At 38.5% G+C, this 72,089-nt stretch overlaps 3 protein-coding genes across 3 annotated transcripts in view; 2 read left to right on the forward strand and 1 right to left on the reverse strand.

The window, feature by feature from the left end:
* Positions 1-14,995: 14,995 nt before the first annotated feature.
* LOC108678225 (translation initiation factor IF-2-like) lies at positions 14,996-15,355 on the forward strand. The gene has a single exon (XM_018166591.1). The coding sequence runs from the start codon at positions 14,996-14,998 to the stop codon at positions 15,353-15,355; it is 360 nt and encodes a 119-aa protein (XP_018022080.1).
* A 102-nt stretch (positions 15,356-15,457) lies between these two features.
* Positions 15,458-48,945, forward strand: LOC108678227 (netrin-1-like). The gene is made up of 8 exons (XM_018166592.2): positions 15,458-15,599; positions 35,395-35,583; positions 42,891-43,040; positions 45,400-45,561; positions 45,966-46,043; positions 46,412-46,586; positions 47,208-47,360; positions 47,851-48,945. Exons 1-8 carry the CDS (start codon positions 15,458-15,460, stop codon positions 47,867-47,869), a joined length of 1,068 nt encoding a protein of 355 aa, XP_018022081.1. The 3' UTR covers positions 47,870-48,945.
* Positions 48,946-57,619: 8,674 nt separating this feature from the next.
* LOC108678228 (histone deacetylase 11) overlaps positions 57,620-72,089 on the reverse strand; it is a 16,525-nt gene continuing 2,055 nt past the window's right edge. The window contains exons 2-7 of the mRNA XM_018166593.2: positions 70,217-70,327; positions 69,191-69,282; positions 67,946-68,153; positions 65,189-65,355; positions 63,185-63,293; positions 57,620-62,781 (exon numbers count right to left, since the gene is read on the reverse strand). Of these exons, the coding sequence (XP_018022082.1) occupies positions 61,894-62,781; positions 63,185-63,293; positions 65,189-65,355; positions 67,946-68,153; positions 69,191-69,282; positions 70,217-70,327 (1,575 nt within the window). The 3' untranslated portion in view covers positions 57,620-61,893. The remainder of the gene's footprint in view (positions 62,782-63,184; positions 63,294-65,188; positions 65,356-67,945; positions 68,154-69,190; positions 69,283-70,216; positions 70,328-72,089) is intronic.

A 72,089-nucleotide genomic window follows, 5' to 3' on the forward strand; every position in this document is an offset into this window, starting at 1 on the left:
TCACCGACTGCATTCTTGTAAGGGCTCTGCTAGTTTCAAACAAAGCTCACTGCTCTTTAACGCTTGATTTCATTTGGCTTAAGCATTTCTAATAATAAATGAAGGCCCTAATACGAATCCCTGGTATGAAACTGCATGATTGAGTTCCTTGTGATATTCTCATCTATTAAAATAATATTGAATAATATTGAATATTATTGAATAATATTGAATACTATTGAATACTATTGAATACTATTGAATACTATTAAATAATATTGAATAATATTGCTGTATTAAAAGCATTGAAAAAGTCCCTGCATGCCCCTCATGAAAAAGTATTTCGGATACTAATCGTTTAAATCGTTTGATGGACCATGTCCACATGGTACTTCATTGTTTTTAGCAAATAACTATTTAATATATCAACTTTCATAATAACTCTGGGAAGAAAAGAAAACACTCGACAATATGGGGTGCGCAAGTTATGTCCAGTGCCCACCTAAAACCTCTGGGCCGATTCAGGTTCCCTAAATTCGTAGTGATTTTACTGATTGAAAGTTGTTTATTTCAAAAGAAGCTGTGTTACTAATTTTAATTGGAGGTAAAAAAGCATTAGAAGGCGTGTGGCGGAACTGCGCTTAGCGAAGTCGACTGTGTTTGAATATGGATTACTTACACCGAATTATCATTAGTCGTCTGCGGTCGATTGATTACACCAAGTTTTCATTAGGCGTTAGCCATCTACATAGGCATGTGCATCAGGAAGATACCGGTACTTTAATTTCATGGCTGTGACAATTAAGTCCTCTTCTGGGAAAGAATCTATCTTTTTATTTTTCTTTCAATGTACGTCAAGCGTTCTAATTGAAGCCGCGTGAAGAAAGTCGTAAAATTTGACTCGGAATGCCTGTTGCATGCTGACGAGGAAGAGCATTCCACTGCACTGAATTTCATTTCCTGTAATGCATCGCACGCTGAAGAACTTTCATCACATGCACTTTTGTACTAGGGACTTTCTCGTGATAATCAAGGGAATTGCTTCATTGCAGAACTCGTGGACGGTCACCCCTCTAAGTAGCGCAGCTACATCATCCTGCTGCTCGCTCGGAAATGGATGAGATGGCTTCATGCGTTTTTCGAATGTGCTTTATTTCGTTTTCATCCATAACTTCGCTTGTATTCGAAGCGCTAAAGATTTTCAATCAAGTTAAATATTATTTTTAGTTTTACATTTTATTTTATTACATTTTGACTTTTTAATAATTTTAGTTCGAAGCGCTGAAGTTAACATGTTGATGGAGTATTTTAATTTGGCTTTGTCATTTTCCTTATTATAATAGTCAAAAATTAACATAAAAAGGAAGAGAAATTCGTAGAAATAAGATTAATTCAGCCTACAAGGCTGAATTTATTACTATTTGTAACTTGTGATTATATCATATAATTTGATTGGCACCAAACTCAAATTTGTTTCAGAGCTAATTTCTTGAATAAAATTTTGTCAGTTTTCGTTGTTTCTTTTATTCATTTTTATGATGGAAACTACAACACTAGTTCCCCTCGTATAAGTCTCCTATCATTATACTAGAACCATCACTGCGTCTCAACCTCAGCTTGCGGGCTCAAGACCGCATTTATCGGGATTAATTCTTCGAATTCTTACCTTGTGACAAAAATGTTGTATGAAAATGTAATAAATCTACTGAAATGTCACAACAGCGTCCGCATTCCCTGTAAATGGCATATAAATGCGTCTGAAAATTCTTGCATTCGTGACGCACGCAACGTTCGCCTGTAGCGACGTCGGGGTAGCGCGTGCAGCGTGTCAACGGCCTGAGGCCTGCGGAGCCTGCCGCTCATTTGCTAAGTGTTGTTAGCGCCTGTGAGGCCGTTATGCCGGCTTTTTAAAGCATAAAGTTACTTAGTGTGCAACGAGGCTCGTAAATACTGAAGCAACTAGCATGCAGTCTTTTAAGGAAACTGCTAACTCCGCTGGTGGCTAGGCGCGCCTCCATTAATATACCCACTTAAGCTATTCGTCTCTACGGAAACTTTCTACGAGAAACAACCAACGGTCGTCCATATTCACTGTTAACATTTTCTTTTCTTCTGTAGCCATGGAATAAAAAAAGCGAAATATTTTTTCTCACCAGCGATCACGGAAGCCTTGTTATGTGTTATGACTACATGTTAGAAGGACCAATATTCTAACTCCAAAAATATACTAAGAAATTTCTATTGAAACTAAAGTCAATCTAATATTTCGTGCGTGATTAACTCCAAGCACGATTAAGCTTCAAATTGGATGAGAAATTGTCTCATTCGTTCCTTCTGGGATGCAAATTCAGTTCGGTTCTCAGGTCATCGTCCGAAGAAGAAAATCTACAAGTGAATTCTGCGAGCGCTATTCATATAGTGTTGAAGTGTTAGAGTTTAATTAACCCTTTAAAATTGTATTCATAAATCATTGTTATCAGCGTCTTCTTAGTAGTACATCATGTCGTGCCAATTATGTGTAAATTTGAAACCATAATATATAGAATGTTGATGTGTCAGTTTGGCTATACGATCTCATCTTGTTTATTGTATGAGCCAACCTTAGCTTCATTTCCATAGACGAAATGCGCAACTCGAGCAGCACACACCGCCAGTGTAACTGTATCGCTGAGAGCAGAATGTCGAGCGACGCCATTATTCACGCGCCTCATTCCAATTACAAGACGGTTTCCATGGAGTATGTAGCAGGAAGAAATTCAATATTTCTTATGAAAACCTGTTAATGTTATCTGTTTAATCTTGGGTGTATACGATTCTCGTCTTTTATTATGCCAATAATTGCAAGAACAATATCGGTATTACACATTTTCAGCAAAAAATAACATATCTTAGTAGGATATCAATATTCCTTAAGAAGATTCTTCTACAAGACAACATTTTTATTTTTATGAAGACAAATTTGAATAATGGCAAGCTTCTTCATACCTGCTTCCGTAAGTCGCCTTCCTCGGTGTTGTTCGATATCGTCGACAGGTTCAATTGCATGGCAAGCGAAGAAAAATACTCCGTCTCTGTAGATCAACTCAAGGCTTGTCAAATGAAGCAAGAATGAGTAAGTGCCTCGCATTAACTTGTCAGAGGTCAGGCTTGTGCGACTACTTGCCTGACTTTGATCGTCCAATGTTCTCCATGTTGTGCCAGCTCCAGTTTCAACAGTTCTCTCGGAAAAATGAGTATCTCTAACAATTAAAAGCACATGTTGAAATTATATAAAATAATAATCAGTTTTTCTGTTAAATGTTTTGTACGTATTGGAGTCTGAGTAAAATTATATTGTGCAGCAGCACAATTACAATAGAATGCAAATGCTGTCTAACTTCTAATGCAAAGCTGTCTAAAAGCTGCCTAACTCATGCAAGCTCATAATTAAGACTTAGAAGCGTATTCACGCTGCATAATGTTTGAAATAGTTCTTGCTTTTTTATCCATTTTCCTCCTTGATCGATTTCTATTTTTAGTTGATCTTGCTACAATCATATATTCAAGAATGCCACCCGCCCGCAATGAAATTTGATATTATCTATTTTTTCTTCTCCTTTTCTGGCTACATTTTTCGATTCTTTTGTGGATGCATAGATAGTTACTGGGTGCTGTCGGCTTGGTCCAGCCAATATATCTGTTGAAGTGTCAGCCGCAAACTCCATCATTGAGTCGTCGAAAGACGTCCCGCGCTCTTCTTCGATTCTGCGATGAAGTTGTGAGGCTTATTTGCATACTCGCTCGTCGACGGACCTGGCTGTGCGGTGGGGTAGCTGATAGCTTGCTGGAATCCCATGTCTGTGCCAGTCGTACGCCTTGAAGTTGAACATTTGGCTACCGCTGTTGCCAACTCCGCACTCGATATGCGCTGCTATATTTAGATCAAAAACTCAGACAATTATTTAATTGTTATTGTGACCCGATTCTGGTTCTGATCTCACGACCACGGCGCTTGCTTGACTCTTAGTTTTTCATAAAATCGTGTAATTTTTTCGTGAATCATTTAATTTTATTCTTAATGATGACAACTAATGCATAAAATCCTCCGCTTTACGTTCATATAGTTGAAATGATTCAAGTAGGATGATATACAAGACCTTACCTGAGCTCAACTCACACAAAAAAATAATGATGCAAGATGCCGGCTAGCGTTCCGCATCGAGCTCGCTAAATTATAAGGCTGGCTCAACGGAACAGTTGATCGCTTCGGATTGTCGGCGCGATAAGACTGAGATGCAAACGATTCTTGCGAACAAACACCCACGTAAACCAGTGTGGGAAAGCCACCTTCAGCAACGAAAATGCGACATTCAAGTGTCCTCCATTTTGACGATGGCTTTCCTGACAAAATTTATATGCATGAAAAATTGTTTGGTGCATTTGATTTTTTATCTGCTTGGATCATAGGTTTCTCCGTTCATTTTCTAGTTTCGTCCTAAATATGTGCCGTCCATTTCCTTGTTCCCGACTTCGTCCCTGATGTTGAGCCTTTCTTATTGTATGCGTTAAGTGGGCAATTGGAAATTAGGAGAAAAATTTAAACTTTTTGGAAATTTTTAGTATCATGTTAAACCGATAATTTAATTACAGAATTATTTCTTCATGCATTTCAAAATGGAGGAATCCAGCCACAATTGACAAATAATTTCCATGCGCATTGCATTCCGTTTCTGGAGAGACTTATTCGTAGTCAAAGGTTTGAACTTCTAATTTTGTCTATTAAGGCGCGCCATTTGTTAAAGAATTTATTCCCTTAATTAACTGTTGAACTTGATGCGTTGAGCGTGAAAAAGTTAACAGAATTTAGTTGCTATTTTAGATCGGAGCGAAAATGGTTATAATTCTCCAGCATGAGCAGGCGAAAGTGAACAATATTAGCTAATTTATTTTATTAGTTCGTAACTTGAGAGTTGAATCTCACCTTTTTTTAAGCGCGAAGCATTTTCACGTTTAATCTCCGCTCAGATGTAAGCTGAAAAATCGACCGCTAAAAATCTACGCGTTAGTTCTGCCACCACCTGCTGTACCTCTGGACATATAATCGTCAATGATATTAAAGAATGGCATATATATAGTTAGTGACTTGTGTTTATGAATTACACCGCAGAAAAAATTATTCTTTCAGCATCTCAGTCATTTCCTCTTTCGTGATCCTATATATTGCCTTCTGCCTAAAATTATTATACATCATGTACGAATACAGCGAACAAATGGAGAGGGCCATTCAAAATCGTCTACCAGAATTCACAACCCAGGTCCTCTCATAGGCATGTCATCACGGGCATCACAGTTATACCCAGAACACTCCGGGCGCACTTGACAGCTTGGAACAGAATTATGCACCGCGGGGAGGCTACTTATCATCAGCTTATCATAGAACAACCACGGTCATCAATCCACAGTCACTTCAGAATAGGAACTTCGGCCTCTGCGTTCGTGTCAAATTCTATGGAGCGTTTGTGAAGCTTTGAATGCATCTCAGCTGCAGCTCACTTACCAATTTGTATGACTTTCGTTCTCGCATTTGAGCCATATTATGCAAGTGTATCAACTGTATAAGGCGTGAATACAATAGTCCTCAATAAATGTATGAAACTAAATTACTACATATGAACAACACATTTCAATTTTTAACTTGTGGTAATTGTGAGAATTTGATATGGTTCCGTCTAATATCAATTATTTTAGCACTGCATGGTCATTACCCGATTTTTATTCATTTATTTTTTTCTATATTTTAACTTTCGTCTGTGTTCGACCCTAAGAGTTGCTAACCCAATAACCGAATCTAATTCATATAAAATACTTGATAGTATTATTTTCCTTATCTGTATAGTTACACTTCTTCTGTAAATTGCATGTTATGTATTTAAACGAAATTTGAAAGAAAAGGAAACGCCATGTAAATTCATCATTTATTCATTTGAAATGTTTCGTAGACCAGCTTCATCATCATTCGCGATTTCTTACCTCGGATCTAATTTCTTTTATTTCATTAACACTGAGTCGTGGCTCACTTAGTTTTCGTGTAAAAAGAACTAAGTTCAGACACATCCCCTGAAACTTGAACTGGTAATGATTTCTCAATGTTGACACGGCACCCGATAAATGTGCCAGCAACTGGTTTTTCTTACACCATTTGCTCTATCAACTAGTAACTAGTTCATTAATAGCGATGCGAGCGTTGGTGACAACCTATTTCGGTGGTAAAGCTTTAATTGCATTTCAGGTACGATACTGAACTCCGCAAAGCTTTTTATTACCAGGAAAACACTGAAAAACTTTTTATTGCCAGTCTGCATCACATTTAAAATTCGAACTCAAATTCATTTTGGTGAAATCTGTGACATTCATTTCCTTAAATGGTGAAATCCTTGTGCCATTGCATTGTTAACTTTCTATACGTACCTAAACTATAATAGTGATGATAATGGTATTGAGCAGCCGTTCAATTAGATAATTTTAAAGTCCTGGGTCATCTCAGCGACGTCTTGCTTACTAAATGACTGTTGAGTATGTGGATCGCAACTCAACAATTCGTCTTTATTAGGTAACCAATTAGAACTAAGTAAAAACTCCTGACTAGTGTCACACGTCGTGTCGCGAGATAACAAATTCAGCAAACACGGCCTCTTGATCTATGATAATGCAGCCTTGTTTATCCACTCCACCTCATTTGTACAAAATATTTTGTTCGGAGGAGAAGGTTCTAAATGACAAAATGATGGTTTCCAAATAAATAATTCTGCGCTAAAATTTCAATTCCATATTTATTTTATTATAACGCACGCGTTCAGAAGGCGTTGATCAAAGTTTGAAAACTACATGCAGAACGGAAAATTTAACATCGGATTTCTATGAATAATTTAGTCATTTTTCAAGTTAAGTAATATATATCAACAGTTTGGCGCAAATTTAAATCTTACTTTTTCTAGTTTTTTTTTAGAAACATTTTGCCCCATCTTTTCTTTGCGATTCGCGAACGTATCATGTTGAACGTTTCTTATGCTTTGTCCGACGATGTAATTGTCTCATGAATAATTTAGTTATTTCACGCCAGCGTAACTAATTAATTATGTAATATATAATTAAGGTTCTTATCATTATGCTTTGGGGTGGGCGATGGCTTTCGGTCTCGGTCTAAGAGCGGCTCTATAGCCAAATATTTTCAGTTTGCTAGCGATGTACGATGTAACTAGATTTCTATTCCAAATTACGCTCGTAATAATAAGCCGTATTTCGAAGCGTATAATCGTGGAAAAAATCGTTGGCAAAGTGTAACATTCTTAGATGCTAAAAAATAGTTTCTTTAATTTTATTCCCATACTCAGTCACTAGCCTCCTATTTGTTTCATTTGCTTAGACTAGCGCTCCGTCTTCAAGAGCGGCCAGTTTTTCATTGCAGCTGAGCCGTACATGCGTGAATGATTGGATCCGGACAAGCTTGGCTCTTTGTTAAAACAAACTATTTTTGACGATGTTGATGTTCTTATGAGCTCTCAATTGGTGGCTTTCACTTATTATCCTTCTCTCGTTACTATGATATCCATGTTCATATTAGTTTTTTTTTTGCGTTTTTAGCGCATTTTCTCATTTACAGAAAAATGCACTATTGTGCTCGCCATGTCCGTCTGTCCGTCCGTCCGTCTGTCGGTCTGTCCGTCCGTCCATGAATTCACGTTTCAGAATAACTGAACAATTTAGTCAATTTCTCGATGTTAATGGCATTGATGAAGTTAGAGGTTTCATCACTCGATATGAATATGCTCTTGGTATTGTGAATAATTTACCTCGGAATTGGATTCTACTCTTCAACTGATATTCCTTGGTATAGCTTCAGTGGACTGCGGCTGTCCATGCCCCATTGCAGCGCTGATAAGGCAGCGCAAATCAGTCGGCAGCTAGCAGCCAACATGCATCAAAGCCACGCTCCTTGTAAGAAAGCTTCTGCTCTATTTTTTCGTGTTTCCTGGAAACGATAAGCAGAGACGACTTGGCATGAAACGAGTGACTACAGGTACGCAACTTCATATATCACCATGGATGAGAACTATGAGGTTGTTGAAATTATTTGGACGCAGATTATGTAGAACCCCTCTTCAATTGTGTGTAGAACCTCACTCAATACTATTAATGTCCGTGTCGGAGTAGTCATTGTGTCTCCAATATATTTGTTTTATGGAACCGGTAATATTCAGAAAAATTTACGAGTTACGACTGAAATTGATGGTTTTTAAATTCGCCTTATTTCCAATTTTCAAACAATTTACTTAAGTCTGTTTAAACGTAGCGAAGTTTCTCCACAGGATTTTCTTTTATTGAACTTTTAAGCATTACCTGTTCAATGAATTTTCTTAAGATTTTATCTATCCTGAATAGGTATCATGTATATTTCAATGTTTAGTTACTCCGCGAATAGTTTATGATAAAGAGGTTGAAAAAGAGTTTGTCTGCATGCCGATTTTCAACCCCGACTTCCGTTAGGTTGCTTCGTCGTGCAACCCGACACCACCTCGGCCAGTTAGTGTAACACTCGGACATAAGTTGTGCTCATGCTCATATTCGATGATGATATTCCACAGCCATACAAATTTTTCATTCGTACGACGGAAAATTTCGAAAATCTGTATGCGAAAATATTTCAGGATCGAGATATTTTAATGGAACGTATAACTCGTAATTTTGTACCTGAAATTCCGATCTCGCTTATGTAAGATTTTAGTGCCATTATTCTGATGATACGTGCGAAGTCAGTGCCCACTGTGCACACTTGTTCGAAAATATTGTAACAGATATGCATACTTTAAATTTATCTTAATATCTAGTGCAAAATTTTTCAAAAATAGAAAGTTTTGTCTGCGTTTCCCACCATCATTGTTAATAAATTAGCGTGAAGAGCACCTATTACACACATCATTTGTTGCCCGATTTAAGTGGTCAACAATAATTATTTTTAGCATTTAATTGGTTACCAGTCCAACCCTTAAAATTGCCCTTTGGTAGGTAAGTGCATCAAACTATTAATTTGGCGCCATTAATTGGCTCTATAAAAGGTAATTAAATTTTTTCATTTATATGGCTCCATGTACTGGTCTTTAGCTATGAAAGGTAAAAGAAATTTGGATGTTATATCAGCCGCTATTGGTTGCTTTAGAATATAAATAAATTTTGCCGTTTTCCTAGCACTGTTGTTCTAGTTCGACGGTAATTGAATGACAACCGTTTACAAAAAAGCGCCATCGGAGAATTTTGAATGTAATCAAATCGTGTCAGCCAGCTTGGCATTAAAGAAGGTAATTTAATTTAAATGTTTAGCCAGTGTCATTTTCTTTCAATATCGAACATCGGTCATGTTTATTAATTTATTTTGCTTTTTTTGTTACAATTATATTATTAAAATTTTAATGGATGAAAATATGCGCGACTTGCATTTATTTGATATAATGCAAAAAGTAAAGCGCTTAAATTCTTTGAGCTGCAGAGAAGCGTTTATTTTTCCGAGGATTTTGATAGGAATATTGATATTGAGTATCTATGCAGGACATTCACTATACTCATGCGCCTGATAGTGAGGATATTTTGTTTAAGGTTCCTTGATAATATTCTTGATATTAAATTTTAATTCGTAGTTCACATGAGTCTTGTTTTCATGCCTTCCCCAGCGCCATATACGAATTGTTCATCTGAGATCCTTTGAGGATTATTCAAGAGTCCTTCACTTGAATTAATTAACTTGCCATTCATGCACCTCTAACAACGCATTTCCAACAATGCATTTTCTACGTCATCATTGAGTCTAACCTGTCCTCTCCAACCCACACCTGCGAATTTGTTTAACTATTATTGGTAGCTAACATAATATATTATTGAATAGTTTAGTTGATCGTTGCTAAAAGTTAAATTTTTGTAAGTTATTTCGTCATATTTATTTACCCTAAGCATACCTGGGTTAATGTTGTCGAAACTGCATTAACTGCTGTCATAATGTTGATGTACGAGAATTGTTGCTATGTGTCATTTTCGTAAATTCATGTGGAAAATTAGAATAATTCTAATTGATGATTTTTGTAATATTTACTGTTGTATATAGTGCCCAAGTTTTATTTATTTTTAACTGATATACATTTATATTGATTATATTTATATTGTATATTTATTGATTATATTATATTTATTGATTTTTATAATTTCAGTACACTAGAAACAATTGTTTATAAACTTTCCTTTCTTGCTTGTATCTAAAACGAAGATTTTGTCTTTTGCTCGGTGGTTTAAGTTGGCTTTATAATCTAATTTCCGTTGCAAATTTGCGACAATACGAATGACATAAAAGTTTGAAGTTTAATGCACTTTTGATTGATTGCAATCGTAGTTGATTTCGTGTGAAAAAAATGATTGTTTATACTCAATTTATTTGAATGGTTATTTGTTATAGACGTGTTAGTGCAGCTGTAACGAGCATCCACTTATTTGATTGTGAGGCGATGAGGACTCGTTTGTTATAAAAATGGCGCGCTGTGTGTATGCTTCATGTACATTATTGCTCTTGCTGGCAAGTCAAGTTCCAGTTTTTTGTTCATTTATAACTTGTTCGGATAAATTTCTGCGGGGCCGGTAAGCTCCAAGCCGCCCGCGCAGTTAATTAAACTGCAAATGTCTGGACATGTGCCAACTAATCAGGCTTTTTAAGGTACCCTGATGTTATTGTTAGTAAAGACTAATCTTGTTAGCATTAGAAACGAGTAAACTTGTGATCAGAATTTGATGAATTTTTGTCTGAAATGCTTCCGGAGACACTGCTGTAAATGTACATTTTATAAATCCCAAATTTTATGAGAGAGCAAAACGCATTCGTGTCCTAAAATTGATCCGGAATATGCTTTTAATTCCATGTCGTATATTGCCGTTAAAGATTGTCTCCAAAATAAAAAAAATTAACTTGTTATATTTCTGGTATAGCATCACGATCATAAACTTCTCAATGTCTAAACTAAACTTTGTTTTAGTGAACATCTAACTTGCCCGGATCGTGTCTCGTCTCTCAATAAACTTTATTGCTCATATCTTCGAGACAAATGAGCGAAATTTCGACATCAAACCTGCATGAGTATTAAAACAAAATTTCTGGAATTTTATCCTATTACGAACAAGGATTCGTAAAATTTTGGGAGAAAGCACTGATATCTTCAATGAATAGGGAACTGGTCGGTCTGTGTATAAAAGCCCTTTAGGTTGCTTTGAAAAATACCACGCAAACGCGACATTAACTGCGTTTCTTATTACGTGTATTGTGGCATTTTGACGGTTGTAAAGGCACAATATCTCCACAAATTTTATTTAGCCTTGATCACTCTGCTTCTTCCCTAATTCCTTCTTTACCAATACACAACTGGGACATCACTTTCTCGTCGCTTGCATTTATATTCGGTATAGTTGATTGATACCCTATCTAATTCTTGTTATTTTCTTTGATCATTCGGCTCTATGACTATATACTTATTCCATCCCTTGGGTAATAAAAATATCCTTTGGTAATTGCTTTCCCCACACATAAATATTTTATTAAACATCTTCTGTCCGTTTTCGTTGGTCACATGCGTTCAACTAAAGAATTTTAGTGAAAGCAAAAGTTGCTGCAACAGACGCAGTAAAAATTTCTCAGATTTTTGTGGCTCAGCCGCTTCGCTGAACTGTGAGGCACTTTCATATGCGTCGTCGACATTTGCCTGACTTAATCCTTATCCGGCCCGACATGTAGCTTGAACTGCTCCCTCCTCAATTACCTCTCTCAGCCGTCAACAAACTCTTGCAATTTATCTCTTTACAGTCGGCATTTGCATACAATCATTTTGCAGCAAAAGTTGCTTCTCTAGGTAACAGGTTGAACGCGACCTGATGGCTGGAAAAAGCAGTCGTTCAAAGTGAGGGACCATCTAAATTTGTTCCATGCAATTACACTGAAAATGACTTGATTTCTTCAATTCCAAATAAATGCAGATGTATACATAGATCAGTATTAATTTATTTTTATTTTCTGCCATAAAAAATTCAATCACAAAACTTCAACTCATCAAATGAGTTGAATTCGTTGGACTTTGATTCATATGGAGACGTTTGAGTTGAAACCTCGTAGGTATCTGTCAGTTAAACATATGTAATCACTTTGAACGTTATAACTCGTACCTATGTACCAGTTTATATAACGTTTACATCGGTATAAAGCTGGTAATATTTTTCTGTAAATATATACAGTGCATATGTTAACATTATTAATAGATTCCGAGTACATATATATACTTTCCACGTTTTGTTGAACATTTCATTTCAATTGTTACTTCAGAGTGATGCAGCTACCAATTAAAAAAACTTTTGTTTCCATTTCGTTTTGATTTTGTTGTTTGCTAAAATTTAACCTTCAACTTTATTATTGTGGTTGTAAGATGTACGATTTCTATTGTTTACCAGCTAATGTCAAAAAATGCGTCGACGTTTCGACATCAGAGTAAAAGTAGAAAAAGCTTCTGCTGAATAAATTAGGTGCATCTGTCACAAGAAGTATTATTCGGGGAAATTACAATCGAGGGCACCGATAGTGTTATGATTTAAACTGACATACACTACCACGTAGATAAAAAGGTAGCAAGTTTTGACGAAACAACAATAAGACGCCAACAGTTGAATAACAATGAGACGCCAACAGTTCCTGGTTCGAATGGATTTGTTGACACTACCAGTCAAATTGAAAATCAGTCAGGGTTCTGTCTAGGAAATCTGAAATAATTGTGACGCAAAAGGCGATATCTGTTCAAATGAGAGCATCCGTGCGGGTGCATCACATCATAATGAGAGCATCCGTGCGTGTGCATCACACCATAAGAGAGCATCCGTGCGGATGCATCACATCATAAGAGAGCATCCGTGCCTGTGCATCACATCATAAGAGAGCATCCGTGCGTGTGCATCACACCATAAGAGAGCATCCGTGCGGATGCATCACATCATAAGAGAGCATCCGTGCCTGTGCATCACATCACAAAGAGAGCATTCGTGCAGTTGCATCACATCATGAACGAGAGCATGCGCTATTCTGCCTATAGTAAAAACCTCTTTGTCAAGATAATCTCTCAGTAGAATAACAAAGATTTGTGAGGCCGTCATGTTTACAGACTGTTGCAAGCCTGGGAGTCTCGCGATGTTTCTGGTCAGATGAAAACTATTTTCCCCTTCCTCGACCGGAGAAGCTCCGAGGGTGAGCAATTTGTAACAATATATATAGAGATAGCGTCATTCAATTATATAAATAAGGATGGTTATAAACAATCTGACGGTGGGTACACAGTTTGTACCAGATATCATACATATTGCGCAGAAGTCCTTTCTTAAACATGTTCCTTGTGAAATTCTGTGTACTAAGTCATTTTCAAATGCCATAGGTGTAGTTCACAGAACTGTTAATAAAATTATAGCAATTGAAACTTCAGCTTTGTGTGATACATTATGATGCTGAGATGACTGTGAAGACTATCACATACTATGACGGTGTTGTAATGACTGAAACCCCTAACGATTAAGCTCGCATTTTGAACTTATAGCCTCGTGGAGTACAACATATACATTTGTCTTGGGCGTCGTTTATAGCTCCCTATATATTTAAATTTTCACGTTTGAGCGATGGCTTTCCTTACAATTCGTTCATCTACGACTTTTTTATAGACTCTACAGAATAAATTTATTCTTTCAACTTGAAATTACATGAGAAATTAACACTCTACAGTGGGTTATATTATTTCCCTTGAACGCAAATTTGTATCTTGGATCAACCAATTAATTACCTACTTTAGAATTTTATATTCATTTGTACTTACTCCAGTTCTCCTGCCCACTGCGGCATCGTTGAGCTGAGCTCGTATTTTTACAAGGAATTCAAGAACAGAACAGAACCTCTGTGACACAGCAGACAAAGAGCCTCAACTGACGCGAAGTTTATATATTTTATATACATATATAGATATATTATATACATATTATATAATATTATTTATACACTATAAATGCCAATTATATATGCAAACACCAACTATAAACACTTCGGTCAGTTTGATTGACACATGAACGGATGTATTGATCGCACATTATTGCTCAATTCGATCGTAAATTAGGTGTGAGAAAATGTCAGTTCCTTCCTGCAGTTTGAAATTTGAAGCCTTACTAAAAACTACACAAATAAATCTAAAATTTGTATATTTAGGGTAGGGCCCCTCTTTTAGACAAGTTTGATGAAGAAGAATGTCATGTTTAATAGTAATAATTTCAAGTTTTCATTCGCAATTTTTTATTTTGTACATATAACTTTCCACATTAAAACTCACTCCTGCTTTTGTTTTCGACCTTCTACTACTACTACTACTACTACTACTACGCTAGCAGTTCATATTGAGCAACGTACTTGAAATAATTTTGGAAGCACTTCAATAATTGCAATCTAATCTAAGGAGAGGCTAACTCCTGCCAAAGGCCATAAATAAGTTATACGCGAGATGTATCTTCATCACACCTCGTCACCAATCCTGCTCGTGCCAGCAAAACTTGTCTTCCTTTATCCTCGTTACAAGTAAACGCTTAATTTTGTCTCTTTTTGATATTTTTATCAATTAATATACCGTGCGATAGTTAACTTCGTGTACGTCTATATTGTTGCTCAAGGGCTCAGCCTCTGGCTAGGCCCATGCAGAGACCTGGTCCCGGTGCCCGTCGTCCTACCATGTGCTCGGCTAGGCCCGTACAGAGACCTGGTCTCGGTGCCAGACGTCCTACCATGTGCTCGGCTAGGCCCGTACAGAGACCTGGTCTCGGTGCCAGACGTCCTACCATGCGCTCGGCTAGGCCCGTACAGAGACCTGGTCCCGGTGCCAGACGTCTAACCCTGTTCTCGGCTAGGCCCGTACAGAGACCTGGTCTCGGTGCCTGACGTCCTACCATGTGCTCGGCTAGGCCCGTACAGAGACCTGGTCCCGGTGCCAGACGTCCTACCATGTGCTCGGCTAAGCCCGTACAGAGACCTGGTCCCGGTGCCAGACGTCCTACCATGTGCTCGGCTAGGCCCGTACTGAGACCTGGTCCCGGTGCCAGACGTCCTGCCATGCGCTCGGCTAGGCCCGTACAGAGACCTGGTCCCGGTGCCAGTCGTCTAACCGTGTGCTCGGCTCGGCCCGTACAGAGACCTAGTCTCGGTGCCAGACGTCCTCCCTATGTGCTCGGCCAGGCCTCTACAGAGACTTGGTCCCGGTGCCAGGCGTCTAACCGTGTGCCCGGCGGGGGCCAGAATGCCGAGTCTTGACACTGTGCCAGAGTTACGACTGAAGAGGCTGCGTATCGCCTTAATTGCTTCAATTAGGGCCTGTGACACGGCACTTACGGCCACACTCGACAAACGGGCGAAATGAAGCAGCAAGATGTCCTCATCTCCACCTACTTCTTCACGAGATTCCTGGGACTAAATTTGCTCTTCCTTCTTTATAGTGAAGCTGAAGAGAAGTTCTATGATGTACATTGGCTCAAGACTTTGTGCATGTGTTTTACCTGTTAGTGTATTAACCGTTATGGGCTACAAGCCAGTGACTGGATACGTTTCATTGTCATAAATTGCGGAATTCATAACATTTTCAAGAATATCTTGCCTCAAATAATTGTTTTCTTTCAAACTAACTAGAATGGCGATCGTTTTTTATCCGAAACCGATAGTCTTTTAGGCTTGACTTCTTAGGGCGGCTGTGTTATTGAGATTATTTTAATTAAGTGTCCACAGTTGCGTCTCCGCATAATAGCGCCCCGTCCATATATAAAGCAATTACCAGCGTAAACGTCCAACCACGCATTTTAAATCGTACTGTCTTGAACTGATAATGAAAATGCGTCTCCACACTTATATTCACATTACTTTGCACCAAGTGTTACACAATTTTTTACTGTTTGCTCTGCTTAAATTGAAAGGTAAGAGTCCGTTTTTTTTCAAGCGTACAATAGAAACTCTTTTCATCTTGTCAGTGTTGACTGTTGATGCATCAAACTTCCATCAATTACGCGCATTACGTCGGCAGGCGTAATTATTTATGTAATAACTTACGTAAAATGTCGTTCGAATATTTTCGCTGACATGTAAAGAATTGGTACTTCACAAATGAGGCTGATGGGAGGATAATTCTGACTTTTCGCTCATCGTCGCCATGTGAATTAGGATTTGAACCGTTTATTAAATCTCAGTGCATTAATGACTGCTAGGCTTATGCGTGGTACAGTTTCTAAACATCGTGTTATAGCTGCTGAGGCGAATAATAATAGGCGAATATAGAAATTTCACGGAAGAAATATTTTGGATATTGAAATTTAGCTTGTCTTTCCGAAGCTGTCGTATATTTAACGTGTGGGCTCTTTTTTGCATCTCTAAAGATTGACAAGAGACAAGATTACGAGCGCTTATGCGACTAAGGTCGCAACGTTGCTATATATATATGTTTCAGCGCTAGATTTTCTTGCTTAGTTCATGCGATTGCATATTCCGCTCCGCGAATGCGTGAGCTCACGGATCCAGACTAACTCAATGCGGATTCCGGGTGTGCGTTACTGTGCGTTCGTCCTCTCTAGTTGACCCGTCAATATAAAGATTGTCTGCTCGCAACAGCCTGAGTAAGCGGATGGCCGAGACCCCGATGGCTGGGATCCGTGCGAGACTGAGCCCAAGAGAAGCTCTGTCCGTAAATTGATTCCAGCCAAGTCTTGAGATGCTGGCGAAACGTGAGATGATTTTCGGATGCTCCTTGGGTTGTCCTTAACGTAAAAAAATCTTCAGTTGCCTGTACATGTTTTTGGTCAGCCTGCAAAGCTGATTTCTTTCGGTCGCTGAGATTGTGAGCCTAAAAAATTTACACACTTTATTGCGTTTCCAGATGCGTTTGCAACGAACTGTGAAGATATCCTCGCTGTTGCAGCCGTGGTGCTTGTCGGAACAAAGTTTTAAAGTGTTTTCAGATCTTGGAACATTCTGCTGAAAAGATGACAGCAGGTAGTCATGCAGCAACACTGAAAAATTTCCTAAATACAGGGTGATTTACGGTAACTTCCTGATTTGAAAGCTCAATAAAAAAGAACTATTGCTGATTTTATAACAATAAAAATTTTATTGAAAAATATACTACCTGATTTTTTGTATAATTTAGTTCTAAAGATGTCATCTGAGAAATGAAGGCCCCCCCCCCATTGTCAACGCGTTCAGTTAGTCGATTTTTGAAGTTCCGTTCAACCCGCTGTAGCATATTGACGGGTATGTTGGCTATGTCTTGGTGTATGCAGTTCCAAAAATTAGGTAGGGTCCTTGAACAGTCATTGTAAACAAATGATTTGAGAAAACCCCCATTAAAAACACACGAAGCAAATCGAGAAATCGGGCCGGCCAATTAAATGATCACCTCTCAAGGAGATGAGGCGCCCTGCAAAATTTTATCTCAGAGAAACCATTGAACATCGCGCTGTGAGGGCCGTGGCTCCATTCTGTTTGAACCACATGTCCGTGACATTCATTTCAGCCAGTTTGGCAAAAAAAGACGTCAATCATTTGCGTGTACCGAGCTGCAGTCACCGTTACTGCGCGTTCGTTTTCCTCAAAGAAATAATGAGCCAATTGTGCCGACTTTTGCACCCCACACCACACAGTTGCGCGTTCACAATGAAGTGGCCGCTAATGGAGTCCACGCTGATCGTTTTCACTCCAATAACGCATGTTTTGCTTGATTGCACTGCCTGAAATGTAAAAGTGAGCCTATCACTAAATAAAACGACTGCATCGTGAGGCAATTTTTCAAGAAGGAACCGAGTGCGGAATGCTCGTTGAGTAGTGATAATGGAATCGCCATTAGAAAAGTACGCCTCGACAGCAAACGCACGCTTCTCATTTGTCCAATGCATAGTAGCAATTGACTAGGCGAGACACAAAACTTCATGACCTTGCCTTCCATATGAAATACTTTTCGCCCTTTTCCTACCACATCTGGCTGATTGACGCGAAATACAAAATTTTGAGTTTCCGTGAACCACCCTGCATGTACTTTGTGAGGCTTAATTGTTCGTTTTTATGACATTATCTTAGGTCTGGCACGAAATTACTTTATATGCTGGAATGAAATGATGAGCGTGCCTCTTCAGTCTTCCGATGACGCTGAATTTATAAACAAATTGATTATAAGTAAATGCTAACAACAGGATCTCTAAACAGCCTCAATGAGTTATCCATGAGAGAATCGGCAATTTACGTCGAATCGAGCAAATCGTTCAAGATATCGTATGCGCAAATCGTTGTGTCTCCAAATCATAAATATAGTCATCAGAAAATTTAAGATACTTACGAGCGCTTAACAGCATTACCATTGTATGCCACTGATCAAATTCAATTTTTATACTGACATAAGTATTAAAGATTTTTTGAACTTTTCAATTATGTGGAGCGCCCGTTAATGCGCCCAATAATGTGGAGCGCCGCCCGTTAAATTGCTTAGGCCTCTTTTGCCCTGGACGGCGGCAAGCAAGCATATTTTGCACTAATTGACTTGGCGGTGCGCAATGTATTATGGTCACGTCCCTGGGCCCCACGCGCTGTGGTCGTATAAGCTAAGGGCCCCTCCAAGAGCTCTTTGGGGAGGCGTCCTTCATAGGCGACGATGAGCTGCTCTCTCAATAGACTTCCCGAGGTGTGACCTTATCAAATTATTGCCAGTGCGGCAGCTAAGCTCCTCGTTACGATAGTTGTTGTGGTCGTTTCTTGTTTATTGCCAAAAAATAAATATATTCGTTCTTGTTCAAACAGTTAATTTTAAAATATTGTGCCCTTTGAATTGGTGTTGAGCAGTGAATCATGCTGTTAAATGCTGTTAATTTGGTTTTCTGTCATTTAGAAGCTTGTCATTTGCCTACAGCTAGGCATCTGATAATAGTTCCAAGATATTTATTTAATCTTGGATGCTGGTCCCAATTCCTTTTTATTGTGGAATTAGTCTTACGTTAGTCACTTGAGTTGTTTATTCACTTATGTCGCCGTCGTGGCCTAAGGAGAAGTCGATTCACTAATCTTTGATTGAAGCTTTTTGTACTGCTCCTTCAGCCTGAATGTTCAGAGTGTTCTGTCCTTAAATTGCTTGCCTGTTTTCGTTTTATAATATGTTGATGTAATGTACCAGATTCTTACGCTTTTATCATTTGTACTAGTACTAGCTTTACCAAATGCATTTCTTCTTTTTCCCTCATTCATCATGTTCAATTTGGTATCACTCTGTCAGCTCTATTTTTTGGCCGTTCTTTGAATCATTAGTTTATAGTTTTGGTTAGATGGTTGAAGTATATATATATATATATATATGTGGTTGAGCTCATAACAGAGACTATATTCGCAGGTGTAGTTTTAATGGTAAAAAATTCTGAAGTCGGCGCATGATATGTCAAGATTATCAACACTGTGAAAATAATTTCAGTTTATGGAGAGTTGTAATGCGTATTTTCTGACTAGGATAGTTTGAGGATGATTGAAAATGTGGAGTGGATTATTTCATTGATTATTGTGAATTTTTCAAAATATAATGGACATACGAAGCATTTGATTACCATGACAATTTTGTAACATAAAATATAAAAATTTTTACCACTTAATTTTTCTACGGTAGATGTTGTTCTTTCAATAAAGTTGATAAAGAACAGGTTTGTCATGTAATAAGAAGATTCAGGTCGTATATCCTAGCAGTTGGACGGACGTACACTATTTAATTAGTACGCTAAAAATGACGACTGTAACCACTTTTGTGTTTACGAGCATCAGGTCTGGCATTGCTATCATCCCTCAATTAATTGGTATGGTTTCTCTATGCCAAACTCTACTTGAATTGGGCCTAAACTTTTATCCAAATTAAAAGACCTTAATTAGACTGCAAACCAATCTCAAAAATGTTGTTTTCATTTATTTATATTCTAAAATAGAATACTGCAAATATATAGAATCTAGTGTATTTGTGACTTTTAGATGACATGACAGGCGAGGTTTTAGAAGTTAAGGTAAGGTTATCAATTATTTCTTATATAAAATAGTGGCTTTTCTATACAACTAGCTTCTCTAATTAGCTATCTCAAATTAAGCATATCAGGCTTCTCAAGCAAAGCATATCAATTGACCCCAACTTACGAGCGCTTGATATCATAACAAATTTTTAAAGCGTCAACAAAGTAGCATCTACTGTGTAAGTTAATAATTCATGATATTTTTTAATGTCATTCGTTCATTCGTGGGAAGATCAGCTAAATTTTATTGGCTGCAACTACAACACGTAAACGAACAATGTTTACGAATCAGGTAAAAAACTATCGGTGCACATATGTTTGTTTCGTAGCTCACACGCAACTGTCTTAACGATCCCAAAGCTTATTTTCATCGCCATATCTCATAGGACTAAAAGTCAACTGGACAACTGATTCTTGAAAGTACGTATATTTTACTTACGTTTAACCTGTTTGCACTGAATCCTCCCAAGCAACGCTTGGCTTCATCCACTAATTTTCTAATAAGATCCCTAATTTAAAAAAATAGAGGGAGTCGTTAAATTTTTTCATTTGTTGTTTTTTTTAATCACCCGTAGTGAAGTTATTGGCAATAACGCTGAAAATCTGTAGATTTGAATGAACGATAGTTTGTCCGCAGTTGAGTGCTCTTGTCTCTGATTAAACGATGCTGAACTTTCAGCAATAGATCGCAGTGTTTTTTTGGTGCGATTGTTTCATCACAGCATCAATTCTCAACTAACATTTCTTCTTCTTGGTGCTAAAAGCAATTCCCAGGCAAGCAACGAATGAGTGTATGAACACAAATAGCATCGAGAATATATCAGGGAGGGTTCGTGGGCGCCGTGATTTACTTTTGTGAACTCGGAGAAGTGAAAGGAACTGCTAGCTGCTGCCTCTGTTGCGGGTTTGACTTTCTGAGTCAGACGCTCAAACTCTGCAAAATCATCTGAACGCGATAAGATAATCTGGATGTGACAATAATCGTTTTGAATATGTTTTGTAGATTAGAAAAAGAAAACTTATAGCGAAATTGGTAGTGTAGAAGATTTTCCCTAACGCACATCTGCTTCATTGTATAAAAGCTTTGCACTTCTTTTTACTATTCAAACATTTATGTATTTAAAGCGCACCACATGTCCGAAATTGATCCGGAGTGCAGAGCAACCACTTCCAAGAAACGTCTAAACTAATCATTTAAATAGCCAACGCTGAAATTCCATCATTTCGTCACCTGTTTTTCTCTAAATCACGACATACTAAACCAAGAAGTTTGCCGTAAATTTGTTGATTGAAGATTAATTTGAAGACTTGGAAATTTTAAACTAACTCAAAGTTGCTCGAGATAAGAAGCATGATGTCATTTGCTCGACTGCATATTATGTATTCTTCATGAAAATAAAACTCCCGCGTATTTTTCTCACTGCTTCAAAACTAATTGTGAAGCTTTATGGCTTGACGATGGCCCATATTTTCATCACACATGCGTTTCAGAGAAAATTCGTTTAAATTTTCATCTTCTTTGTTCATAAAATTTAATATTTCGAACCTACTAAAGTTTGGTCATTCGGTAATTTTGCACCAAATTTTATTTTCTGCTTTAATTATTAATTATTTAATTATTTTACCTGGAATCATGTTTTTTCACATTAATTTTCTACATACGGATAAATGGCTGAAACATATATTTACGTAAGTGAATTCTAAATCGTAAGGATTCATTTGTTTACGCAGAATATTTCCTTTCACGCAAGATATTTTTTTAAGCTTCTCCGTAGTACGGATGTTATTACAAAGAATGTGCCTTTTGTGAACTTCTTGTATTTCCACTAAAGTTTTAGGAGTGGAAGTTTTTCCATGAGTTTTTCTATAGGGCCATGCAGAATAGAAGAATAGAAGCTTCAATTCGGCATTCCTGCATTGTCCGTACAAGCATCGTGTCCACACCTAATTATTGCTCTCGCTCAACTATATAGTGCCGCCAGTGTTGGTTCGATCTCCTCGTTCTTGCATGCACTTGCCATGCAGCGCAGGTGGGCAGCGCCAGACTGTGTGGCCTCCTCTCGTGTAACTCTTGCAAACGAGCGTCACTGCCGCTGACAGCCTGGCTTGTTAGGCTCATTTTCTGCCACCGCCCTGGTTCTATACTTTCAAAAAAAGTTAAGAGATCGTAAGTTCATCAGCCAATCATTAACGGCCTTTCATGCAAAAGCCACCAATCATAGACAAGAAAATAGAGCGTAAGTACCTACGTTCACTTAGCGACTTTTGAAAGTATGGCCCCTGGTCTTTGTAGCCCACGTAGCCCTGAAATGTGGTACAATTTAACAGCTTATGTGATAGAAGACCTGCGTGCAATACCCAGAAATTTATTGGGATTTGGTACAATGGCCATGAAAATTTTTGTCATGCTTTTAACTTTCACAAAGAAATTTATTTAAATCTTCATCATATTTCAGTCATATTACTCAGGCGGATATTTTTCCTTTTATTCTAGTGCGAAATAAATTTCTACGTGTAGCACATTCAAGTGCAAGAACACCAGTTTTACTAATAATTTTTACTAAATAAATTTGGCCCAAAATTTCTTTATACCCGCATCTGTTTTATTAGTCTTCAAAATTTGTTTATACACGCATCTGTTTATTGGTCTCAATGTATCCTAGCTCACCCCGCACACCTGATAACTTATTCCAATTTCCTTCAGCAATTTGCATTCCCCTAAAACCCAGGGCCTATACTTTCAAAAAAAGTTAAGAGATCGTAAGTCCATCAGCCAATCATTGACGGCCACGCAAGCAAAATCCACCAATCATAGACAAGAAAATAAAGCGTAAGTACTTACGTTCACTTAGCGAGTTTTGAAAGTATGGCCTCAGGACTGTATGCCTGGCGCGCGGTGTAGGAGGCCGTAGCTCGGGAGGGGAGGGGGCGCGGCCATCACTTTAATCCAGACGAGCTGTCGTGCTCACGCGACTCCGCGCACTTCGCTCTCAGCTACGCTGCTCCTTTTGTTTACTTTTACGGAAAAATTCCCTGAGATTATATATTTTGACGGTGTTTTCTTCAGTTGTTATTTTGTATTCACTGTTATTTCTGTGTTAACAATGAATTTAGATCTCAATCCCTACTTTAGTCGTAACTCTTTAACTATTTGAACTATTTTATGTCCTTTAATATCCGAACATTAACGGTAAAACACTGTAAATATAGTCCAGCAACCATTGTTTGTGTAGGACTCAATATATTATATGAACGGTTCCTAATATACGTAGTTCTCTAATTTGGTTATTCTATTAATTCATTCATCTAATGCTGGGTAAAGTACAGGGTGCGGCGCGGGAACTTACTTATTTGAATTGCGCGCCACGTGGCGGCCATTAGTCCTAGGAAGGTGGCGCCATGCGCAATATGACTGACAAAATGTATTGAACAGCATGGAGGTCACCTACAAGATGTAATATTCAAGAATTAAACTTGTAAGTAAACCCAACGAAACTTTAAATGTAGCTCTTTGTAAAAAATAAAGAATTAAAACGCTATCTTTAATACTTTTTACTTTGTGATTTTTTTAAAAGAGTAAGTTCCCACGCCGCACCCTGTATTTTCAACTCCTTGGCAGGAATTAAATTCTTCAGTTGATTGTAAGTGCGCCGGTGCAGCCACCGATCTCAATTAACATTCCTCGATTCTTCTTCCATTTGGCACACCAAAGCAATTAATGTTACATACTCTCCGGTTGTGACGCTAAATCGTCTTCAAATGTTTTAAATCAAATTGTTTCATTCTACATTTAGTTAAAATAACATACGTGGCAATATATAATTAAATAGTTTAAGGTTTATGCGCACGCTATCATTTCCCCAGGATATTCTGCTCATTCAAATGCAGAGACACTTTACTATCAGTTTCATTTGTCTTAAACTGACTCCAGAATTTTCAAATATCAATTACGCCTCTTTTTGTCATTTAAGGTTGAATGCTTCAATGTGAAATTTCTCTCGTGTATTTTTGAAACACTCGGTCATTATTTTTTCGTAATTTTCCCAGATTTATTTCATATTTATTATTTTATTTATTACTTCTTCTCATGCTGTTTCGCCCGACGTTGAGGTGTGGCGAAGTGTGTTGTATGTGGCGTAGTGTTGGTCGTGCGGCGGCCTGGGCAGAGGGGCGTGGCGGCGTCTGCGGTCACGCCACGCGCCACAATAATAAAATCTGCCACACACCTGAGCCACACGGTGCCTGCCCAGTACGGTTTTGTTCTAAACTTTTAGTCTGTTTTCATTCATATATCCCATCTTTAGATCTATATCGGATGCGTCATTTAGGAATGAATTTTGACGATAGCGTGTGAATTTGAAGACTTCGAAACCGAAGTTCAGACTAACATTTTTCAATAGACTATATTTAAGTTATTTTACTTTATTCTAACATTTCGATCACGTTTGCTGTATCCAAGTACTCAAAATTTCTTACTTGTCGTTCCACTATGTTTGTCAATGTTATAAATTAAAACTTTCAATATTAACCATGAAATATGTATCCGCCGTTTCTAACATTTTTTCATTCCTGAACTTATCTCTGAAAAGCTTAAATTTTTCGAAAACTGCGAGTATTGAGTTATTTGCTAAGCATAAAGAAGGAAGTAAGATCACGCAGCCTGAATAGCTATGAACGAGAGCTCACAAATTTCCGCTGTAATTTCTCTTATGTTTATTGATCTTGTACAATACTACGATCCATGCATGAGATGCTACAGTAAGATTTTTGTCACTCTTAAACTGCTATGTCCTAGATTCAGATAATTCGCTAACAAGATTAGTTGTAAAACTATGCCGAGTTTTCGCCGTTTTAGAAAGTGCTTGTTCGATCGTTTTTATTGTGACTTTCTCGAAGCACTCGTTGGGAGTTATTTTTCTTCTTTGATTCCCAACGCTTCTTCCTATTTTTGCAACGAACACAAAATTTTTAGGGGGAAGTCTTGCTAAATTTGTAATTTTCTATGTTAAGCTGAAATTAATTGTTCTATAGGCTTTGTTTTTTGCTGTATAAAAATACATCAGTTTTCCATGCGTCTGCAAATTTTTTTGGGGCCTCTCTGAAGGCCGAAGCTTTAAAAGAAATGATTGTCAGAGTTACTAACTTTTGCCTATTTTACCGTACTGATGTTCTCCGTTATTTTCTTGATTGGTCATCAATTGAACAACCTCGCACGGATCTCTTTGGTCTAGCTTATGCAATGCCGGATTTCTTCTTATTTTCGCGCTATTTCACGCTCTGATTTTATCACAGCGCCTCTGACAGTCCACCAAGCATCCATCACGATGCCTGTACGCAGCACTACAGCCTCTGCCATGCTACATCATCGCGAGAAGCTCGACTAACTTTTTATCCTTATTATTGAGAGTTCATTGGGATTTGATAAGCAGTTTCTTTAATTTAATATTTTCTCGTCTGAAATTTAATCTGAAAAATAATTTTCATCACGTTTATTACGTTCATTTCATTCTGTGTCGGATACACGCATCAATACTATCATCATTTTACTGTTAATTGATCATTATTTAATTAATTTTTATACAGAACTGTCTTATGTAAACAAATTATGCTAACGTATATTCTTGTAAATATCAAATTCTTATATTAGTGTGAATTATTACATCCCGCTCCGCGAGAAAGTTAGACCTACATTGTTATGATAATTCGCTGTAAATTGAAGTGAACATTCTTTAAAATTTCGCTACAAACCTGTGCAAAGTAAAATCTATTTAGTGCTGCGCATTGTACGCTTTGAAAGGAAATGAAAAGACTAAAGTTTTTTCCCTCAATGGCATTGAAACTTTTCTTTTAGTTCGCCAAAAATATGCTTTCGAAAAATTAACGTAGTCTTTAAAGACTTGTATAATAAGACTGTTGTCACGTAATTAGAGATCGAGTTTCTGGTTTTTTATTCATCATTATCGCTTTTTTATTTGTTTATTTAAAATCTTAAATTTTGTTAAATGGATTGTGTGTGAGCGAGTGAAAAAGTCCAAAAGATTACACTGAGAATATTGCGCTTCTTTCACAGTCCGTGGCTAGATCGTCTTGATTATTTCCTCAACAATGGCTTCATATGATCCATCACGATCTAAAAATCTTTGACAAATTTCCCGAGTTGCGGACCGATCTAACAATTCGCTTCGGTCCACGTCTGCCATCAATCGCGTAAGCCACCCACGTCTGAGCGCAGCGTCTCGCTCGCAGGCCAATCTTCGGTTTTAATTCCCTTAAGTCTGATGTGCGCAGCGAGCTCTGTTCTGAACTGACTTTATGGTTCCCACCGTCGTAAACTTCATCAAATGTTAGCTGGCTGGGCTTCATCCCGACTGTTCCGAGGAAGGATTGGATCACTGGAATGACCTCTACCAGCCTGCCCAAGCTAAATATTTTACCCTCGCTTTTGTTGTGGGGGTTGCTTTCATTAGGAGCACGAAAGAACGGTTATAAAATGAAGCACTTTTTTTCTAGTCAGACCGACTGCAATACATATTCGTTGTTGTTGTTGCTGACATTTTTTCACTTTGAAGAATTCAGTAACTGCGCTAAGGGATTAATATTATCTTAGTTAAGATTGTAAATAAATTCTAATCTGAACTTTTCCGTTCTCTTCCAGTATTATTTAAAGTATTCTAAAATTTTGTTGATGTGACCACGAAGTGGTATTGCAGCCAGTTTGGTCCCCGCCCCTTAGTTTCTTTAGTAATAGAAATGAGCTGCGACACGCCATGTTCGTCCTTTCTGGTGAACTTCATTCGACCAATGATCACAATGTAATGACGACTGATAGGAATGTTGAGTAAATTGATTCAATTGTATAGAGAGATTATTTTCATAATATTTCGTTTGTCTGTTTCCCGTTTTTTTTTGTAGTAGTCACCGATGCTTAGACTCACACCACAAGATCTTACACCTTGCACTAATATTATTTGAAGAATTTATCCATGTCATCCATAAACTTTTTATTTCACACTTACAGTATATGTGAGTTTTAGTCATGGGATTTCTAGGTAACTTTCGGTTCCGGTCAGTCGATGGCTCGGTAACGTAATTTTTACCAAAATCATGACTGATTAAATAGGTTATTCCCGGCCAAGTGGATTAGATCAACGGTTAGCGATGCTCGCGAAATAATTTTATCTCAGCATATTTTAACCAGGAATATCCTGCTCTTCCAAATATATTAACCTGAGCTATATTAGTGAAATAATTTTTTACTTGGAAACAATCGCCAGCTTTAGCTATTGAGAACGAATAAATTCAGTTTTAGACTATATTTACCAGTGTCAAGGTAACGTATCAAAATCATTGTACTAGATTGGGTTTCGTAGTATGGAAGCATCGACGCTTTAATTTTTTTTATAAGGTACTGATTGCGATTGTTCCGATTGTTCCGATTGATTCTTTCACAGGCGTGATAAGGCGGGCGTATCATGATCATTAAATTTCATGCGCGCTGGTTATTGCAGTCCTACACGTATGAATCTTCCCAACTTCATATGATTTCTAGAAGGATATTGCCAAGCTTGTCGTGTTCTGACCCGCTTCCATCTACTTTATGCTTGCGGTATCAAATATGTAATAGGCTCAAAAATTCTTAGACTAAACTAGTCTAAACTTGCTTGATCTCGACAAGTCAGATGAGGTGTATCTTGTCTTAATATTTCATAATTATCAGGTGTAAGACGACCATCCTGTTGTGATATATACGGCAACATCTCCTCTCTTCATATCAAGTTTTGTGCTAGGGCGGCTTAGCAAGCTTTTCTAGATAGCTCTTCACGCTACGTACCTAACGCGTATCATTAGCTCAATCTCATCGTGCTTCACCTGATATTAGTCTGGCCTATTATGCAAATGTCTGCAAGCTATCAGCTGGAAAAAAAGACAAATGAAATATTTACCTGGCGGCTGTGTCGGTCGCATCCTCCAGGGTATATGGATGACGTTGCACTGTGCAGTGCGTTAGTGTACCGAGCTGATGTAGCGGAACGTAGCGAGGCTATGAAGGCCCGTGTATGTGAGACACACGTACGCGGCGCGTGTCATTCTTGTGATAATGGCCCAATCTAAATAAATATTGGCTTCAGTGATTGTAAAATTAAAAAAATATAACTCAGTACTCACTGCAGTGAGTGACAGAGCGCACTTTCTCGTCGACGAAAACGTGAAATCACGGACGGACGGACGGACAAACGCACATGGCGAGCACAATAGCGCATTGATCGTTTTGCCTTAAAGGATTCTTGAAGAATTTATTACTTGAATCAAAGATGCTTGCGCAGTGATCGAATATGTTTTATAATATTTCATAAATTAAAGTTGTTTGACTGTCTTACATTTTTAATCATAAGATAAGATTGACTTGAATGACCATGGCACCGGGGAACAAACTTGGATTTATTGAGTCTGATCCTAGCATGCCGATAAAGTCAAATTTTCATTAAATCTCGTGATTGGAAACATCGCAACATTTAGCGCCTTTAACCCTTTGTAAACTGGTATTGTCGTACGAGTTTCACTCCGTGCGGATTTAAAAACAATTTCAAGGACAAACAAAGTAACGAAAATGTGACAAGAGGAGCATAAGACCTCACAAGATCATTTACCCCTACAATAAAGTTTATTTAGCTCTCTTGCCTTACATTAACGAGCTTCAAGTGAATCTTTTCTATTCATCGCTTAAAAAGTTTACTTACTTTAACGTAGCGAGGCTTATGTCAGTATAATGCAAATGAAGAATTAGGGCATCCCATTCGAAAATATGGAGCATATTTTTATTATTTAATTTAATGAAGGTGCTAAGAATTACAGAGCTATAACTTAGGCAATTTTGAGTGATTATAATCTTATTTCGTTTGTAACTTCATATTTTTTGAAATAAATGTCCGCGTCAAAAAATGAATGGCATATCAAGATTGCCGAAGCTACCTGGGAAAGATTTTGACGTGTAGAGTTTCCGTTTGTTTGAGCCGTAATCATAATGTGTTTGATGTCTTGAAGCATGGAGGTAATTTGACGCAAATAGGATGCACCCATTTTAACAAGTTACTCATACTTGTGAGTCTTGCAACGTTTCTCAACAAGAGATCTATGACACTTATACTATGTTAATTCAATTCACATAAATCTAAAATGATACTGTTTCTTTATTGGTATTTATTGGAAGCATTAATTAATAGTGGTTATTATGTTTTGATAATCAGTGCGCAATATATGCACTTCTAGGGCAGGTTGTGCCACCGAGCCTTAGCATTCGCTGAGCGGCTCAGTGAAAAGAATTTTCCAAATCCAACGGGCGGCAGTAAAATTTAAAATTTGTTAGTTATTGTGTTATTTTGTTGCAAGAATGATGAATTTAAAGTTATAAGGATTAACTGAGGTTTGAAATACATTATTGAGAATAGTTGTTCGTCTATCCTGTTTCGCAGTCGTCATGTTTGCCGTCTTTCTTCTATCTTGCAAGTGACACACATTGTTTATTTTCTTCCCTAAGAATCTCAGAATTCGTCCCTGGCTTCCCTCGCTGGAGCTCGTCTTGTATTCACCGAGGGTAGACCTGAGCTTGCGACCCTCGTCATCTTCACTAATATTTGATGACCTCGGCCGCTCAGCTCGCATCCACGTGGTCGTGTCAATAACAAAAAATTATTTCTTCGTCAATTCCTCCTGTCTCGTTTTCGAACTTGGATGTATCTGTCGATCAACAAAATTATGCCACGTGTTTCTGGCATAAGCACTCCTAGATAGTTGTGGTATCGCGGGTTTTCCTGAGGACCACACTTCAATCTCCTGCCAAGTGAACGCGTAACCCCAATGCTTCCCGAACATTTTACTGTGGACTTGTATTTTTCAGATCAAATCCTGCTCTAGCCTCCGCAAGTCTCAAGACCTTTGCATTGTTAGCGATATTGTTATTTATTGCAATAATATTGAATGTAGTTTAATAATGTGTGTGTGATAATGTGTAATTTAATATCAGAATGATTAATTATATTTTGGGAGCTTATTTCAACACCTTGAGTCCTTTCTTTAATAATATGCACAAAAATCTTTTCCTGAACATGGCAATTTTGTGTACTAAAATTCAAATGAGCATTTTTGAAGCTGCCACCTCGTAATGATGTGAAGTTTCACAAGTTATCATTCTTTTATGAATTATGGAACCTTGCCTCGAAAAAATATATCTACTATTTTCTTATACTACTCCTACTATATATCTTCTATTTTCTTATAATATATCTTTTATATGTTTGCTTGACTAAGAATTATTATTTTTTATTTATAGACGGCAATTTACTTTCCACGAGTTGAGGAAATTTGGTCCCCCACACCGAAGAAGAGAATTTGTCGAATAGAAATGTGCGTGTTACTATTTACAATGTACCTGCTTAATTGTTTAATTACTTTATTAAAAGAAGGTTCAGTACAAAAATACTTGTTATACACGAACGAATGCTGACGTAGTCATAGTTACGCGAAAGTGTACGGTCAACGGACCTCACTTTTCATTACCTTCTGCAGTGATTGAAAGCTTCACGGGTTGATGGTAAATTTCTGCCAGTCATATTTGACAGGGTTCATCAAATATTTTTTTCTCAGTTCCCACTTTTGACCAAATTAAAATTGAAACTAATCATAGTCAAGGTATATATACCTAATTAACGGTCTTGCTCAGCACCGTATCATGTTGAGACAGTCACCAAAACGGATGTTGTTTACAGACAATTTTTAGCACACGTACAGCAGTAAAATCGGTGCATGCTGCTTTTGTGGGTACAATGAAAATCTTGAAAAGTGTATCTCTATATGCGTGGAAACGCGCGTGGCTAACTTGCAAAGCGTGCGAGTGGACCCTATATTTTAAACATCCATTTGTATGAATTTCATATACTGTATCATTAAGTTGATGCAATGGCAACGAGCTTTCGAAAAACAGGGTCACGAAAACAATAACCAAACTCAATTAGTGCCTTCGAATAACATGCAATGCAGAACCGTGCTCATAAAGCTGCATCGGGGGCGGAAGTAAATTTAAGAATTAATGCTTAGTATTTTTTATTTTCCATGATGGCAGGAATTCCATTAAGAGTCACAATTAATAGTTCTGGCCTCAGCAATATAATCAGTTATTCTTAAGTTTAAAATGAAGCCGAATAATTCTTACATCAGTTGAATTGTATAGCATTTACCCAACCGAAAACCACAAATCAAATCTGTTTCAATGGTTATGGTAAAGCCATTTTTTATGCTCAATCACATTCGCGCCTACGATCTCTAATACTTGAAAAATGTTTTCAAATAATGGTTTCTTAAATTTTCGCCTGATGTGGCGTGAACATTTTTTGTTTTATATCAATAACAGAACGTAACAAGCTTCATGAACTCCTAACAGTATTGATATTGTTGCAACTTAACTGCCCGTGAGCCGGCAGCTCAACACCCCAAATGTCATTCGGAAGATGGTTGAAATTTTTGTTCATCGAACTTTTATTTTCTTCCGAAATTTATCACTTAAATATTTACATTCATCTTGACTTCTTTAAAAAAAATTGTGTAATGCCTATGGTGCGCATCTCGATTTAAATTTGGTTTTTGGCTGAAATTAATTGATTTACTTAATTCGTTTAGATGCACTCAAGTAAGGTTATTCTGGAGTTCAATTCCATACCGCTTGAAAATTCATCGCGTACGAGGCTCTCTTTTCTGCTCCTCAAGAAGAAAATACTTCAATTTGAAACTAGAGATCTTCGTCCAAACAATTGGGGTATTCATGCGCGGAACATTTTTTGGTTCCGCATCAAAAGTTTATTTCGCCTTCTATTGGAAGACTGGCCACAAAAAAAAATGTAATGACATAGAATGACCTATGAGAATTATTGACCTGTACACAAGGTGCAGGTAACTCAGCTCCGAATAATATATACTATACCATTGTAGACAATAGTTTTCTTTAGAAATAAACATCTCTTCAGTGAAGCGAGTTGTCGTTTCATCCTGGTTAAAATTTAAATTGTTCAAGCATTTTGTGCTTGAATGATTAAATGGGATTTTATTTGTGTCATTTTTCCGGAAATGTATCATAATTTTTTTAGAAACTATTGCATCGTTTTGCATTAATTCTAGGTTATTCAAAACCTTCCAAATAAGGACCGTCAGAACGAATCCTTTCCGAACTTTTAAGTTCAGAAAACATGGAAACTTAATTAAAAAAAATTTCTGGACTCACAAAAATTTCTTTGTCAATCATTGTATAACAAATGACGGTGATAGCTGCGTCTTTATTTATATTCATGTGATGACGGCAACGTTATCGGCAAACACTTCAGCTTGACGTCGGTCAACATCTCGACGCTATCATCGCTGACTCAAGAATGCTACGTTAACACGGACGTGGCTTACGTCCTGACGTGACTGCGCTTGGTCGTCTGTAATTTGGCGAGTTCAAGTGACAATCAACAGTTAATGAGTTCTAAGTATGATGAAATGTGTTTATTTTGATGAACAAGTTTTACAGGGTATTTCCCTTTCTCCGTAATTCTCTTCTTTAATTTGACGTCTTTAGACTTAAGGGTAAAAATACGTTCGGCGGATGGCTTTAATAATCTTCAGCAGCTAGCAGATGAACATAGAATATTTTACTCTTTATGAGCCAAATTTTCTGTGGTTTTCTCTCGTGGTTATATGGTTAAACAAATCATGGTTAGCTCATTCTTCAGTTTCACACTAAATATTTGCGAACAGGATGTTGTATGTGAGTAGGTAATGAAGTGGCTCCCTTGCAATTTTTCATTACATTTATTCGTTAAAATTGTTAAAGCTATCTTGCTCGATCGTGTGTGTTGTACTACGTCTAAAAACCACACGTTTACACGAGTGACCTTCAGGAATTGAGTACATTGAAGACATTCATGATCATCCAGCCTATGAATTAGTAAATTCCATCAAATCTATTGCACTATTAATCCATGCCGCACTGATTCAGGATTTTTTTGCGCAACGCCTCATTTTTTTTACTTCCTGGCTGCTCGCTGAGTTTGTTTAGTGTACACGGGAGGCTAAAGCAGGCCAGCGACGCATGGAAAGTTGTGGAGTAATGGTGATCTTGTGTAGCGCCTGTGCCTCGGAATACGGCACACAGATCAAGCCATTAAACAAACAATCTCACAGCTCGACTTGTGGGCAGTAGTGTGTGTTTTCGGCTCTGTGCATACATTAGCTTGACTGAGTCATTACAGCTTTAGGCCTAGAATCTCTGGCAACTGGCTTTCACATTGGGGAAAGGCGAAAAAGTTTTTACACTGGTTCCCGCTGAATATTTGGGGCTAGTATCGTTAGCGCCTGGACAAATGTGAAATGACCTTGCTTTTAGAAACCTTCTGCTCGATTATAATCAATAATTTTTTGGTTGGTTTTTATAAAGTAGAAACTAAAAAACCGCACGATTTTTTAAAGATTATATCTGATATATTTAAGCCGTGTGTAAGTTCGCTTCTTTATGTATTGTGCATAACAGTATAGATATTGGGACATAATAAATAGCGGCAAACATGTTCGATATTGGGACGCATTAGATACCGAAATGAATTTTAAATGTTAGAATCGGACCGCTACATTTGATGAAGACTTTCATGTGTTGAAGACTTCATGCATAATAAAGGCGACTTCGTCTATAAAAGCTGGCGGAGGCAAAGATTATTCAGTCCTGCCGGCGTCGATTTCATTTGTCACTGACGTTTTCTTGTTAGAAAACGCTTGAATTGTCTTTTATCATTAGAGAATTGTTGCCACGGTTTAAGGCAAATTTGGTTTCCATCGAACAGTATTATTGAAAACTGGGATATGGATTAAATCTTACACTGTCCCTTCCACATAAGTGGCGTACTCCTTATTGTTTGGTGAATTCTAATTACACAAATGTAGTAATGCAGTTAGCCGTGATTTATTTATGATATTCAACCATGCATTTGATTGATATGCCGCATAGTGTTTTAAGCAATCAATTACATCTCATTTATCAGCTTCGTTTCTATCAACTAACTCAGATATTGCAGAGCTCTGGTTGGTATACGGATATTTTTATATAAAAGTATAATCAGAAATAGATAAATGAAAATAACGCAGAGTTGAGCAATAGTTTCACGTATCTATTATTGTCATTGAAAATATAATTAATTGTATTATCTACATCAGCGGTCTCGTAGTTAACGGTTGAGCATAGCCAACTTTAAGTGCATGTGATACCTTCAAAGGGTACCCACACAGTGAAAGCAGGTTTGCCCGTGTGGGCAACCTGCTCCAACCTGCCACAAGAATGAACATAGGATAATAATGTAAGTGTTCACAGTGAAAACCTGTACGAATAGGCTTCTGTATGCTATGGTTTCAACCTGCCACAAGAATGAACATAGGATAATAATGTAAGTGTTCACAGTGAAAACCTGTAAGAATAGCCCAGCGCCAGGCCTATTTATTTCAATTTCAGGCGCCGGCCGAAGCAGGTAACCAGCACGCTGGCAACCTGCTTTCACTGTGTGGGTACCCATACATACTTGGCATTTGTGTGTTCTAAGAATTAAACTTAGCATCTAACCTGCAATCGCCGTAGCTTGGATAGCACAAAACTTAGAGCATAATATTTTCGAGATTCGCGACAAAATTAAATGGTTCAAGTATTGGCTGATCTACACCAGCGAATTCTGGCTGGCATTGTGCGAAACGATGTAGAGCAACTGTTACATGGAGTTGAATGTATGAACTTTTGGTGGCTGTTAAACGCGGCTATTTGAACAAGGAGAAATGTATAAGAGCGAAGTCGCTCTCCTCAGTGTCCTATGTAATGTATAATATTTAGTTCGAGTTTGATTGAAGACCAGAGGACGAGTTCTTGATGCTTTTTTTTGTTAGTTTTTCAACATGCCTAACAATATTTTTCGTTGACATTGATGGATCGAAAATTTGTACAACATGAATTCAACATTCAAATGCTTTCCCAGTGGGCTTTTTAGAATTTGGATCAAGGCACTTTGAAATTTACCTTAACTTTGATGTTTTTCCAGCCTGACTCACTGGTGTAAAAATAAGGCAAGTTTACGCCGCGTGTCGCTGTCTGCCTTTGAAACATTTACCCGCATATTTTGGTGTACCATGTTTGCAAAAAATACGCCAAGTAAACTTGATATTTCTATTAAATATTTTGAAGATTCGTGACGCGGAGAATTTAAACCTGATCCCTTTCTCGTGCAGCATGCAAGTGCAATCTACACGCGCGGACATGCCGCTTCAACATGGAGCTGTACAAGCTGTCGGGCCGGGTGAGTGGCGGCGTGTGTCTGAGGTGCCGCCACAACACTGCAGGCCGACACTGTCACTACTGCAAGGAGGGCTTCTACCGCAACCACAACAAGCCTATCACACACCGAAAAGCCTGCCGTCGTGAGTACTACTTTTTTCACGCTTTGAAACTTTTGAAAAAGTTTTCGTGTTTTTCGTGTTTGAAACTTTTCATTGTTCGGGGTTTCATAAATCATTCGTATTTCGAGTCCTTAGGTTCGTCACTACAGGGTCCGCCATATTTATGGCAACGGATGTTTGCTATATAAAAATAAATTGGTTTCTAGGAGACTTTTCTTTTATAATGAAGCTTAATATCATCTATTAATTCATCTATTTTATATTGCAGATGTCTAAGGTGTCTAAATTTACTATTACTTATGGCAGTAGATAGAAATGCAATTGTAACCCTTCATGAAAAGGGCGAGAGTAATTCAGTCATTGCAAAAAAGCTCCAAATTCGTCGTGAACTGTGTGGAAGGTGGTAAAAGTATTTGAGGATGGCACGCTGCCCAACTTGATGTTCAGTGACGAGAAAAAAAATGACATTGAACAAAGCGTTAACCGCCAAAATGACAGAGTTTGAAGTCGGGATGGATCTGTGGCAACCAGAACAGCAACACTACGTCAAAATCCCCTGTCCGTGATGGTTTGGGCCGCGGTAACCGCCACTGGGAGGTCCCCACTCGTTTTTGTCCCCTCAGGAGTGAAATTTAACAGTCAGCGAAACATTTCGGACATCTTGGAAGCTGTGTTGTTACCTTGGGCCCGTAAACACTTCAACGGCTCACCATGGAGTTTTCAACAAGACTCTGCCCATCACATGGCTCAAACACGACCCAAAACTGGATTCAGGGTCACATCCCAGCTTTCATTTGCAAAAATGAATGGCCCTCATGAAGCCCTGATTTGAATCCTCTCGACTCTTCTGTGTGGGCTATTTTAGAGAGTAGGGTCTGCAGAACACCTCATGATTCTTTGGATAATTTGAAGTCTAAATTGACACGAGAAAGGGACCTTATCCCTCAAGAAATGCTGCGTGTCTCCTGTGAAGCTTTCCCGCGTAGATTGGAGGCCGTCAGTAAAAATAAGGGTGGTCATATTGAATAAATATGTCTGAGAATTGTTTAGGTAATTCTTGGCTACTAGCACATCCAATCAAAAAAGTATGCACCTGTTTGTTTCAGTGAGAAATAACAAAAAACATGCGTTGCCATAGATATGGCGGACCCTGAAGTGGTGATTAACATATAAGCGGGGTGAGCTCATCACTCAAAATCCTTGAAAGATCAAAAAACGTTTTATAAATTACTTTCGTACGCTTTTCAGCTCTTTTCTAATTTCCAGTAGGATTCAATTTTTTTTAAATTAGGACTCCTCCTTGTATTTCCGTGGTTAAAAAGTACATATTCGTCCTCTTGTTGTTCCACCACCGGAAAACTCGTAACAAGTTTACAATATTTCAGGCTTCCGTTTTTCTTGGTATTTATATTTGATAATATTCTCCCGTTAGTTACTTGGTATTTTTAGCCCGAACTGCAGCACCATTTCTGACCAAACCTCGCACGTGTTATACTCGTATACATAATGCGGGTGGAAACCTCCACGCGGAGAGTCTCGAAAGAGTTTGAGGACATGATGCTGTCCTTTGGGGAGGGGGGCCACGAACTGGCCAAACTCTAGACCTCATGGTTTCCTTCATAAGTCTCTTTTTCTGGAAGAAACAACAACGATGTGAAAGGTTCGGTAGAGGAGCAAGTGGTTCAGGTTGGCAGACAGGGAATGAACTACTGATTCAGTATGAATCTAATCTATTGAAGTGACTTGAGCAATCCTGCGGCTAACCTCAAAGCAGAATTCTGAATAGCGTGTAGGCTTGCGAAGACTGCAATGTGCCAGATGTAGGTCGCGTAGTTTAGGGTTGAGCGCGTGGTGGTCCTGTAGGTAACAATGATTTTCTTTAAGAAGTTCCAGTTGCTGCTGGTCATGACTTTTAGGATCCGCATGGTGCCTGTCGCATTTGTGGCAGTTGGCTCGACGTAAAGGGAGAACGAGTAGTGGGTATCCTGATTGACTCGTAGGATTTTGTCCAGTGGTATGAGTACGTTGTAGTTCATAGCATAAATATGCGTACGTGAGTGATGAGTGTCGTGGGTAAAGTATGATGGAGGATTTGCCGAGGGCTACGGTCAATTTATTGGTGGCAGACCCATCGGGGACGTTCGAGAAGAAAACGCAAGGTATGCCTCCATGTAGGGTCGTGCTTCGTCGAGGAAATAAAGATGGTGAGGTCATCTCTTCGAGGCGATGTAACAAACCGTTAATAAAGAATCGGTTATTAAGAAGGTGAAGAGCGCAATGGATCCTCGTCTAACATTTTTAAGATATTGACTCTGAGTAATATTTAATAATTCATGTGTAGGCTCTTACCAGACGATATTTTTAAAGGACCACAAAAATACATTATCCTATGTGCACTGGTAGACCAGTTTTTTAGGGTGACTGATGGAAGAAAAAGGAGGGGAGGCGAAGTCACATGTAGGCTCGTTTTGCTGATAACATCGAAAATAGTGTGCGGCGCCAAGTTCTCACCATGTTCTGCAATCAATCAATTGAAATCACTGATTTAAAATATCAGCAAAATACCGCGTATTTTGAAGATGTGAACGAAATTTCTGCAATTGCGTGATTATCAAAGTTCCGATAACATGAAAATACTTGAACATAGAAACTTTTAACATTCTGGAAATGAAAGCGTAATGTATTAGTAGAATTGGCTATGACATTACCATAGAAAAGTGACGCTGCATAACAATGAATTGCTTTGTAATAAATTGTCCACTGTACCTCAACCCATGACCGCGATAACAGCGACAACGTGCTGCTCCAGGACAATAATATATAAGGACAGTAATATAATCTCCAGGACAGTAATAGACAAAAGCCTTCCATCTCATTTCATGAAACAGATTACGTTCTATTTTGTAACACCGAAGATAAATCAAATTCTACTGTAGTATAAATTTTTGAATATAACTTCAAAAACATAATTTCCTTCATAAAAAATTTCCAAATTTTGACATACGTAGCAAAAACGAGATTAATGTTGCAATGTTCATGTAGAACCCATTATTAAAAGAGATAAACGGAATTTAATTCTAGCACTCCAGCACGCCAGCAACAATTTCAGTTGACATGAGATTTTTCTTTAATTTACATACATCTTTTAGGTTGCTGAAAAAGGTTAGTAGAATTTCAAATGCATGACGTCGAAAAAAGCATAAGCTCCCTCGAATTAAATTAGCAGAGGGAAATTTTTAACATAGGCTAGGCCTACAAGGATTGAACACAAATTCTTTATTTTTTTCACTGCTGAATGCTACTCGGGTATAAGATTCTGTCGCAGAGGCTGCAAGTGGCGTGACCTGTCGTTCCGGTCGTAATTAATTCCTGTGAGCAGCGAGCGTTGCTTGGACCCGTCGCTTTCATTTGGAGTCTAATTAGACGCGACGCCAGGGAAGGAAAAGTTCGCTGCAATGAGACGCATCGTTCATGTTCTCCTGGAGCGCAGCCAAACCGTAATTCTGCGATCTGCGCGTATATTGGAAACAGTTCATGTGAACTGGATATAGGCGAATGTTGTTGATTTTTTCCCTTTTTCAATTATTTCCTTTTTTCAATTATTTTCCTTTTTCAGTAATTCCTAGTAAAGACTTTTCAAATTCTTTTATGTGCACCACAAGAAGTAGAATTTGATTTTATCAGTAGCGCCCTCGTGTCAGTAGATTTTTTAATGTGTCGGTTGGACAGGCTCGTAGCGCCCAGAATGTGCAAGGAGGATGAACTGAACGCTATATATTAGACTGCCCAAAGTTACGCTTCACGGCAGCTAGTCTCTAATTGGCCTGAGCAATATCTGTCGTTGAGCTCCATAGGTATGAGCCCTTGTGACTGATGCATTCTGTTTGACCTGGCATCAGTTACTTTTTGAGTCAGAAGCATAGTATAGAAATTCTTATTTTCTCGTCTTTCTGTCTCGTGACGAGGCCGTTGTGTTTTTTTAACATCGAATTAAAAGATTTTCCGTTCTTTCGCTACCTTTCCCCCAAACTTAGTTGTTTCAATTGACATTCAGTGCATAAGAAATGCTGACCTTTACATGGAGACTACGGACTCTACTTTTTTCTTCTATATTATATTATAGTGCCTTAGAGGCATAAAATAATTCCTGAGGCTGAGTTTGACTGTATAAATAAAATTACTTACTGATTTATAATAACTAATTTACTAATTTAGTACATAGTTTTGGGTCAGAACGCTCACATCTCGAGGTGCTCTATTCCGCAGAAAATTGGAAGCGGCTAAGTCATTCTGAAACAACCATAAATGCGTGAGAGTTTTACTGAGCACTCACTGGCTCTCATTAAGCGCGTCAAATCCCATTCTCCGATCCTTGAAACTTTCCCTCAAACTTTCAAGAAGGGATAAAGTGGTTTAAGAAAGATCCTCGTCTAAATTGCTTTAGAAACTTCATTGCAAACATGGGCCAAGGAAAACTGTAGGTTGGCTCTAAGATTAAATTAAGTGTCGCTAGACGACGTCGTTGGTTGCAGACAATAATGCGTGTTGCCCTTATTATTTCAGTCGATTCGGTCATAGAAGGAATCATATTAACTGATATTTAATTTTTAATTTATCATAATTATGTGTCTGGTAAGCGAAGAAAGTCTAATTTGTGTTCTCGTGCAACATTAGAATACGATTGCTGAAATAACATCGAACGAGTCCTGTCTACTTTCCTTGTTTCCCCTCATTTATCATCTCTTTTGGATCAAAAAGTGCATCAAGTTCAGCTTATGTTACATGCCAATGAGTAAAAATAAAATGTTCGATCTTCAATTAATTACTTCTAACTCGCCGAAAATATTTCACTGCTGCAGTGAGGAAATAAACCATGTACTTAGAATTGAACGAAGCTGAAGCTTACGTTTAGCTTACTTTAAATAATAGCTTAACGTAAATATTTGAGTTTTGTAACGCGCCTCGCTGTTAATCAAATTATGTGCGTAACAACAAGCGCTTCTATAGCGAATATGCTGCAGAGTCTGAAGCATACCTTAAATTTTGTTAGTGTCATTAAGCACAATATCTTTCTGACGAATCCGAAGAATTTTGAGATACTGGAATTCTAAAAATAAATACTGAAAACTTTTAAGTTAAATATGTTTTTATAGTTCGTAGCCAGAGGAAATCTTCAGTATTCATTTTGTGGTACTAGTCCCCTAACTTTTGTCTTCTTCAATTATTTTATCGGCTTAGGCTTATTGTTAATAAGCCTGTAATAATATTTATTGCAGGCTTATTAACATTACGAGGGCTTCCTCTGAGCTGCTGACTTCTATTTTAAACCAAAGTTTTTAAAACCGGGAACGAACGAATTTCTCTCATTTTTACTGTGCTTCTGAACGATCCCGGAGATTCCCTCGTGAATGAAGAGCGAGTTCATTATTGATTACCTATCATTCAATAATTTCTGTCCGGCCATCATTTTGACGATTAGTCCATCTGTAGATACTCTCAACTTGTGTCGTATGAAGTCATATCGTTCTCAAATATCTAATTCGAAATAAATAACCAATTCAGGCAAGTAGGTGGTAGTTCAAAATCTTTGGCTTTACCCACAATTCCTGCTAACCATTCTGTTCACGGAATTCTTTGGCACGAACAATTTAGCCTTTTTCCCAGCTCGGTATTTTTTAGTCTCCAGAGCTCCGACAAAAATTGTTAACATTTCGCGTTTGGCCAGCGTCAGGTTTCCGCAGCGACACGCTATTCGCTTTCAGCCTTCTTCTTTCTGGTGGTCCTTAACTTTTGATGCAAGTTCTAATGTTCAAAATTCCTGCCTATTGCTTGAGCGAACTTCTACATTGAAAATTCGGTCTTCTTTTTCGGCCTGAGTCAAACTTGGTTTTCTTGAGAAATTCTGAATATTAAAAAAATACCGTTGTTTGTGCCCGTGTTCTTTACTGCATGATTGATGATTGCAAATTATTGGTTGATTTACAGCTACGGTACATTTGCTAGGGTCATGCAATGTCATTAATTTAGTTGAAAAGTGAAGATAGGGAAATCTTTCTTCGTGATTGCTGTAGTCTTGAATTGTGGTAGCCTATAGCATTTTTTTCAATTTGAAATACATGTCTCATCGTTATTTTGAGAAATAAAGTCATTTTATTCATATAATTATTTTTAATTTATTTTTTCTTGAATGGTCTGCTGCCGGCATGTAACTTTCCTTTATTTGACGTTGGTTGCTCTGTAAAAAGCGGTAAAGCTAAAACTCTACAGATTCATTTCTTAATTACTTTCAATGCATTATCGAATGGCTTTCTCGAAGGCGAGCGTCGATCGATATCGAAATTTTGTAGAGTTGATTAACTAGATATTTTCGCCAGCCCATTAAGAAAGCTGGAACCTTTACGAACTTGAATTTTAACTTTTGAGCGATTTAAATCGATTGCCAAACTATATAACTAAATTAGTAGTAAAAATGTATTGAGCTTCAATGTATTTGAGTAATCACATAAATTTATTTCAAATTAATGGAAATGAATGGAGAAATTTGTAATTAAATAATTTTCGATTATGCACATCGGACAATTTCACTAAGCAGGTACTTGCAGTTAACGTTCGCTATAAAGTTTGCATGTAACCAGCTATGATTTATTTATTGAAGAAAACACTAAGTGCTCGAGAAAAAATATCGGGCATGTGACCGTTTTGATGAAGCGGAACTTTCATGTGGAAGCGTAAAGTAAAGAATGTCTATTAAACTTATAAAATGTTACAAATTAAATTAAAGATAATGGCACAGATACTTGACTAAAATGAGAGGAAAACTAAATTATATTTACTGGCATTCGTTATAAAATATTCTGTGTTTTATGACTCATTCGTTACATAAAAATATTGAAATTGATTGTCTTTTTCAAAGAATTACGTATTCATGAAAATAGGTATATATATATATGACTCTTCCATGACAGTGTATCGTCCTTGTATTTATAAATAAGTTTGAGTAATTTGTTAAAACTTGATCCTATATACCTACTCCCAACTCGAGCAAAGCTCACTCAGCTACTCGAAATTTTTGCCGCTCCCATCCGAGTCATCGGAGGCGAATGAAGAATCAAAGCAATTTAGCTTTCCCGCATCGCCTTTTCGAAATCTCATTATTTGATAGTCCTAAACTTATTGCTGCATAGAGAAGCTACTGTTCACTCATAATACTTTCTTAATGGTGTTTCCTAGGCCATACTGGTATTTCTTAGGACATGCTGGAGTTTCTTAGATCTTAGGGTATACTTGGTGTTTCTTAGGTATTACTAAATATCCATCTTGTCCTGCAGCCTGCAACTGCCACCCTGTGGGAGCGGCAGGTCGCACCTGCAACCAAACCACCGGCCAGTGCACGTGCAAGGATGGAGTGACTGGACAGTCGTGCAACAGGTGTGCGGCTGGCTACATTAGCATCGCACCTACTGTCACTCTTTACAATGGTATTTTCTCTGGTGTTCAATGAAACTTGCTTATTGTATTTTGTTGCGCCACCAGTGCAAGATCACCAACAAGAGCACTACGACTGGATAGTGCAAATTGGCTTAATCAGATACGAATAGGAATGCCGTAAATTGCAGAACCATATAATATTTGTGCTGAATCTTATGGGGCCAGTAATCATCTAAGATATTTTCACTTCTCGAACTTCATTAATATAATTATTCTTTCACACCAACAAACCTCTTTTAATTGCATATTAACGAGTAAATATTCAAATAAAATAATTAGCGTTCATATTTCAGATCGTGAAAATAAACCAAAATTTACTATCATTGTGATAGATGGAATCAACATTAAAAATTAGGTAAATTTTCATATTGTGCGAAAATAATTACGTAGGGTTCATTCCGTATCTGTTAGGATGGACGGGTGTTTCCATTTACAATAACATTGGTTGGCCATCAATCATTTCGTTTAAATTAAGTCGACGGAAGATGTAAATCCTGTACCTGACTGAAATACACCAGCATATACCAACGGAGTAAATACCAGTATTACGCAGCCTATATACAAAGCACTTATAACCACAAAATCGATAATAAATTCAAGTTCTGAATATTACAGAAGCTTATCAGTCACTATGATTGAATCACCACTCACGCGTTAGGTAACGTCACATTGACAGTCTAGTTAGAACAAGATTTGAAAATTTTGAGATCACAATAATTAAATAGTTAATGTGAATAGGTTCAAAATTTACCCCAGGTCAACAGCGTAACAACAGGTCAACAGAACGCAGAACTGCGCAGTTAATGAGAAAATATTGTATGAATTTACATTTAACGCCAGTGGCTCTGCTTCACTCGAGTATCCTACCTCCAGCTTAATTAATGTCGGTAGACCATAGACTTAGCCGTGATGAAAAATATCTCGATTCAAATTATATCATTGCCGACTTTGCTTGACGACTAAGGTCTATAAAATCCTACAATCTCTCCTACAAAAAGCCAAAGATTTTGTTCCTCTGAAATAACAAATTAGGATTACATAATCGCTGCCGCACAAACTCGTTTTCACTCCACGACCATGCAGATCAAATTTGATCTCATATCATCATAAGACCAAGCTTACCTATAATTCAGTTATGTTTGATCTAACGACTTCGGGGGTTGGTTATCATTGATGCCGCACAGATCGTATTGATTTTCCTTCCAAATTTATTGATCCCGCAGATTCGGCCTGGAACTCTGTAAGACTTGTTAGTTGCTTTATCTTCTCAGATTATAGCATCAGCTTATTAAAGAAGTTCTACGAAATTAACCAAAAATGTAACTCAGTACTCACTGCAGTGAGTGACAGTCTGACAGAGAGCGCATTTTCTCGTCGACGAAAACTTAAGGTCACGGACGGACAGACAGACAGACGGACATGGCGAGCACAATAGTACATTTTTTCCATAAATGAGAAAATGCGCTAAAAATTGCACTATTGAACATAATCCGTTTTACCGCCCATTTCTAAATTAAAGAGCGTACCCGCGAATCATTAAATTAAAATATTGCTGCCATGTGCGCCAAATTACTTTCCTCCCCATAAAGTATCTTGGCTACAAACTTTTTTTCCGACCAGTCACGAAGCTGACTGATTGCAGGAGGTAGCGTGATCATTCTTCTCGTGTGTAGAGAATGATGCGTCATTTCCGAGACGGGAAAATCTCTAGAGAAATCTGCGGAGAGAGCCCTCCCTGAGTCAAGTACCTCGCCCCAGGCTCCTGCCTCCGCAAACACCACCTCTGATTAGATAGATTTTTGCTGGGAGTAGCGGTAATTTTTTTCTTCCTTCCAATAGACAAAATTCGGTATTGGGTTGTATATTTTACGTATATTTCACTCCTTGAAAGTTCCTGTTCTGTTCAAGATCAGGCTCTATAAGACGCTTTATGAAGATTTCTGTTGTCGTTCTTCAATAGTGAATACATTTAATTATGGAAAAAGGGCCGTTATATTCTTTGTTTAACCATGAGATAGAACGAAAAAGCGTGAACTATGGTTTCTTTCACGTTGCAACTGCTTTAGTTGTACTAACTTGATTGTTCTTTCAGTTGAGTTGTTTCAAAGTTGTTCTAAAATTTGTTGCAGGAAATGTTATAGTTATTAGTTAGATTGTCGTGTAATATTTTAACTAAAAATATAATCTATTTCCTTTTTCCATTGCCTTTTCAAGGAAAACACGTTTTGGAAGTTATTTTTTATCTGTCCTGGCATGAATCAATTATAAATATTATTTAATTTTATTATTTTATTCATATTATTATTAGGAAATTGTACATCGTAATCTGAGGGCATCGGAATGTTTCAGAAATTCCGGATGCGTCCCCAGCGTTGCCGAGCCCCGTGGACCCCAACTCCCAGCGCCCCCCGGGGTACGGGGTGCAGAGGTCCGCTCCCCCACACCCCGACCCCTCCACCTCCCACTACTCCCACAACGACGTCAACGCTCGCCACGCATACTCTTATGCTGGTAACTTAACTCTATGAGGTTTATCACTTTAATTAAAGTTCTTGAGGTTTTTCTTTTAATTTCGAGTTCAAGATCAAATTTAAAGGAGAGTGCAGCACTCGAGGGAGGAACTTTTAGCAAAATATGTGAGAGTGGAAGCATGTGTTAATATTAAAAAATGTGAAACGGAGAAACGAAAACGAATGAACGCCGTGATATTCGTTATGGGTGTAAAGAAAGTCAATTAGTCGCGCTTCGTAGTTTATTTTTCATCATATATTTTATATTGATTGAAGAATAAGTCCTCCTATATGGCTCAGCTTTCGTGAAAATATTCCCCTTGCAACATGTTTCAGCATTCTTTGTTTGCAAGGATATTTTCCGTACGGTTTAACAATCATGGCTTCAAATATTGTCCGTTGCAGGAGACCAAGCTGGCTGTGGGAAATGCAAAGTTGGTCGCAGGAGAATCACCGTACAAAAATACTGCCGTCGCGACTATGGTATGCCCAAGATCACGGTCAGGAATGTCATACATATATACTGCCTTTTTATCTATATACTGAACATTTATAAAGTCAGTATTCGTGTAGTATGACAGAAGCTGCATTAACTTCAATATTTTTTGTTTGTAACTTTAGTTAGTGTTAGTTAGTTAGTGTAACCTTAGTTTGTAACGCCGTCACTTAACTCGAAATAGTTAACCAGTAAACTTGAATGGTCGCATGCACGACATGAGATGTTGTGTGTGGTGTGCAGCCGATAGAAGCTGTATTAACTTTAATATTTTTTGTTTATAACCTGAAATAGTTACTCAGTAAAAACTTGAATGGTCGCACGCACGACATGAGACGTTGTGTGCGGTGTGCAGCGGTGCTGGGCTACGTCACCAACAGCGAGGTTGGTCCGGAGTACACGCGCTTTGATCTTCAGATCCGCAACGTGTTTAAGCGGACACGCAGCGTCCGCGTGCGCCGCGGCGTCGAGCAGCTCTGGGTGAAGAATGCCGACCTCGCCTGCAAGTGTCCTAAGCTCAAGATCGGCAGGTTTGCAAGTGTTTCGCTGTGAATTTCAGAAATGTAATCATAAACAATGCGTGTTTAGATCAAATCATTTAAAATGCAACTATAAATCACTTCAACAGAGCAGATAATTTCAGGAATTTAATCATAAACATTGCGTATTTAGATCAAATCATTTAAAATGCAGCTATAAATCACTTCTTGCTGCATTTTTTCCATATACTATTTTGGGCATTTCTTTAGTTTTTATCACATTTTTCTAGAATTGGTGTAACTTGCGGTTTTAGAACAGAAAACTTGTTTTGTAGTAATCATTAAAACCATGGTATTTAATGAATTTACGGCTACGTTTTCATACATTCTGTCATATGACCGCAATTTGGTTCAGTATTATGTTCAAGGTTTATGACCGTGATCATACCACAATGACCGTGTGTGTGCAGTGAGTACCTGATCCTGGGCAAGCAAAGCGACCACAATTTGGTACAGTATCATGTTCGATGTTTATGACCGTGACCATACCACATTGACCATGTATGTGCAGTGAGTACCTGATCCTGGGCAAGCAAAGCGACCACAATTTGGTACAGTATCATGTTCGATGTTTATGACCGTGACCATACCACATTGACCATGTATGTGCAGTGAGTACCTGATCCTGGGCAAGCAAAGCGGGCGAGCCCCGAGACCGGGCCTGGTGGTGAACCAGCGCAGCATTGTGCTGGAGTGGCGCAACTCGTGGACTCTGCGCATGCGCCGTCTTGACAAGAAAGCATCGCAAGCCAAATGCCGTGACAGGTACTGAACAAACCCTGGCATAAAACAAACCTTAATCTCTATCATCTTTTAGCTCAGTATCTGTAATTGAGACCGACAGCCAAATGCCGTGACAGGTACTGAACAAACCCTGGCATAAAACAACCTTAATCTCTATCATCTTTTAGCTCAGTATCTGTAATTGAGACCGGCAACGCTGATTTTCATCGCGCGATTATGCATTCGAACGTTTTTGACGTCGGTCGCTACCAAAAGCATATTAATTATCACTAAGAAGACAAGTGGTCTTTATTCTCGCTCTTTAATTAGTCTTAATTCACACCATTTTAAATGTGCTATTTTTTCTCTCATTCGAGTACAAATTCTATTTTTGGAGAATGTATGATAAAAAATTTCCACCGGTTGCGACGATCAGCAAATTTTAATAATATTGGACATATTGTTAAGACAAAATATAAAGATATCTTTGTGAAAATAATATATTGAGCTCTCAGTCAATTTTTTTTTTTAGCAGGGACGATCGCCGGTAGTCACTGAGGTGTCAGACCAAAAAAAGTGGCATCATTGTTGGCCGATCATTCTGCAGTTTCTCATTCGAGGAAGGGCATTTACCTCAGAGAAAAGGGAAGTATTTTCTTCGATGAAACTGCAGTAGTTCGTTAGCCTTTTGACCGTTAATATCAATAATAATTTGAGTAATAGATTGATAAGTCGAGCAAAACTGTTCAAAAACTTCCAAAACGCATACAAAATTAATCGCACCAAGCTATGTCACGACGCTCCCCTGCAAAATGTAATGTATCCTCTTTCTGCCCTACAAGCCGTACAACGAATGGTTATACGGCTCAGTGACGGGTAAACAGTTATTAGGAGCGAAGCAAGCTCATGTATCTCGTTGAAATATGGCTGGCATGACGCGGTACGCTGTTTGGAAATTTCTTTAACTGAACAGAAAATAAATCTTGACATTCTAGTGCCCGGCCATCAAGATCGACAATGAACTTTATAGTGGAAGAATTCGTTACCGAGCATCAGAGTTTCTTCGCGTATGTATGTGGGACCTTATGCCAAATGAAGAGCTAAAAACTTTCGACGTTGTAGTAAGACGCGTCTTCCCTTTGTCGTCTTTGCAAGCCTGGTGCGTCAATTCAAGCACCGTGTTTCGAAATTACTTCAGCATTCCCATTGCTAACATTTATACATTTGTTAATAAAATCAGTTGATCGTTAATTAGTAACCCTGGTTATTCAGGCATTGCAAAAGAATTGACGGTCAATACCTTCAAATGACCACTTTAAAGAGCCTAAAAAGTAAAAGTTTGCTCGGTTTGTTCAATATTCGTATTCATTCATGACGTGATTAAATTTTATTATACGAAATAAGAAATGAAGGCCATTCCATAGCCTTGTTTTCTAAGGCCATATAAGGAAGTATTTGACTTCAAAATCTCCTATGAGGCTCCGAATCTCCTACATATCTCCTACGAGGCTCCACAGGCCGCCTTCTAAAAAGTTTTCAACTTACGTTTATTGTATAAAATCTTGTCGTAACCAATGTACGTGTTCTTGATCATTTAGATGGTGTAAATATTTTTTCTTTAATGCTGATTTTTTAACCTGCCTCGCTTATTAGAGGCAATAACTTGATGTTGTGCAATCAACGTAGCTTTTATTGAAGTATATGTAACGTAGCATGCACTTCAGTAAAAATTATAATAATTTGTGTCGTCGCCTTCTATTTATGCGCATTGATTTTTCACTGTATTACTTTCATAAACACTCGAATTCTTGATCTAAAGATTTTGCTTAAATTAGCCCCGTTCTGTGAATGTCTCAAGCTGCCATAGCAATATCATATCCCATCGCATATGTCGGACTTGACCGCTAAACTCGTGCCATATTTGTGAATTCAAAACAGAAATGGTGGGAAAGTTACAGGACACGAAAACTAATTAATGATGTGTATATTGCACAAACAACCTTTAAAAGTACATGACTATTTTAGTTTACAGCCTTTTTATAGTTCTTTGTTAGTTTTGCCGTATTCTACGGAACTATTCTACTTGTGATCCACTCATTATTCTGCAACGAAATGTATCGCACCACAGCTGACGATGTTAGTCCAGTAAAGATTGTTTCGATGTCCGCTGCTTTGCCGTGGCGCGTCACAACCGCTCGACACACGATGTCGGGCGTGGCTGAACTGCTCCTGCTCGGCTAATATCTTAGTAGTTAGTCTTATGGCTTTAATTGTACTATTTAAGTCGTCCAGTCAAAGATGTCCGTCGTCTTACATAATACTCCTGATAGTATTACAATACAATATAGCGTAGCTCTTGTACGCAAAACCCCTTTAGTAGAGAGCTTTGTAGAATAGTTGCGCATGTAAAGCTCTTAGTCCTGCACCCACCACGTTTCTCTTCAACGTAAGCAATATTAGAATCGAGTCGTAACAAATACTTGAGCTCTCCCTTACTTAATTGTAAATATCTGTTGGGTTAATATCCTTGAACTAGATGTGCAATGTTCGTTCAGTTCAATGCACTTAGAAGTTTCCTCTCATGAGCGCACCTGCGGCAAGCTTTAAATAACGAACTTTTATTAAGACTATTTACTCCAGATGATTGGAAGCAAGTTTGATAGTTGTACTCTGGCAATGAAGCAATTAAAACAAAAACTCCTGGACACAATAGTAACTTTGCACCACCAGGTAGCAAATCACCTAATCACATCTCAACTGACAGGTTCCACCATTAACTTAAAGTTGATCCTTTGAGAAACTGTTTTCTAACTATTCGGTGTCATCATACGGTGTTCGGAGCTTTGGGAGTGTAATGCACTTTAGCATGGGGAGTGTGATGCTCTCTAGCATTGGGAGTGTGATGCCGTCAATAATAATAATAATGAATAATAGCGGTTTCAGCGTTTAGTAGGTCGTAGGACTGTCGCCGATTCTTAACATCGCAGAACATTCACAGCATTTTGCGGTTTCGAACTTGCAACTCACTGCTACAATTCTGCTGTGCTTAACCGCCCGGCTTCCTTGCCGATTCTGACCAGAAACTGGCGCACAGAGCTGGGATCGAACCCGCACCTCTCTGCGCCAATCTCGGTACTCTGAACTGTAGCCACTGGGCCACCCGGCCCTGCCCATCGCACTAATCTAGCATCGAGTAGTGTTATGCATCCTATCATGAATGTACCGCATGGCTCATTTCACACCAGAACAGGTATTCATACATCAGAGTCTTTCGAGGTGTGCAGGTGCAGTCAACACTTCGTTCAGATCCCTAGTTTGATCGTAACGATGATCTGTAGGTCCCCCAAAATGTGGTTAGGGAACGTTCGTATGGTTGGGTGAATACCCCTAACCATACATGAATATATTTTGGGTCGTGAAAATATTTGGTTTATAATATACATTTCATAAAAGTGTTCCTCTTTTGAGACGAGATAACTTGGAAGCAATTAGCAGCTCATGCCACTCCCCACCCTCCAGGTCTCAAAGGCCCACCGTTACATTCAAGCAGCAGGTTCACTTAATGCGCTAATTATCAGCGTTTTGAAGATAAAAATATTATATTAGAAGCAATTAGTAATTCATATTAGCAGCTAATATGTAGTATTAGAGGTACGCGGTGAACCCATCTGACCTTCAGTTGATAATCAATCACAAATAGGTTTGGAACCGCTGGCTTAGATACACTCGTCTTGAACCGCTATTCCAACACAGCCTTCATTTTATGGGAAGCGACTTATTTTGCTGTTCCTCTTTTGTTGGAACAATTTCTTTTTTACACTTATTAAATTACAATGTGTCACGAGTTATTCAGATATTCCGTAAGTGTACAGTCCTTTAATTCAAATTTCCGCGGACCTTTGCGAAGCTAGAAGAAGCATTGAGTCCCAAATGGGGGAAAACGTGCTGTAAACTTTTCAAGTTCCTAAGTTACATCATATTTATATTGTACATACGGATGAGTTTTATTAATATACCTAATTTCACATTGAATAATCTTATCCCAAATGTTTTACCGCATAAGTTAATTTTATTCTATGTACTACTTACCTTTATTGTGCGGAAAATTGTGGACTTTCTAAGAAATAAATTGACTCTCAAATCGTCTGACGCTGAGGCTCGTGCTTATAGACTACAGGATCTGTCGTAACTGAAACTATGCTGGCGTTATGAGAACAAAAGCTTGAACAAAATGAGTTATTTCTTAGTGCGTAGTCGTAAGCCCTAAGCGAGATATTTTCTCATATTGTTGCTATTGGTTCTAATGATTGCTAGTTGTATTCTAATCTTGAAAGTGCCATCCAGCTATCTGAATCTTTTGAAACGAATCATTCAAAACTTTCATTTCGCCGGCCAGTCTTATCTGTTCTCAAATATGTCTCTGAACGTTGGAAGTATGTTTAAGCTTACAAGCAGGGAAGCTTTATAATAGTTACCTCGCTTCTAGTTATCAACATAGCACATGATATTATCAAGCTTCTAACTTTCAAATCTGCTTGCAGTTTTTCGAATTTCGTGTTAGTCCTCAAAACAGCGCTCAAGCGCGGTTCAAAGTACAGCCTTTCCACTAATTTCCTATGATTATTATCAATGTTCTTTAAAAGCCTATACGTCTTTTTATGAGGATTATAGATATGACAAATTTCAAGAACAAAAAGTTAAGTATAAGATGTCTGACCTCATACAAAAGCATAAATAGTATATTCAAAACTAAGTTCCACAAGTTGCTCCTTGCACTTCTTATTTGAAGAAACTGATGGTGAAGGCCAAGATATTAATCTTAATTTTATTCCGTTTCCATGGAATTGAGTGCACACTCCAGTCTCTTGTAAATATATCGTACAACAAATATTGTTTACTTATCCTAATAATTTGTATATTTAGGGTAGAGCTCTTCATTCAAACATGTTTGGTTAAAAATAATGCAAGTTTTATTGAGGACATCTTTTGAGTTTAATCTCTCAAGCTTTCGGATAAGAGGTACAGAAACAGGGTCAATAAGTCTTAAAATTTGGCCAAATGGAAGGTTAGTAGTTGTAGTAGTCATTGGCATGACTACTACAACCCTATCAAGACGGCTCACAATGCACTTAGTTTCTGGTTGACCAAAAACACACGCCATGGATAACCACAACACCAAATTAACCCGGGAAGAATTGGTACAAAATACAAAAATCCTTCGTCATGAACCAGACTACAACAGACTACAAATAATGGAAGCAATTCTAATCCAACGGAAAAAGCCATACCTAAACAACCAAACGACTTGATCCGAACGCATAAACAACCAAACGACTGGATCCGAACGCACTTTGAAACTTCATAACTAGAACAAGTGTACAACCGACTGTATAAGAACCTTACTCGTAGCCTCGTTCACTACCTATACTAGTCTTCTCTCTGCAGAAAACCCGCAAGCAACTCTTCTACTCAGCTGCTCGACCTCGTTGCCTGAAGATGCTCAGTGATGAGCGAAACGCGTCGCAGGATTTACCTAACCTTCCATTTGGCCTAATTTTAAGACTTATTGACCCTGTTTCTGTACCTCTTATCCGAAAGCTTGAGAGATTAAACTCTAAAGATGTCCTCAATAAAACTGGCATTATTTTTAACCAAACATGTTATCCTAATAACTGAAACTTTCCTTGTTATTTTCATGATCAAAAGATAGAAACGATGACGGTAATAAAATTTTAAGAAAATGGGCATCAAGATAAAAGAAATGAGGGCAAATTCTGAAGATTTATTTTAATTACTAATTTTGGTGATTTTACAAGGCATCGCTAGGATGAAAGATGAACTGTCAAGTGCAAGTGCTGATGCTAGGTAATTGAAAATAATTAGGGTAATCATAATAACATGGACTTAAGTAACTAGTGCTTCGGAGCAGCTCGAATGTCATCACAATGCCTATTCGGATAATGTACGACGTGAAGTATCCGTATACAAATGCGTATATTGTACGCATTAGTATACGCATACTAAACGAATACAAATACGTATATTATACGGATAAATTTATCGAACATTATTTTAGCCTTTCATTACGAACATCATTTTAGCCCTTCATTATGAGAACCTTTCAGGTATGGATTCACGTGGATGCATATACTTCATATGTATGTACGTATGTTACGCATCTATCATCATAAAAATCCATGATTGCCATCATTCTTTATTCAATTTATTCAACTATTTGTTAGACGCAGGCGACTTTATCAAGCAAAATATCCGAACACCAGTATTGTTTGATTTCTGAAATGCTAGTTCCTGAATGAATATTAGAATCTAACAAATTATTTGCACAATCAGGATACAATTCTTTCAATTAAAGTTTTGACCAAGAAATTCAAATGCAAAAACTTGCAGAGCAAAATTTGGACCTGACGAAACATTTTGTGCCAAGAGTAAGGCACTTCTCCATATAAAAGGAAAGAATTGAAGTAACTGGGAGAAAATATCTCCTACATTTTGTCATGCGAAGAGTAAGATTTGTGATGCATAAAAGTAAGCCGCAACTGGCAGTAGACATTATATGCTACAAAAGCTAGTTCTTCACTTCTATCAGGAAGAATACTAGCGCCACTGAACCAATAGACTCGCGTCGGTGAAGCGCCTCATTGACAAAACATTGGCCGCTGGCATTGGGCACGCTACCTTGATGACACCGGAACTCTGAGCAGCAGTCCAGGCTTTAGAAACAGCGATCGCTTCATCTCAGACGGCCATATCCTGACAACAATCCTGTTGTCTGTCGTTTAACGCGTTGGTGGTAGGGACTAAACTAATAATCATTTGCTTGGACGTTACAAGGAATAAAAATATTCAAGTATTATTAACGGAACACTATTAGGTGGTCCTATTTGTTTTAGTATTTATTTAAATTTTATGCGGTAATTTTAGTTTATTGTTTATAGTACGAAATGATAATGATGACAGAATAATTTTCGAATGAACGCTGGCAATACAGCGATGTGCTACATTGTGATGCGATTTGAATTTGAAAAAAATGGATAACTATCGACGCATCGTGCCACCATACTGCTGTGGCTGAACTTCCATGCCATTGCGGACGATGTAAGAAGAAAGCTGTGTTAACTACCTGTTTTGGATCGCTCATGGCCTTTTGTGCCGTTCCTATTCGTTAAGTCAGCTATTGTTCATGAATTTTGCTATATCATCAGTTATGCTGAATTTTGATCATCACTTCCAGTCTCTCACGCCGCCACCGAATTACTCTGATCTGACTCGACAGCAAGATTAAACTTCCCTGGCTACCTCCAGGCTTAATTTTCCTCACCATGTTCAGTTGTTGCCTCAAAGTGTGATTGACCGATTTGTGCCCCCAGGTGTGGTAGGTACCACTTTATTAGTAGTTTATCCGTTATTAATAATTATAAACGTGTTTATTGTAGTCCTCAACACGTGTATTATTAAGTTTCTTTACCTCCGATACCTCCTCAGGCTCCTGCCGATACGTGACTGGGCACATCAACAACCTGAACTGCTTCAGACGCAAATGCATCAACTACTCGCATCTGAAGAGCAGTAGTAGTATGATAGTTGCCAGCGCTTCAGCTATCAAGCTATTTTACACCGGAGGACAAAATATAACGTCGCAAGCGAGGCGAAAGGTCTCAATTAGGCTATTCAAAATCTCAAATTAATCATCACCCACAAGGGGCGGAATGTCTCAATTGTCCAGCCCGCTACAGCTGGCTCGAAGGAAGCAGCGTTAGCATCTCAAAGAGACGAAGTGACAAGGAGGGACAGGTGAAAAGCAACAGAAACTAAGACACTCGAACAAGAGGTCGCTTATGCGGGACGTCAGCCGCCCGCACGAGGAGACAGAGAAGGGAAATGTAAGGAACCCTACCTACATAATAACTTGATGTAAGGAATCCTACCTACATAATAACTTGATGTAAGGAATCCTACCTACATAATAACTTGATGTAAGGAATCCTACCTACATAATAACTTAACCCCACAACTGAAGCCTGCAGTCAGACACCGAAAACTCGCAGCTAATACTAGCCCGTGTATAAGCACCAAATAACCTTGCATTAGACGTACGATATTAGCTACTTTCATCTACAGACGAAATTAGCAAAATATTTCAAGTGTGAAGTACTTCCAGCGAATACTCGCAGCTAATACGATTCTCGTGTATAAATATCTTGAAAGATTCATTAGTAACCCCTGAAGCTGTACGGTCTTGCAGTAATTTAACTTAGTTCTCATGACCCAAGAGTAAACGCTTCCAATGTGTCAGTCCTGAGTCCAGACTGGTCGTTTCATGATTTGGGCTGTTGCAATTAAGATGCAAGAGAAAGTTTTAACTATGATTGTACGTTATTTTTTCTTCATAGGTATAGATGCCGTGGAGCGGACGTTTATCGTTTTAGGCATGGCGTGAACGAGACCTTTTTGATTTTCGGTATTAGAGTTGAATCAAAGAACGCCGTTTTGATGGGATGTCTGTCGGAGACCACCACTGCCGTGCTTCGAATGGACTTTCATAATCTCTTCCCTCAATAACGTAGCCGACAACACTTTTTGACTGTAACATTGTCAGTCGCAAGCCAACTTAAGCAAATATGCTAGGCGTTCTATTCAGGGCTGATTGTAGCACAAAATTGGTGGTGCACGGCTGCGCTCACGATCCACTATGTAAGTTTCATTCAGTGCTAAACAAGACCTCGGAAGTGCATTAAAAAGCAACTCTGCTTCCGTTTAGAAGAGTATTGGTTCTAGTTAGTTTAGTGGCCAAATGTTTACTAGCGCTTCAGCTAATTAGCTATTTCGCACCGAAATTCAAGATGAACATCACCAATAAGGTGGTGGAGAGGTCTCAGTTGTCGAAAGTTTCTCAAATCAAAAATTGTTTATCACCCACAAGGGGCGGAAGGTCTCAATTGTCCAGCTCGCTGAAGCTGGCGCGAAAGAAGCAGCGTTAGCATCTCAAAGAGATGAAGTGACAAGGAGGGACAGGTGAAAAACAGCAGAAACGAAGACGCTCGAACAAGAGGTCGCTTATGCGGGACGTCGGCCGCCCGCACGAGAGAGATAGAGAAGGAAAATTTAAGGAATCCTACCTACATATAAATAACAATGTAAGGAATCCTACCAACATAACTTAACCCCACAACTAAGACCTGCAGTCAGACACCGCGTACTCAGCGGTGGGGCGCTCAGGAAAAATTCCCCTAGGAACGCGAAATCCCATAGGACTTTTGACGAGCACAGACACGCGTCCGAAGTCCCCCTTGAGGAGTCAGAAGAGTATTAACTTAATCATGTTCTCCTAATTAATGAGAATTTGGCATATGGACGGAAAATATATTTGTCGTAGTGTAGAGGTTTGACACGCAGGTGTTCTCTAAACGAATCTGCCGCGAGGTCACGAGCGGGCTGAGCGTTTCTAGGCTGGCCATTTGGTTCGTTGGCTTCCGTGGATGAGGTGAGGAGGTGTTAGTGTCCTGGTTGTGATTGCCGGTTAGGCTCGGCTTGTGTGTAGGAGTCAGCCTAATGACGAGTTAACTAGAGTCTTGAAGTTCCTCGTGGAGGCGTGACCCCCCCTAGGCTTGCCTGGGCCGAGCCATCGTGTTCCAGGGCCGGTATCTGTGCCGCTTGAGGTGGCACGTTAACGTATTAGGACTTCCCCTGAAGAGATACGCGGCTCTCGGGAAGTCGGCGCGTCTCGTGTTCAGTGTTTTGTAAAGGTCAATAGGTTTTAGAATTGTCGCGGGTCGACTATTTGAATAGATGGTTTTTAGTTAAGTAGCCGAGTAGTATTTGATAGTATTAGTATTTATAATTGTAGTTAGTATTTATATTTGTTTGAGTTTCTTGTCTAGATCGAATAAAACTTCGGGTTTAATTTTATTCTTGTGCCTTAGTAGGTCGTATTGTATGCGTCATCCCACGTTACCAGTAGCATCTCCTGCCCGGGAACATTGAGCGTTTAGGCAGCTCTGATTATATTTATTAATAGTAACCCGCTCTCCCGTAACAGTAGTAACATATCAATTTCAAGTCATTTTTATGGTTGCAGACAATAGTTTGAGTACGTGTGTGTGTTTTGAGAAACACGTAAGGATACTAAGTATCAAAACGGGAGCGCAGCAGAAATTTTTCACCGTCAAAAATACTTAATATTCCAACGGTAAAAATCTAGTTTAGCATACATTATAGTTACGGATGCACTCTTTAACGCTGGACAGGCGGCCTAACTAATCGAAGAGGATGAAAACAACAAATTTCAGTAGCATGTAATTATTGGAATATCACGCGTTCGAACACACAATATTTTGGAGAGGTAAAAAAGTACACGTATCTTGGAATAGAAGTTGAGATAGAACTGCTATAGCTAGGCTATTGACTTGGCACTCAACAAGGTTACATAATAAATATTTCCACTATTGCGATAAAAAAACAAACAGGTTTAAACTGAACGGTTATTAGTGTAGCATAAATTAAGCTGATAAATAAATTAAATGAAGCACAATCTAAAAACTACCGTCCCAGCAACTTCTTCTTTTGACTCGAAAAAATTTTCTACCAAGAAATAGATGACGTCTGAACAAGACGGGTACAAATACTAACAGTGCATTAGAATCGATATTAAAGAAATAAGAGATTTTTAATTCAATAGAGTAGTTACAAAGCTGAATTCTGATAATAGCGAAGTAAAGGTTCAAAAATGCCGCAGCGATGGAGAACTCCTGTCAGGTCTGCAGGCCATAAGACGAGAACTGAGAGTAGCGACAGGTGGGCGGGCATGCAGCGTTAGGGGAGTGAGTATGAAGGTGATAAGGGATGGATTGAGAATTAAGGTGATTTGGAAATTAGTGTGAATGAAGGTGATAATGGAATTAGTGTGAATGAAGGTGATAATGGAATTAGTGAGAATGAAGGTGATTATGGAATTAGTGAGAATGAAGGTGATTATGGAATTAGTGAGAATGAAGGTGATTATGGAATTAGTGAGAATGAAGGTGATTAGGGAAGGAGTGAGAATGTCCACTACTTATTACCATTAGTAAGCCTGTCATTAATAACTTGGTTGAGGGTCCTAAGATACAAAAAACATAAGATGAAGAACCAAAAAACAACGACTCCAAAAGAAGCCAGAATTATTCAGGGGTAAACATGCTGTGATACATTAGCTGTCACCGGCAAGGAGACGGCGCAGCAGAGCCTGGAGTGAGATAACGCGACGACTGCGACGTGATACTCGACCTGTGGGATGATGGGGTTTAGTGCTGAATCTTTGGCTGCTAGCAATAGGGAGGAGTTAGCGTTATAATATTAGGAATGTGCAATAATTTTACAAACGGTCAATAATCCCAGGAACACGGAATAATCTTAGGAACGTATAATAATCACAGGAATTGAACTTAATTAAAGCAAACAGCAGCGACAAACTAAGAAATACAGAACGTATGGAAATCTGAACAGCAGCTCGATCCTGAAATGCTTCAGGAAGTTTCCTAAAGATTTTCAGGAGTAGCACTCGAACCTAAAATTAAGGTTCATTGAGCATAGACGTCCGTATAAGGCAAACGAAAGCAATAATACACATTTGAATATGTAAAGTATGAGCCAAAGTGCTAAGGCACCATAAAAATACGACAGCGCACCCACACAAGAAAATTGCACCACTGACCACTTCACTCCTGCACGGCACGAAAAAACAATGCTAATTCAGTATAAAATCGGCAAAGTATCTTCAGAAGTTGTCAAAATACAAAACCATATTCAACAGCTCTCACTTTGATAACACAATTGAAAAGACTATCAAGAACCATTAACCTCAACCTACAACAACAAGAAACTTTAAGCCGTTACTCCCGCAATCCGACTTTGGATTAAGCTACACCTTAATGCCCTCGATCCAATCGGGTTTTTCCCCATGCATAAAGAAAAATCAATTACAATGGTAATAATCAAATAAAGTATCGTGGATTCAAGGACACGAGTGAGGTAAGTTTCGTACTGAACTGAAAGGTGTTACATTTATCATCTTAGATCGTGAACGTAGTGGGAACTTCTCGAAGATGCTGGCAGAGCGAGAGTTGCTTCAAGTTTATTACGAGACCGGTTGAGTAAAGTGATAAACATGGTGATAGCAAGCTTGAGAATGGTGTCGAGTTTAGTCGTGTTAATTATATAAAAATAATTTGATGACAAATATTTTCCCTCGAAACAATTCCATTTCATCTGACGAAATTTTGTGTTTTTTTTAAGATATAAGCGTTGTGACTTCCCTCGGTAACTGTGGTAAATTGTCCACAACTATCTGATGGACTCGACAGTCCCGTTTAAGCTCAGTCATTAACTGCTCGTTAGAACCTAGACAGTTGGTAAATTTTATCATACATGCAAAAAAAATAAGAATTTTCTATTTTTGTTGTTAGAAATACAGCGATAATATCAATAGCGGTCAGATGAAAAATTTAGAAGCTGTGACCAGCTGGCACTGGAGTCAACAGATCTGTCCGTAATCTAAATTAGGCCAGACTACAGACGGAGACAATACTAAACACTGCGATTATCTTTAGCCAGACCAAGCACTAAGATATTAGGGAAGGCATGAACGCTACGTCTCATCAGACGAACTAGCAAAGCGGGTCACCTAAATTAAGCTGCAAAAAATTTGCGTATTGCTAAAAGTTTCTGAGGAGAACAAGAAAAGTTCAACGCCAAAGGTTAAATGCAGAAGGCTGGATTGTATCTACACATAACATAACAACCAGAGACTCTAAATATAACTGAGCTTAAATTCGGACTAAAGCTGTTAACACAATCTCTGCAAAACTCGTGCAATTGCCGCGGCGACGATCGAAGGAACGAGTCTTGTATGTTGCAGGAATAATACCGTAAGCCTCAAATTGCGGTAAATAACACAAAAAGAGTAAAGGAACGGCCAACAAGGTCTGTAAAATTAGAATGTGCCGTCATGAGCAACAAACTGTCGAAAACTGCCCAAATATCAAAATCCCGGTCTATAAATTCATAGAAACACACATAAAAAATGTTCTCATATACGAGCAGTATAATGTCTTAATTACTTATATAGTATATCTTCAACACGATCACTAAGGCAATGAACCCCAAACACTAACAACAAGAATCTCTATACGACAACTATTGACGAACGACAAGAAGTCCTGAAGTTAAAATTTATAGTCTAACGCACTATTCGAGAAAACTCAGTGGTATTTCTATGTAATTTCTAAGCCTAGACTCTCGTATATGACTAGAAAATGTCATGAAAATGTAATGATGTTATTTGAAAAAAAAAGAGATTCATAAATAAGCGTCTCAATAATTGAAATACCGACTATCAACTTCCTATAATGAAGCAAACAAGGTTTACAGAGCGAGAGCAACATGATGAGGTTGGCGCTGCAGAGCTCCGAGCGTCATCTTGCAATTGATCAATTTCATAGTTAGAACTATCGCTACCATTAAGATTATGACTAGATTTCATGAAAATTTTACTTCACGCATCCAAAAACGCGCACGCAGAATAAACAAGAAACATGTTTTTTATAATATAATTTTTTATAAAATCAGTAACATAGATGAATTTGAATCAAGGTGTCAATGTACAAATAAACAATTGAGAGATAAAAACGAGGGCAGATTAGAATAGTTAGGTGGGACCATATACAGACAAATACTGTTACTTAGATTTAACATATTTTCTAAATGGCAAAAAAATTTCGAAACTTTACATTATTTAAAAAAAACTAGAACGAAACTCCAAGAATCTAAACTTGACTGAAAGGCACATTAATAGAATGTATTGCATAGGTTTCGTGAATGGGGCTCGTAAGAATCAGAAGAAATGCTTCAGAAGCTTCTGCACCAGCAGAGGAGGACGTTATGGACGATTTTGTTCAACGACTATAGCCCAAGCCTTCTGCAGGTCAGAAATGGCAACGTACGCACTGTGAACACCACAGCATCAATGACGACAAGATCCGTATTAAATACTCGATGACTGCGATATCGCCTTTTTATTTTGGAGCTAGCAAAATATTGCACACACATCTCTGCAAACATTGACCTCGGAAACCATGTGATTGACCGTCGACCCAAATCCTTGTGTAACGGTAGGTCCTGAAACTTCTGTCGTCGAGCTTATTCGATTGGTGGATTTGTCCAAGGGTCTTCAGATCAAAATCAGCCCTGACCAGTGGCAGATCTTTTCCTATTTCCCTGATTTCCTATCCTAAGAATATAAAATTCTGCGTAAGGAGTGAGCAGCTGAACTCTGCACATGAGTGGGTACCCCGAGCACTTCATATAAACCAAAGCAAATTTCAGGATTACCTTTAACTTTCCATTCCTCTACTTGCACAACTTTTGTCAGTAAAAATGTTCAGAGAGACACGAATATCCATTTAACAGCTTGGATTCACAGAGTGACAAAATTTTTTAGTAACGGATTTCGAAGTCCAGGTGATAGTACCAGATGCCTCCAGATGCAACAAATAGGAGAAAGAGCAAAGCAAATGATTTGCTAAGGTGGCATGAAGTCACAATTTTTGGCTAGTGAGCTGGTGATTGAATGAGCAGACTGGTAGGGCGACTGGAGGCTGGCGACGCAGCTCTGCTGTGCGAGCGACGGCGTCGACGCCACGCGGTCATGGCGATGCAGGGGAGGAGTTGAGTCTGCCTTCGGACTACCCGTGTTGTTCACGGTGAGCCAGGAGCCCGTGACACTGCGGTACACGGGGGACGGAGGGGTCGTCGAGTCGCTGATGCTCATTTGTTGGGTCATGTCTCGCCTGAGGTTGTCAGGTGGAGATGACGGTGATGCGAGGAACGAAGGAGGGACCGTGAAATGAGGGGTCGAGTAATCAGCACTACTGCACGCAGACACGAGGCTGTTGCGCACCTCTGCTTTGATGTCGATGAATGACGGGGGATGAGGCAGACCAGCGGCTGCACTGTTACCGTTGTCCTGTGATGGCGTGGACGTAATTTTTCCTGGAGCTACGGTGACTTTATCATCAACTATTTTATCCACGGCCTGATTCATTCGCCCGTGAGGAGGAGGTGATGAAGTGGTTGAATCAGTGGCGCTGTGTCGACCAGACTGAGGAGTAGAGGATTCTGAAGCGCTAACTACGGACGACTTTTTCTTGCCTGTACATCGCGTCAAGAGAGACGAGTACTTCAAGGGAGGCAACATAGAGGAATCAATGTTGCTGGCATCATAGTGCTGAGGTTTGGTGGTTGTGCCGCAGTTGAGATCTACAAGACCAAGCTGCTGGAGGTTGGTGATGGACTCGGCGATGACGGCGGCGGTGCTGCGCTGGTACCCGCCGCTGGTGAGCATGACGAGCGGCAGAGCGCGCTGCTGCCTCACCATCTGCCACACAATCTCGTCTCGTAGGATCACGCCCTGAATAACCCAAGCAAAATAAGACATTTTATACTGTAATCAATGATTATAAACAATTCTACCTCTTATAAAGTACATTTTATAAAATTATTTCACATAAAATTTCTAAAATTCTTAAATGTAATCAGAAAAACTAATAAGCCTAAAACTAACTCTGAATCATTTATTTCCATCCTATAAATCACCACACAATGTATCCCAATGCAGCGAGAGTAGAAGCGATGTAAAATTATGTGAGCATCTCTTGTGAATATTGAGGATTTTACAGAAATATTATTAATCGACACAACACTGATAGAGGTACAAAACATATAATACTGCAAAGGCTAGAACTTATAGTGTATTGAAGTAAGCTTCGCATGCAACATCATAATTGTTCATCAAACAAAGCGTGAGCGCCTGCCTTCCTGGTGACGCTGAGCAGGCCCAACGGGTCGCCCTCGAGGATGTCGGTGCCGGCGTTATAGATGACCAGATCCGCGGGGAACTCCTCCAAGCTTTGTTCCAAGCCTCTGACAACACAAAGATACAAACAAGTAAGAGAAATATTTTCAACAAATTAATTTGTTGCAAAATAAATGCAGAATTTGTTTTCGTCTACACTGGCACCTTCTCAGAGCAGCACATGTGTCGCGACACGCTCTCTTGTATAAAGTTTGTAGACAATAACTCGTCTCATGGAGAACGAATTCTGGTGCTGTAAAATTGTGTTCAATATTCCGACTCACTACCTTTATTTCACAGAGCCTCGCCAAGACGCTCTAGGACGAAGCAGACGCAGGACTGCGATGCAGAGCTGAACTTGGCAGCGAAGCGTGCTCGAGGGCTTATACAAACTCAGACAAATTAGTGGCTCATATTGTCCAAATAGTGATTCACTTTCTCACCGCAAGAATGAGCAGAGATTATAAGTAGCATTAAAACGTAATGTTGACGGCCAAACCGGGTCAGGATGACCCACAAGGGCAAAAAGTGTACCAGAATTTGGACGAAGTCTTACTCATGCTGTGAGTGCAAGATTACTGAACTGTTGTAGAGGCGAGTTGTCATTTTTTGCCCTCACCTCGCATTTAAATTCTGAGCTGAGACGTCATGATTTGTGTTAGGGACGAATTTTGTCTAAAACTGTTCTCGCCAGGTTCTTGCTTTAACAAAACATACTTCGAAACTTATAGTTTAGCGGGCAACATTTCCTTACTAACGTCGCGATGTTCGCACAGCAACTAACTTCAAAGAACGTGACCAGTTCCCTGCGTGGACGTGCTAGAATCCAGTCGTTTTAGACTATAGTGACATAATTGAATATCACCACTAGTTTAGTTTAGTGGCCAAATGTTTACTAGCGGATCAGCTATTTGGCTATTTCGCACCGAAAGTCAAGTTGAACATCACCAAAGAGGTGGATGGTCTGATTTATTGAAAGTTTCTCAAATCAAAAATTTTTTATCACTCATAAGGGGCGGAAGATCTCAATTGTCCAGCCTGCTGAAGCTGGCTCGAAAGAAGCAGCGTTAGCATCTCAAAAAGACGAAGTACCGTAACAAGGAGGGCCAGGTGAAAAGCAACAGAAACAATAGTTAAGTTCTGAGAATGAGAACTGAACACTTATCTCAAAATTATGCAGAAATTAACTTTTTTGGTTATTTTCAATTGCATTGAGGCAATTCTAGAGATGGCGTACTTGGAAAATTCTTTAAACGAGCTTCATCATGCAGGCAAAAAAAAAAACAGAAATACAATTTCAAGCATGATATCTTCTTTATCAATATTTTCAACAAGTATTTTCATAGGAACGTGATATATTGGGTTGTTTTCTTAACATCGGCAGCCATGACAGCCTTCAAACAAGTCCTAAAAACTTGCAGAGGCGACGGTAGAGCCTCATGCAGCGGCACAGCAGAGCAATCACGTCAGTTACGCTCTACAGACGAGACTCTAAATAGACACATGAACATTACACTTATCACGTTAAATGTACATCTAAAACTGAATTACGAACACGTAATTAAATGGCGAAACTGAAATTAAATCATCACCACGAGCACCAAATCTTCAATAAGGGAAAGCGGATATTGCAAGTGGATGCAATGAGGAAATGAAACATTCAGATTGAAGTTTAATGTTAATAATGAATTACTTTTAGATCCGCTGCTCGTTGAAACTATTGTTAGAAAGCGTACGGAGTTTCCCAGTGAAGAGCTACACCGTAAACCAATTCATCCCGGCATGATTATTCTTAAGTTCAAAAGACCGAGGCCAGAGGTTCAGACGTGTGGCTAAGAAGTCTAAATTTTAAAGCACAGACGTAATCATTTATGAAGAGTTAGGTGGCATGTATATTATCCTGAATTATCCATTCAGCAGCAGTAAGTCACTGTAATCATAGACCACACAATAGCGAACTCACTCTTCTACGGCTTGCAGATATCGAGGATCTTCGGTAAAAGGGCTCAACTCGATGCGCTTGCTGATGGCTTTCTTGGCCTGCTCATCTCGAGGATAAACAAGTCTGTTGTACACGTCCATGATGAAGACGTCCTTCCGGCCCATGAAGTCCCGTTCGTGACCATTGCCCTGAAATTGGCTGAATGTTGCAAAATTTGGAAAATTTAATCTGGAAAAAAATAAACATTTCAGTAAAGATCAAATTGCAACTGTGCACAGATCAACCATTACCAAATAATACCGAGAGGAAGTAACTACAATGTATTGGCAATACGCATAGCTAAAACAAATGATGAGCAATTTTAACATGGAAAGAAATCTCCTCAAAGAGGACAAGGATTAATGTTTGTTAGCAATTAAGTAATCAGCCAGAATTATCTGCTCTCAATTAATTCATTAGGAAGACATACAGTTTTATTAGTAACCGAACTAAAAAAATTTAAAACCTGATGAAGCCCAGTTCCAGACACTTCACATCAAACCCGCAGTCTGCTAACCGCATAAAGCTCTTGATGAGACGCAACAGATGGCTGGAGGAAATTATTCTAGTCAGGTTACACTCCCGAGACAAACAAAATAAGCTTAAACAACCAGTTGAATAACGTAAGGAGTACAAGACAAGCTGAAGTGGTTTAGTTAATATTTATCTTCAAGAATATTGGACAGAGAGAAGGTAGATAGACGGGACAGCCGGAAGGTTGAAGTAAAAGTTTGAGGTGTAGTTCATTGGTACAAGAGCTTTACCATGTTCTCTAAGAGTCTGGAAAATGAACATAACACATAAAACGTAGAAAATATTTACAAATTAAAATGATCACAATAAGCATGCAATGTAGTAACTGTAGTTCAGCTTCGACAATTACTTCCGAACTTCAGCAGAGTGCATTTGCTTCCCACGAATACTTTGGAATGTAAGCAACGTTTGATTCCGACCGTCAAGTAATTTGGTCGCCACAGGAGACGAGAAAGAAAGGTGGGAGTAGCCACAGAGGAAGGCTAGACGTATAGCCTCAGAGGAAGGCTAGACATATAGCCTCAGAGGAAGGCTAGACATATAGCCTCAGAGGAAGGCTAGACGTATAGCCTCAGAGGAAGGCTAGACGTATAGCCTCAGGGGAAGGCTAGACGTATAGCCTCAGAAGAAGGCTAGACGTATAGCCTCAGAGGAAGGCTAGACGTATAGCTTACAGTTCCTTCTCAGCGCCTTACCACTCCTCCCCCAGACTACCTAGTTTCTTCTGCCCTTACACTGAGATGTCCACATTTGGTCAGCGATTAGCACTTTCATACGGCCAGCATCATGCCTCCGGTATCATGCCTTCATCATGCCCGCAGTAAAGACAGAGAACTTTACACCGGAATATTTCACACGTGTCGCCAAGACCGCCGAAATCAACAACGTCCAAGCTGTCCCATCACGTCTGATAGCTTCCACGGAAACCTCGCTCCATCGCTGCCGCGTCTCTGTGCTGGCACAGCTCCTCTCGGCCCACATCAGTTCCATGAAATATTACGTTCTATTGAGGGAGGACATCATACGCAGCCGGCCCTGCGAAAGCATATCTCTTCCAGTTCACGGAGTATATTATATTACTCTTGATCGTTCTGTATGGTTTTGTCCTCTCGTTCAGACACGCTCTGCTTTGTTCTTGCTTTCTTAAGTGTTGGGAGCTGGACGGGATCACTACCCAGGCTGTTGATGGTAAATGACGTCAACTCGCTTCGGTGCGTGGCGATTTGTCTTGTGTTCCTTGGGTTGGCAGTTCGGCTTCATCGCATGTCTGACACTCCGCATGTGCTTGCAGTGTGGAGTGGTAGACACCATAGAGCTCTCTCTTCTGGCATGCACGCAGTTAAGCCTGAAGCTTAAGGACGTACTGACCTCTAGTACTCAGGCCCTGGATGTTTCGCATTTGTCTGTACATACCTATATTTCTTGGAGGAAGCCACTGCCGCAGAAATGTTCAATATGTAATACGAGCAAAAATCACTCCTCTAACACAGACAAATCGCTTGGCAGCAGGGGCTGTAGTGTATGAACACCATCCAAGATTGGACTCGCCATTTGAAACGGAAAGCTCACCTTATTCAAATCTTGAATAATCATATGAATGCAGGGATGGAACCTTCTATCAAATGTGGCTGTTGGGAGTCCCTTCTATTTTCCTCCCCTTTCAAATGTTCTTCAAGATAATTATTAATTAAACCTGTTCAGCTTGTCTTTTCCTCCTTGCATTATTCAACTGGTTGTTCAAACTAATTTGGTTTGTCTGGGGAGTGTAACCTCACAGGAATAATTTCCTCCAACCATCTGTTCTGTCTCAAGAGATTAGCAATTATATAAATGCATAATACAGGGTGCGGCGCGGGAACTTACTTATTTGAATTGCGCGCCACGTGGCGGCCATTAGTCCTAGGAAGGTGGCGCCATGCGCAATATGGTGCGCGGGCTATGAAGTTTTTCAAGCTCTTTGTAAAAAAGAAAGAATTAAAACGCTATCTTTAATACTTTTTACTTTGTGATTTTTTTAAAAGAGTAAGTTCCCACGCCGCACCCTGTATATGTGATTAGCAGACAGTAGGTTTGATGTTAACGTACCTGCAACAAATAAGCAGTGCAGGACTAAACAGTTGCTTTTAAATCATACAATAACTAAATGGTCAACTTTTTGTACATATTTGAGTGTCTCATAAGACAAATTCTCTAGTAATAACTAACCTGATGAGCATCCAGGTCTACAATTAGAATGTTGTTGATGTGCTCATACTGTTCTAAAACCACATGAACTAGAAGAGTGATATCAGCATAGGCACAAAAGCCTCCTCCTCTGCCAGCAGAACAATGGTGGAAGCCACCTCCAACATTGATGCTCCAGCCTCTCTCAACAGCACACCGTCCTGCTACAACACTCCCTCCAGTCTGGTATCTATGAAATTAAAAAAAATGTGATTTCATCAAAAAACTAGAATATTCCAACATCAACCAACCAATTCCACGGCACTAAATTGGTATAGGAACTAAATTCTCCACGGCACTAAATTGGTATAGGAACTAAATTCTTAACTCAGATTTCTTTGTAAACTCTTACCATTAAAAATATCAAGGCTAACTGTGGAAGTAAAATCACACTCTTAAGGTTGCCTGCCAAAGGTCAACACTGCCCAATTTCTGGTGAAGCCACACATGCATTCCTATAATAACCACACTTCCAACAACTTTGGTTCAACAAATTTGCAGCTGCAAGTCTCAAAAGACAGACCACACTGACTATATATAGAATTGCTTAGAATTTTGTGCCAACACATGAAATAATTCTATACCAATCAGACATAATGCATAATTACATTCCAGCATTCGTTCTCCCCACCACCAAACTGCCAGTTTTCATTATCTGCATCAAATCAGCCTGTGATCAAACCATCAATGATCAAAAATGACAGTTGATCTTGTAATATCCAAGTGAGATTTTGTAGAAAGCCAATTGCTGATGACTAGTTCAATCCATGACTGATTGGTGGTATTGCAGAAAGGCATTACATTCAGGGCTGATTGATGTTTAAACTAAATGATCCACAGCTGCAATCCTACACTTACATATTTTTCACATACTCTGGATTGAGAATCACTGTTCTATATAATATTCTATATCAAGAATGAAAAAGACAGTTTTTAAATGAAAAAACATACAAACATAATTGAGCTCACAAATTTTCCAAAAATCTATCAAAACCTCCCATGACCTATCAAAGGATGAATAATTGTTGGCACTAATTTAGCCACGATGGACCTATCAAGTGCTTGTTTAATAAAACATTTACGCCACACATGCAGAAGCAATCCTTTTTATGCCAAAGGCCAAAGCTTCCACTATTCTATTCTATTTTTTCTCAAAATTACTATTGCAGAAATTTTTTACACATTTCTATGTCTGCCTGCCAGACAGTGAAGGAAATGTGAACCCACCGGAAAGGCTTCAGAAGTTTTCTCTGCAGTACACAGTTAGGCAGCAAGGCCGTCCCTGCAACTTCAGTAATCTTTGCCACATTGACACTCCACTGTGGCACAAGAATAGACAAATCAGGCTATACCATGAACATCAAATACATAGCATAAATAATGAATCAATTATTTATGGACTAAATGAAGAACTTTTGACTTGGATGACATGATATAAAAATTGCCCAACCATAGAAAAGATTTGTGTAACTTTTCTATTATAATTTTCTATTTGTTTCAAAATATACAGTACCGTAGTTCTGGTTTACTTCCATCAACAAGTACTCTAAAAACAGAAAACAAAAAATAAGAAAATAGGCAGGCATTTGTCCTCTACTTTAAACATTTGAATGTGGGAGGTAATAATCTTAGCTTGTTTGTGATGTGTTGAAATACCTATGTTAACAATAATGTCAGAGGTTTCTTTGTTGAAATAGTGAAAATCATATGATTTAATTGAGGGAGGAGAAGGGCAAAAAGATAGAAAATTGACATTAGGGCTTCTATAGAGTGTCCAGGAATGTTTTATAGTTAGTGCAGGAACTTTTTCTTTGGTAGTTGATATTGACATTGTTAGGCGTGTTACTTGTTCTGAAATGTTTTATTATGAAATTTGCAATGAGCAAACTTTAGCCATGGTATTAATAAAAGTGAAATTTTGAAAATTGTTAGAAAATAATTAAATACAAGTACCCAGTATAAAATTAGTATCAAGCTAACAGAAATTGAAACTTAAGAAAAGCGTGCTCAAAGTTTAGGACACTTACTGCCTTTACTTGTGTTCATTTTAAAACCACACATAAATCTGATTATTAGTAACCACAAACTAATCAATAAAGTGGTGTACATACCACTCAACAGATTAAAAACAAACTAATGTTGAAGTAAAGAAATATTCCCAATATTCATATAGAGATGATTTAAATTGATTACCGGTACCGTAGTACCCTAGTAATAGTCTACTGCAACAAATTTTCTATGATTCAAACCCACCTCAAGACTAGTGAGATATCGCTGCTTGTGCACCAGTAACAAGTCAGTCTTTGTAGCCTCTCGAGGCTTCACCAAGATTTCTTCACTCAAAAGACCTTGATCCTTCAGAAGCTGCAAATCAGATCAAACAACAAATCATTTAGTTAGTAATACCTGGAAGATGGGAAGTAAAATGTATGAAGACCAGCGGAGACTGGGAAAGGTTAGTGTAGACCAGTGGAGGTAGGTAAGTGAATCCACATGAGCTTGAATTCTATTCATCCCTTTGGTCTTTTTTAAATCACATCCAATACTTGAAATAATTTTGCATTTAAAAAATAGATTCAAGACAACATTTACTTTTGGCTTCTTGTTTCATAATTTTCCTACACTAAAAGTTACAGAAATTGTCAAAATATCCAGTATCAACTATCACAAATGATCGTAAATAAATAAGGGAGAGGAAGAAAACTTGAATAAAGGAAGGAAGAGATAAGGAGTAAAACTCTAATTCTGCATTTACCCTCAGACCCTCAGTGTCAAAGATATTTCTAACATAATACTGGACAACAAATAACCCAAACATGGACTTCCAATCCATATGACTAACAAAGTCTTAAGTCATACATATACAACTAACAGTTGGCTATTCATCAGCCACCAAAAAATCACCCACTGTATTTACTCTCACAGCAACAGAAATCTAGTTCAAGTAATCATGAGACCAGAATTAAATGAAACAATAAGTTTACTTAATTTTGTATTAGGTTCAAAGCATTATTTACCATTGAATTTTACTATGTTTCCAAATTTGAGTTCAATACTTGACTGTGGCACAGTCTCTTGTTTCATGTGTGCCAATCAGAACACAGGAAACAAGAGACTGCACAAATAGTAAACACACACAGCACAGAAAAATACTTCATTTTTTTCTTCTTTTGTTTGCAAATTCCATGACTTTCCATAACCTGAAATGAAATCTAATGACTTTCCATGCCTGGAAAATGAAAAATAAAATTCCATGACTTTCCAGGTTTTCCATAACCAGTACAAACCCTGTTGGAACCAAACCCCATAAGCCACAATTTAGCCACCAGCAAGTTGGATGCAAACATCCAAGAATGTGGCCAATTTTACCATTCCCAATGGCTTTTTTATAAGTATTTTTTCAATAAAAAATATGAAAAATGGCTTATTTACCTATGTCAGTAATTTTCAAAAATCATCAGTGAAACCACTATTTTTACACACAATTTTTGAAAATTTCTGCCCAATGTTCCAAATTGAGGCTGTAAGAACTTCCAAGCTGCAGTGCACAGCTAGCTGCCTAGGTACAGTAGCAGGTCTGTTAGAAATTCTAATTTATTTACAGAAGAACCTACAGATGTGTTGATTGCGTTGAATTTGTTTACCTTTTATAATACAGTGGCGGAAATGGCTATACAACCACCCGGTTTTATCTGAATAATTTTTCTTGCATAAAAAATACCTACTGGATTCTAATTATATGAGGCTAAATTATGTTTGAAAACCGCTCCAATGCTATACAAAAAATTTTTTTTTTAAATACGTATGGTATGAGAAGAAATTATGAAATTTAGAAAAACCTAGGTGGAAATGGTTATAAGATCATGATGGGTGTATCTTCATTTTAGAACCTTTCTGTAATATTTTCACATTAAAAAGTATAGCAACATAAAGAATATCTTGATTTTTGCCATTTAGGGTACGGTATTCCAATACAGCTCACACAGCGAACGGAATTCAAACACGTGGATGACGGCATTACGTTTCAGTAGAATTTGAAGCGCGGACGTAATACGCCTCACCACGTGCCAAATTTTGCCACACACAGTGTCGGAATATAGGGATTTTGTAGGTTTGCATTCTAAAG

This window comes from Hyalella azteca, unplaced genomic scaffold (assembly GCF_000764305.2).
Source record: "Hyalella azteca isolate HAZT.00-mixed unplaced genomic scaffold, Hazt_2.0.2 contig8861, whole genome shotgun sequence".
NCBI lineage: Eukaryota > Metazoa > Arthropoda > Malacostraca > Amphipoda > Hyalellidae > Hyalella > Hyalella azteca.

Excerpts from the sequence above, each read along its gene's own strand:
- LOC108678225 (XM_018166591.1), top strand. The coding sequence starts at position 14,996 with ATGTGCTCGGCTAGGCCCGTACAGAGACCTGGTCCCGGTGCCAGACGT.
- LOC108678227 (XM_018166592.2), top strand. The coding sequence starts at position 15,458 with ATGAAGCAGCAAGATGTCCTCATCTCCACCTACTTCTTCACGAGATTC. Across the intron at positions 43,041-45,399 it reads TACTGTCACTCTTTACAATG|AAATTCCGGATGCGTCCCCA; the intron begins GTATTTTCTCTG and ends GGAATGTTTCAG. Across the intron at positions 46,587-47,207 it reads CCTAAGCTCAAGATCGGCAG|TGAGTACCTGATCCTGGGCA; the intron begins GTTTGCAAGTGT and ends ATGTATGTGCAG.